Source organism: Pseudomyrmex gracilis, unplaced genomic scaffold (assembly GCF_002006095.1).
Source record: "Pseudomyrmex gracilis isolate BER0280 unplaced genomic scaffold, ASM200609v1 scaffold_152, whole genome shotgun sequence".
In the NCBI taxonomy this organism is placed as follows: domain Eukaryota; kingdom Metazoa; phylum Arthropoda; class Insecta; order Hymenoptera; family Formicidae; genus Pseudomyrmex; species Pseudomyrmex gracilis.
In genome coordinates this window covers 268,727-340,815 of record NW_018020736.1, presented here as the reverse complement: position 1 = coordinate 340,815, position 72,089 = coordinate 268,727, and the positions used below count along the sequence as shown (strand labels likewise).

Here is a 72,089-nt window from a genome sequence, read left to right as displayed (position 1 = left end):
GCGTTTAGTAAGAGGGTTACCGCACTCCACTTCACACATCTGGTTTAATAGGATATTTTATAACATCAGTATAAATATATCAGTATTAAATATTGTGAGCAAGACGTATAAAACTTGCAAATTATATGCCACCACTTGCGCGGTGTTTTATTTTATAAAAAAAAAAAAAAAATAAAAAACAAATTCTGCGATTAGAACTGGGAGCTAATTTGCTTGGACAAGAGCGAATGCAACCTGGTGGGCAAGGTCCTGAGGAAGGATCAACGTCTGGAGTGTCAACAGTAAATTCCGTAAAGTCTCAAAAAACTGCCGATTCCATTGATAATAATAAATATTGGAAAGAATACAGAGATCAAATGGGAGCGTTAAAAATGGAAAATATGAAATTACTTCAAGAATTGGTAGAAAGTCAAAAGTCGTATCAAACGTTGTTGCAGCAAGCTCTTGAAGAACAAAGAGCTCAAGTTGATATCTTGACGCATCTGTGTGAAAACATCAATAGAAGAGCAGCGAGGCAGGAATCAGGGTATGGAAAATCACTTTATTTATCAATAGATAGAATTAATTTAAAAATTTGTTATAAACACAAAAGTGCATTGTAAACGTGAGCGCATTTTTTGCAGTTACAATTCTTGCATTACGGGAAATATGTCTCAACAATCAGTGTCCTTAATGAACACCGATCATGTTGTTTCGCAATCAGATACAGATCTTGTTAATTGGTTACAAAATCTTCAAATAGATGAAACTTCAATCGATAGAGTAAGTTTTATAAAAAATAAAAAAAAACAGTATATAAAAGTTACATATTATTTTATATATCATAATATTGATAAAAATTTATCTTTTTTTACTTTCTTTCTTATATAGTTTCTGTATGAGGAATATACGCTGGAAGATGTTTTGCATTACGTTACGCGAGACGATCTCCGCAGATTAAATTTAAGGTAAAAAGAGATAAAATGTCTTCTGATATTTACTAACATAGAGAGCACGAAAATGAGATAAGTTTTATACACAATTTTAGGGGAGGAGTCGAACTCAGGATATGGCATGCTATACTGAAACATCGAGAAAATGGAAATTGAATTGTAAAGATAAATGCAATTGCCATCATTGTTACAAGTGTCACTAATGGTTGAAGTTCAAAATAGAACAACATATCCGATTCAATTAGATTGTCATAAGAGAAATAATGAATTTAAAAATCGGCTCTATATACTATAATATTATATTAGATATAAAAATCAAACTAATATCAAGAGTTTCTTCCGTGACACGATATTATTAGTTTACATTTTTGTAGTTCCTACATGTAGATGTTAAATATCACTATCTTTGCAGAAGAATCTCGTACAAGTTCACATGATAATTACAGTAACAAACCGTTGTATGCCTTAATAGTTTTATCGCAGATTTTAATTGTTTTTTTGTCAAAATTTCTCAAGATATCAGAACTCAGACATCAATACTTGTACGTGAAAATCAGTATTTGCACGTGAAATGTATAGCGTGTCTCCCCAAATTGATTGTACAATCGACAAAGAAGTAAGTTCTTTAAGAAGAAATAAGTTAAAAATGTACATTATGTAGTAAATGTACATTATTCAGTTCACAGACACTGTGTCTCACACGTTATATTTCCTTGTCATAGGAAATTAGTAAATTTTGATTTTAAATCTTCTTTATTTTTAACATCTAAATCTGAAAAAATAAAAGTAAAAAAATACACATATAGAAATGCGAATCATTATAATATACAAATGTAAAATATTTGATATTACATACATATTTAGTAATGATATCTTCCACGTATAACACACACACACACATACAAACAGATTTAACGGATGCTCTCATGATTTTGATGATAAAACTGATGCAATTTATAAACCAGTTTTTATTAGAATAAATATAAAAGTATATATTTTCACTGCAGAAGCAAATTTACTGCCATTGAAAAATTCGGACTAAAAACGGCCTGTATTTTCACAAAAATATAATGTTGGCTTTACGTAAAGTTCGTATATAAGAAGAAAATATATTTAGCGCGTAGCGTTTCAACTAATTATCATTATAAACAAAATTAATTATAGTGCCTTATAAAGAAAACTCGTTCTAGTACAAGAAAATATTTATTATATAAAATATTTATTATATGAAATAAATATACAAATATAAAATGTTATCTTTGCACATTCGACAGTGCGAAGCATTTGCCCTGAAATGTTATGTCTTCGAAAAGCAAAAGTTTAATTGTGCAAAACACATAAAGTAAATATTCTCAGTAAATATTGATCAAATGTTTTTGTGTTAACATTTATCATGTATTGTAAATACGATATGCTTCTTATAGTGTGTGTATGTGTGTATGATATATATATATATATATATATATATATACATATATATATATATAAAAGAACTTGATTAAATGTCAACGGTTCTTCCAAGTTTATTATATATATACATATATAGAAGTTTTTATATAACGAAAAATTTGGATTTCTTTTTATGCAATAGTATAATGAAACAATTATACCTGTGCTTTTTCGCAATGCACAATATATTTTGTAATATAGTTTGAATTTTTTAATGTGCATAGTCGAGCTGAATTCACGCAAGTGTCTAATTTTAAGAAGCTCGAGAAATGTGTCTCTCGAGATCCCAGTGCCTGATTATTTTTCAAGAACATTATATTTTATAAAAACCGAATTTAGTTCGACTTATATGCACACGCTCTAATGTTACAGTACATACACAATCTAATGACTGATAAAAAAAATTATTTTCACACCATGCTAATAGATTAAAAATTATTACTGTTCGCTTTCGGTACTTGTTGTCAAGTATTCTGATCAAAATGATTTCGCATTCTCGATTATACGAACGTGTCGCAGACCGATTGAGAGACAGAGAACTTGAAAACAGGTATCAAAAATTATTGTTAATCATTACTGTTTTCACTCACTTAATAAAAGTAGGATTAATTATTATTGTTGCTCGCATGTGTGTGCGAAGTTTGTAATAAAGGAATGAACATACACATATGTTATTATCTATTATAGTCATTTTCCTTTATCTGTGTTTCTCTAAAATATAAATATGAAGTCCGTTGGAGAAAATGTTTGATAAAAAAAAAAGATTCTTGTACACAAATGCGATACGAGCGAGACGCGTCAATATTTTTACGATTCGTTTCTTTGGAATTTTGCGAATTCGTCATTCCTAATTGAAATTGGAGGGCAGCGGAGAATGAAAAGACGACGAGGGGAAAAGAGAGCAATGGGGGAGGATGAGTACGTGATCGGCTTTGAGTGTGATATTCTTTTTTTTTTCTGTAGGTGACTACTTCATAGAAACCGTGTCATTGATATGGATGAGGCATTCTCTCCGTCTCCTTGTGATGCTCCGTTTAAAAGATAAGTCAAATAGATTCGCAACAACTCGTTGGAGGGTTACTGCTTTTCACTCGGCTTGCTCGGAGATAAGGTTTCTTTGTTGTGTCGATCGATATCTCAGAAACGCGTCTCAAAAAGTCAGCGATAGTGCAACAGATAGTGTTTGTCGTTACTTTTTTGACGCTAAAAACTGAGAACGTAGTTTGCGGCAAAAAAGTTTTTGTTTCAATTGCGGTACTTGTCAATAATTGACACATCTAACTTTTCGTTTAATACAGATAATACTCACAATTGCGTTCGGGGGAGCGCGCTATCTGCGCGCTATTGCATCACACTCTATCTTCATCGCTCATTAGATGCGAAACAAAGATAGAATGACGCAATAGCGCCCGATAGCGCTCTTCTCGAACGCAGTTCGCGTGATATGTCGGGAGAGATCATTTATTCTTCGCGCGTCTTTTTTATACACATTGTACACACGTACTACGTAAACTACAGAAATCGGTAAACAATTGCTCAACAAATTGTCTCTTTTTGCGTTCCTAATAATAGTATATTCGCTCTAATCTGTGCTTTGAAAAAAAAACCGACAAATGAAATGTGTCACGTATAACATTACATATAACATTTACATGTCCCTTGGTTTTACTCGCCTCTTGGTCTATTCAACATGAGATAAAAAAAAAAAAAAAAAAGAATGCACTCAGAAGAACGCACGCATCTGCAGTGAATATTGCAAAAGTTGTTTCCAATCTGTTATTAGCATTCTCCGAGCATTACAGCAATGGTCAAAGCACCGGTTGTTAAATAGAAAGAGTTCGCAGCACGTACGCACACACAGATATCAAGGTTCATTCCTGCATGAAAACGTCATTGCCTCACCTTTGTTGCGTCGCATTTGCGTGCAGGCAATCTACGCACGGTCACGGCCACGTATGTATGAAATATTCAGTGTCGCTCGAACGTTAACCGGTGACCACTCTTTGGCTTGCCTCCTTTGTGCCGTTCATGAGGGCTGGTGCATCTACATGCAGATCGATCCTGCACATCTAGACACCGGCTTATCCGCTCTCGCATGGAGATAATACGCACACGCCCCCGTTCGTTTGGTATTCTAAAAAGTGGCTCGGGTCCTTTGCATCTCCTTGTCATGCAATATTCAAAAAATTGCTCTCTCTCTCTCTCTCTCTTTCTTCCGCGAGAGCGAACGACGAGAGTCTTGGATTCGCGCGCTCTCGCGAGAGAAAATTCGTCGATCGACAAATTTCAAGCACGAAAGTAAATGATGTACGTGATATAGTAATTATTTTAAGTTGTTACGCTCATAATTAGTTTTTTAGCGCGAAAAGTCCAGATGTAAAACTGCTGTGTTATAGTTTTGATTTATGTTATTTCTTAGTTTTATTTTATTGAAACGGTGCGTACAACTGTTTCTGTTTTTTATATAGTTATTTTTATACAGTTTTATATAGTTATTTTTATAGTTTTTTTAATAAAATATTTTCTTAATTGTTGATATAACTTTTTATGACTTGTGACACTGGTTGTCCTCGTTTTTGTGATACGATCGTAAAGAGTTATCAATGCAAATATAAAAATAAATGTAAATTACAGCCGCGTCTGAAAGAAATAATTTTGTTCGTTCCGCTCTCGCCCACAGGCTATCATCGACGGGATAATTAAGCGACGTTGCGAAAGGATCAGATAAAATACGGTTATTATGTAAATGTGTTATCGAAGTAATGTCGGAAAAGAATCGCTTTGACGATTGCTCGTATTAGTAGTTTCTTGTAAAAGTAGCATCGCTTCCTTTTGAAGAATAGAATTAACGAGTAAGTTTTTCACAGCGATCTTTACAAAAACGATTTCGCAAACGTTTCACAGCTCAATGAAACATCCTATTAATAGAATATGTATTAAACACAATAGTAAGACGGATAGAGTGTGATAAGAAAGACTTTTTTATTTTTCTTTTATTAAGCAGTTGTGATAAGGAAAGAAAGGAAGATCGACGCATGAGAGACGCGTGCTTTATCGGTGAATATTTTTCCACGTTATCTATAAGTTCCAGCCGCAGTAGCTGTTATTACAGCCGCTTCTTCTGACGTTCCCCCGTCATCATTAAGAATTCCATAACAGAAGACTTCGCTGAAAGGGGCATTACGATGTATTGGTGATTGGTTGTTCCGTTAAAGAAAATATATACGAAGCACAAAATTATCACGTAGTCTAGAAGAGATAAGACAGAAAATTGTGACTCTGATAAATGTGTACATTATTTTCATTATTTAGTTAGTTTAAATAAAAAGAGAATACTATATTTTTGTTTCTACCTACAAAGATCACGGCGCACGTTTAGAAAAACTACGGTATATGCACGGTATAAAAAATAATAAAGCTTCCAATTCTATAAATTCTTAAATTTTTTGTATCCGTATATTGTAAATCTTGAAAATTTGAGAGAGCGCTCGAAAAAGTTTTTCTTTTTTATTACAACAGAGAATAATCGAATGTCCTACTCATGATGCACTCGTCCTTGCGGATGGGTAGCGCAAAACGTACGTTTCACGGTTAAATGGTTCGATTGTGCTCTTTCGGAAAAGGGGCGTGCAATATATTCGCCTCGGTGAATTATTAAATCCTCCCCGCTGATTTATATATATTTTCTCACTTTCCGTCCTCCTATCCAGTCTTGTGGAGCGGAGATTTCCGTGGAAGATTTGATTGCGAGATCGTCTGATTTGATTACTCCCGCTTCGCTGAGCGCGATTCGAACGCCATTGCGGAATTACGTAGCTTTCACTTTTTCAAATTTAATATTTTATCTCGAGTCACATAGTATCACAACGTGTTTTGCTAATTAAAGTGAAGAAAAAATGCACAAACTAATAAATATATTATAAATAACAATGAAACTTGATTGTTTTTTTGAAACAAATAATTGAATGAACTTTGTTAAACACAATTTTATAGGTCTTTATCATTATATATAGCGGTTTAAATGTTCGTCTGATCAAAAGCAATTATAATGCGATCTTCCTGGAACACACACAAGCAAAAGAAAGGGTTGTTCCTCCACCAAAGCTGTAAATCTCAGTACTTCTCATTATTTTCTCTCTCTCTCTCTTTCTCTCTCTCTCTTTCTCTCTTTCCTTTCTATTTCTATCTTCGAATCTGCTATCCTTTCATCCCTCTTATTCTCCCATCCTCTCCGCGCGTCGTCTCTTTACCTTTTAATTAACTAACTGCGCCTGTGCAGTAACTAAAGCGGATCTCTTCAACTACGAAGATTTCCACCGAGCGTTCGAATAATCCATTTCACCGTAGAGAGGCTAAATAAGATTATCGAGTCACGTTTCAGCAGTGGCGCTAAAAGATTACGCCTGCTAAACCCTTTCGAGCTTCGAGTTCGGTGGGGAATTCGATATAGTCGGGCGACTTGCAAATAGATTCTAAACATACAACATACTACATAAAAAAGTACATTCCTTATACATATTTCTGTCAAAACTGATACTTGCTGATGAGAACAAATAAAAAATTGCGTTTCGAATAAGATGAAAATTTCTATTGTCCAAATTATAAAGTAAAATCCATCATTTTCCATAGCACATATTTTATTCATTTCTGTATAATTATATCTTATTATTATTATTATTATTATTATTATTTCCTTACGTTTCTCTCTCATGTAAAAAAAAAAAAAAAAAAAATTTACATTTTTATTATGATAAAATCTATATTTTACGCATTTAAGAGATTTCTTAAAGACGCGAATATTATTCCTTGCAGAATTTGTGTCAGAGGCTTTTAAGGTAACGAGACGACGACGGCGAGTCAAAAACTCATGAGCGTTCCCGAAGGATTATAGCCGAGGACAATGAAGACTGACTCTCTCTATCTCCTCGTTTCCATAAAGTGACACTTCGTCCGTCCGAACTAATTACTTTCGGCTTAAAATCCTTAATTTGTTGCTGAAAGGCCGTTCTCGGGAAAGATCGTCCCTTCTCGATGAAGTCTTTCTTTGTTCGATGCGCCCTGTAAACCCGCCGCTCGGGACGATAATTGATTCTGAAATCATTAAGAACCGCAAGAAAAAAAACATACACAAAGTCAAGATTCAGCAAGCATTAGATGGAAATATATAAGCAGTGTTTCCTAATTACATCTTGAACACACACATACTCAGAATAATATATCTCAAAACTGTCAACTGTGTTTTCAAGATTATTAATAACGCTGTCCGAACAAAAACTGTAAGATTTCTGAAATTAATTTTTGTTCTCGTATAAATTTTTTATTTTTGTTAAATTGTTGAGACAAGTAACTGATTCAAAAAAAAAAAAAAAATAAGAAAAACAACTTTACGTGATAAAATTTACAATTATTGCCTAGATAATAAATTTCTCGAATATACTTTTGACAAAGACACCGAAAGTATTTCGCTTAGCTTACACTTTAACCGAGCTAAGTGTATAATAATCGTTACGAGAAATATATAATAAATGTATGTATATATGTATATATATATATATATATGAAAAACGGTATATTCAGCCGCGCGGCTGACATGAATCTTGATAAAATTCTCCGTTATCTCCGACAGCCTGGAAATTAGCCTTGCGCCCAGACGACTCCTGGCACGCTGGGAAGAAGGAACCCGGTCTGATATTGAATTGTTTCTGCACCCTTTCCTGTAACACATCGGGAAAGGCAACAGATGTACCTGATACATATTCATATCCGCTGTTCGTGACTGCGTGTTATTGTTACTGCTATTATTGTACGATTTGCCCGAAACCATTCTGCGCAAATTAAAAGAAATTGTGTAAAAAACTTAATGTAACAAGTGTATATTAAAAATAATTAACAATATTTCTTCCACCAAACAATACAAACTTCTCTCTCCAATATATATGATGTACGTATTTATTTTATCTTTCTGACATTATTTTTCTCTGTGAGAGAAATTTGTGATACATTTTTTTTTTTAAGTAAAACTAAATCAAAAGATACTTTGTAAAATTGTTGAGACCAATAGAAGTTCAACGCACACATTGTTTGTTTGTGACACACACGTTTATACAGTTTTGTATAAAGAACGAAAAATTTGAAACTACACACAAAAAATGTTTCGATTTTTTTCAACTTTGAAGAAGCGCGCGTTTTGCAACGCGATTATTCGTTGGACGCGCGCGATATCGTCACATCTCGCCTCGTAAAAGTTCGCACAGAAGCAGCACACATAGCAGCCGCAGTGAAAACTGAAAGCTTTCTCTCGGTGTGGCTTTATGCCGGCGATAAATTTTTATTTTTATTGTCGTTGCAATTTTCGACGTGACTACGTCTCTCCTATCATCATAGTGCCGATTTAACGTGCGCGCGCACACGCAATCTAAAAGAAAATACTTTCTTTTCAGCTTGTGTGCAAGAGTTTTACATCTTCCGGGAACAATATAATATACACGCGTTTTTATGGAATAACAAAATAAGCAAACGCAAGTGTATAAAAACAAATAAAATATAATTTTCAATATATATTCTGAAATATTTATTTTTCTCCGAGAAATGTAAAAACCGTAAAAAATTACTGATCTTCTCAGAAAATAAGTATGAAACTGACGCAGATTTCTCCAACGCGATTTCTTTGCTGTGCTGAAAACTGACTGTTTTTTGTGTGAGTTCCTCTATTACTACAGGAAACAACAAAACGCGTCGGGTCAGTATTACGGGATATCTATTACTTCGACGACCACTTCGACACCGAGTTTCACGCGAACGCGATACTTGAGATGAGTTATTGCCGCGGCTCTTTATTAAAGACTAATACGCGCGCGAGAGCACAGCGGGTCTCTTCCGAGTGACTCCCGAGAATCCCTTAATCCGCGCGATCTATTATCTCGTACCGGAGCTATACTAGGGTGAGAATTAGCTTTCTCTCCTCTCAACCCGCGTTCCTCTCGTATACGATTGCGGTTGAGTTATTGCCGAGTATACCTGGAGTCGCAGCGAGCCACTAACGCAACGCCGTAAAGCCGACGCACAAATGTTTCCCCGATAATTCCACGGCGTGGAATTACTTAAAATAATGAGATTCGATGCCGCGTATCATCCTCGATGATACGCGGCACAAAGAAGCGATTCTCTGGTTTCGTGAGATGTCAAAAAATTAAAAAGAAAGAAAAAAAAAAAGAACGTAGAGTGTGAGAGAGAGAAAATGTCGAAGGGAAGCGAAGAAATCTTTGCGTTATCTCGAGCGTGTCGCGCGAAGAATCCTCCTTTTTCTTCTATTTTTTTCTTCTTCTTCTTTTCTTCTTTTGATTTTATATTCCATCCTTTTTCTACATCGAAGAACAGCTATTCCGCGCTTTATCTATGAATTATTCATGAAAGAAGACGTAAAACTTTATGACGTATACACGGCTTGATGGTGGCGTACAGCGCCACGCAGAAATCGGCGAGAATCTATTATACACTTTTTAATTAGACACTGCCGAATCTGATGGATGGGATATATCCGCAGGGACCCTCTTCGTCATCCGACGAGGGAAGCCTCTTATCGTGGGGAGAAATCGCAGGAGAAGTGAAAGTACATAGCCATGTATATAACAAAAAAAATTGTACATACACGTATTACGTTCATATATATCTTGATAATTATGTAACATAATGACGTACTTCTTCTTAAGAAAAATCACATCGCGTATTTCGCACGCAGAAATAAATCTGAAAACCTATTATAACAAAAACTATTTGCGAAAAACAAAATAGATTTTAATAATAATAAATTTTTATAGTTGTGCGTGTTCGATGAACATTTAATAATCTAAAAGTTTTGTGTGCGTGTTCGATAAACATAATTTAATAATCCAAAGAAAAATAGTTGCGAAGAGATTCTTGGATTGTGTACCGCAACTTTGGGGTGCAAAAATGTATTTAAAAACATTGACAAGTGGCGCCGCTACGCCTACACGTTTTCGATTAGTCCGTACAATCTGATCGGATGCAAAACAACGCAACTTGAAGACAAACAAGAGGAAGACAGACGGAGAAAGAAAGAGAGAAGGAAAGAAAAGTAACAGAGTGAGTAAACTTGCGAGATAATCGGGACTATATTATAAGATACTTACAAGGGGTAGAGAATAATCGACGAATATATACTTTTTCGCGTACGTTGATGTATGGCTTTTCGACGCCGCCGGCGTTTTATGGAGGCGATTTAATCGAGACGATATAATAGATGAAAAGAAATATGTGGTATACGATCAATCGATGTTTTCTCGAACGCTTTTTGTACAACACCAACTGCTTTGTGTTCACTTATTCACTTCGTATCACGTGCTCACATCTTGAGATTGTGATTACAGCACGAGTACGAGACGTTGTTTGTTATTGTGTGAACTTATTATACGCACTGTTTAATATAAAAACAATAATTTGTATTACAAAAATTAATTCGATAATTTTCGTAATACGCTTGCTGCAAAAAAATATATTTTTTCCAAGAGTCAAAACTTAAAGACGAATCAAATAAGATCGCGTATGGTTTTAAACAGGCGAGGAAGAATCCGACAAAGAGCGCGATGTCAATGCACAATATACGTTAAACGGCGACGGATTCGAACAAGCGCAACCCTTACGTCGTCATGGTGCAATAGTCGTTGCTAGGAGGTGTTTGTAGTAAGGGTCCGCACCCTAAGGTGGCTTTCATTCACAAAACTCACTCAATCCTCATTTAATGAGATGCATACGTTTTTTCTTGAAGACTTGTTGAAAAAAAACACTTTTACGTGAAGATACGTTTTTCGATAAAGTTGAGAAATTAATAAAATGTGTGAAAAACTAAAGATAGAACTGTGTTTAGTCCCATTTTGTTTATATTTTGTTTACGTTGCACGATCTCGATAATCTTTCGATAAATAAAACTAGATCTAGATGATGATAATTCCGATTTGTTAAAATATATCAAATCTCTCTTATATGCTAACTGCGAAGAGACAAGCTGCGTCAGCGTAACGGGATTGTATTTCCGTGGCTCTCGCGTCGGATTCTTCCACAAAGAAAACGCGTATTGGCGTTTTTAAGAAGAATAGCGTCGACTTCGAATAATATCCGAATATTGAGGCACTGTGCGAGGACTGTTGCGGTCGTAAAACAGAACTGATATGAATACGGATAGCTCAATTTTCCACGCTTACGCCTAACCGAAGTTCGGACCTGCCAATTTTTTTTTCCTCCTTTTCTCATCGTCCATCATGCGTCACTTTAATTGATCGCATCTATCAATTTCAGATATGGTACAAAGAGAAGGAGTAAAATATTAAACTGGTGGACGAAAACAACGAGCTTTTTCTCGCTCCCTGTTAAAATTGAGAGTGTTTTTTTTTTGTAGACGTTGAAGTGCCGAATTCGATTTCGAAATTATCGCATCAAGATTTGATGAAAATTTTATGACAGGTAAAAGTATTTCCAAAATGGCAATAATTTCTAAAATAAAACGTCGCACGAAAAATGTCCATTGATTTACGTGACGAATTAGAATTTGTCACATCTTCAAATCATCTTTATTTCGTTTGATGTAGTTTTTAAGATCGCAACGCTTGCGTTGTGTGGATTCGTGTCTTCCGTTGCAAAGAGAGTAGGGTGTAAGAAGAATGTCCGATTCCGAGGGTAGCGTAACGAGCTTGCACGGCTCGGAAAAGTCGGTAACGCGCGACGAGACGACCCAAAAGGATCACAATGGCGACAAGATTGAAAAGTACCAAAACCTACTTCAATCGATGATAGTCACCAATAGTGCTTCCGAAGAGGAGGAACAGGCGGATGAGGAAGATAACGCGAACGAAAAGAGGATAGTAGGTAAGCTATACATTTACCGATTGTAAAATTACGTGAACGTTCTGTGTAAAGCTGGAATCATATCTGAAGAAAATACAAATATTTTTGTACTTGTCTTGTGAATGTCATTAAAATATATAGCGTAAGTGTCTTTGTCGTCATTCTCGGTCACTTGAAACAACAATAACCGCCTAATGCGTAGAATAGATGAAGATTGCACTGTGGAACTCAGGTAACCTGTTGAGAGATCCTGGAATGAGCGAAAATGGAGAGAGCTTGGCGCAGCTTAACTTGGAAAATTTTCCAGACGCCCGCCAAGGGCATTATCAGGGAAAGTGGCTGAACAGCAGTAGACGGCGCGCGAAGGAAATTTCTCTGGCCTCGGGGATTAAGTTTCCGTCGCTCTCAGAATCGCCTCGCTCTTTTCCACCTCTGCGCACTTCCTTCCTTTTTTAGCTTTTATTTTTCCTTCACCGAACTTAGACACGAGAGAGAGAGAAAGAGAAAAAAGAGAGAGAAAGAGCGCGGATGCTGACTGTAAGCGCTTGGGCGATTCTGCTGTCTCTTTCAGTTTTGAGCAAATTAGCTATTCTTCCTCGTAATTTCGCGCTCCGTTTTATCCCCGTCACGTTTTCGATGTGAACTTCGGCTTCGTTCTACGGAGAACCGCAAGAAACTTCATTCGTGAAGAAAAGTCGATTACATATGCGCAAGCGGGATTTTAAAAGACAAAGGAAAGCAGCGTAATCACGTTCGCGTTTAAAATTTTAATTGCTAGAAACCGGCTGAGAGAAGAGTGCACGCCCCGCGTTCACATAATCCAATATCCAAACCGCAGAATTCTCGCAAGCTGTTACCGATTCTACAACTGCGCCACGGTTATCTCGGCTTTATACAAGGCGTTCTAAGCATCTCGGAAATTTCACCCGGAACCGAAAACCCATACGAGACGGAGAGAAACCGTCTGCGTCTCAAATTAAACTCATAAAACGGCCGCAATGCCCGCGCGGTCCCTTAAAGGTAGATTCACAAAGACAGATTAAGATCTGACCATCTGCGTATCGAGAGACAAAAATAATATGCAGAACCGTCTTTGCAGAGATAATGGATAAAAGCAAACACATTTACATTAAAACTCTCTAAAAAGAAAAGATCAATATATTTTCTATCACATTTGTGTGAGATAAAATTCAAAGTTCTGATCTGTTGCGAAAAAGCTTCTAGCAAAAGAGACGGAAATATGCTATATATTTGCAGTGTTAATAATTCTTATTCTTGTTGAAAAAAATATTACACGGGTGTAAATCATAATTAAATAAAAAATTGAAGATATTACAATTACAAAAAAATAAAATAAAATAAAAGAAATTATTATCCAACTATTGATCTCGGAAATTATATACGTATAATTTTTTACTTACTTAAATTATATACGTATAATTTTTTACTTACGTAAAAATGGACGTAACTGGTATAAATCCTTTGTGTAAATTTACAGATTTTCGTGCAACTTGACACATTTTCTTTAAACAATGTGCGCGGACGATGTCTTTGAGTTCGCTGTGAATGTACCCTGCTGCTTACTTCGGTTGCTGCAGTTTAGCAACAGCGTTTCGCAATGCCACATCTTTACACATATATACGAAGACACACGCGACCGAAACGGGAGTAGCATAGGAGAAGGAGAAACCATGATTAAAATAATAAATTTCGGAGACGCGAGTACCACGTTTTAGCCCAAATTAGTATTGCGCCCGAGCACGGCACCGCACGATGTGCGTTTCCGAGTTGCAAAGAACGTTAGTGTACTTTGAATTATAAATGTCAGGCTTTAACGCGGAAATGTTCCGGCGTATGTCGTTCGAATAAGGAGGACCCTCAAGAGGAGGGAGTGAGATTTTATTAGGGTAATGTTCGTTAGGTGCGTCTCTCCGGGCAACGTTCCAATTCGATCTCACAGTCAGTTTCATTCCCATGGCAGACATATACATTAGCAGACGGAAGAAAAAAGATTTTTCGACGTTTTTCCCGAGTATATATTTGAAAGCGTGCAATAAAAGAAACCGATCAATAAAGTCGTCGTTTTAATCTGCTCGATATTTCACTTCCATTTGCGATACGATATTTTGTGAGATTTTATATCAAATTATTTCTTTAAAAAAAGATTTCCCCGTTAAATAAAGATTGATTGTAAAATATAATTGTCAAGTCCTGACGAAAGATGACTGACTTTTTTATTCATTAAAATTTTATGTACACAGATTTGTTTACCAGACTAACAAACAAAAATTAATAATTACGACAATTTATTATTCTTTCTCTCAGAATGCAGTTTTACGTCTTGTTGTACATTGTAATTGCGCATAGTAGAAATTCTTGTATCCTCGCATTTTATTTTGAGGCGGAAATATGTGCAATATAAAACGGGAAAATATCGTATGAAATATCATATCACCAGAGTAAATAACATTTGTATATTCTACCGCGTTTGTTTTTTATGTTCACTACGTGTCTCTCATTGAAGCAAATCTCTATATAGCTACGTCTGAGAATAAAAACGCATTTTTCACGGAGATCTCCCCCCCTTTCGCGCATCTCCCGCATCTTCCGCATCTCCCGCATCTTCCGTCTGAGAGAATTGGCACGTAGAGCGCAATATACAATTCCGGATTATCATAATACCGACTGTCAAGCTTGTTTAACGCTTCCTCTCGTGCTTGAGACACACACCTTTCTCCTTTTATCTCCCGACGCGCTTTAAAGCCTCCTTTGAAAAGTTTTCGAGCAACCGAATCGCCAGATGTCTCGTTGCATCGTCTCGAGAAGATCCTCTCCGTGCCGTACTTCGGCATTCGGATTAGAATCGAGAGATCGAACTTTTCTTCGTCTTTGATTTGCACAAAAATTATGCGATTTCAATCAGAATATGAGATGAGATCTCGCGCTGAATTTATCGAACGTGAAATAATCCAAGCGCAATAATTAATTCAATCGTATTGTAATAATTATTAAATTAAAATCCATCGAATTTTTTTTGGTAATGATAGATAAACAGAAATATGTAACTCTGTAGCAAATTAATTTGTGTAATTGTTCGAAAGGCACATTTACTCTGCTATTAATTTTTCTGCGAAATAGTAGTTTGGTAAAATACAGTTTGCGCGACCAACACGCGAGTATTGATAGTGATCATGATCGATCTTACGAAGGGACCGTGTAAGAAACGTCAAGTTCATGTCTTTCGATATTTGCCGCCATGTTCGTTTCTTGATGCAAATACGCGTACTATCAAGATCTCATTTTTCTCAAACGCAACTATCACGTCGTGAACGCGAAGGAAAATTGGAAAACGTTCGCCACTTGGGTGGCGAAAAATATTCCTTTCTTCCGCGTGATAAAGGATGGAAGTTTCGATAGCGATGCTTGCTTGCTTGCTTGCTTGCGCGCTTCGCGTATCGTTGCACCCCGCGACGACGGTGGTGTGGGACCGCGCGTGTGAAAAATGACATCAAGTTCAAAAGCTCCCTAAATAAGAAATCACTCCCGGAGGCGACGCGCGTGCGTCGATCGCATTATTCACTTCGTCCGAAAACTCTAAAGTGAAATACCGCGTTGGCCCGCGGGATTCGCGATCATCAATTTCAACGTCGAGCCAGACAAAAACGCGAAACGCCCCTCCCCCGTCTCCCCCCGTGTCGACGAGGGAGAGAAAGCGGCGCGAGAGAGAGATCCTGTCCGGACGATCCGTTTCGTTAGAGGACACAGACGCAGACGTGTGATAATCCGCGACGCGCGGTTGATTTGTTAGAAACGACGGAAATCACGGGGAGAATGACGAATGATAGGCGAGACAAATTTTCTCGAAGGGTAGATAACGTCAAGAGTCATTTTTTTTTTGCCGCGTGCAAATTGTTTTGCGTCACGGAGAAGATCTCGGGGAAAGGTTGCGAGTCTGCGTCACTTCGAAAATACGAAAAGCATTTTGTTCGAATTCCAGATGGAGACTTATTAAAGCCACTTCTGAGCGAAAATGTCGTACGGCATATTTTGTAAAACTTGATTTTGCAAAATTTGTCACTTGCCGCTGCGCCCTTTTGTGCGCGGACCTCTCGATTGTAAATGGGCTCGGCTCCGCGTAGGTCCAAAAGAATATATGAGAAAGCTTTCGGTTGTAACAACGCATTTTACCGTCCTCGTTCCGGATGCCAGTCCACGCCGCTCCAATTTCCGCGACCAACCGACGAGGATGAATTTTTTTCTCGCAACACCCCTACGACGCGACGCGGGTCGCGCGCAGAGGATAAAAAGGTGGAAAGGGGGCGGAGTAATTTGATATGGTGGGCCAGAGAGTACGGGGGTTTTTCTTTTTTTTTTTTTTTTTCCTAATTTGAAGAAGGGCGAGTATCCGCGAAATGAAAAGCGTCGGGGTCCTTTGTAGATACGCACCCCGCACAAAGTCTGCGCGCGTCTGCGTGCACGTGCGTGTGCGAGGATTAAAGAGAAACTCTTCGCCCTCTCTCGTAGCGCGAGCAACGCGCTTGATCGGGCACGCAGCCGAATCTGTTACTTTTAATACGCTCATTTGAACACATAGTGGCAATGTTCTATATATATAGTTCACGAATTACGTACGAAAAAGATTGTTCACATTTTTTTCACAAAATTTTATTTTTTTATGTTTGAGAGAGCGATGAAGATTCATCGTTTTTCAGTATTGCAAGTTTTCACTTTTTGAAATAATAATTATCAACATAATGTCGAAATTATTAAGATTCTATAATGAACGAATGAATTGTAATGATAAAATTGCTGCAACGAAATATAACACAGCAAGGGGAGGAAGCTTTGTCGTGTAATTTGTATATAACGAATCGATCGAGATATTTGTGGCTGCGCATTTCTTTAAAGTGGTGCACGGTACAGAGTGACATTTTGCGCGATTATAATCTGGCGAATCAGAAAGTAAAAAAAAAAACTTGCTGAACTTTCGCGAGCTGTTATTTATGATATCGATTCAAGACGGACTCTATGTTCACGCGTTTCTGACAAAGAGAACATCAAATTAATTTGTCCGCAAGATAACTCGATCTTTCTCCTAGTGCAATTCTCCTTTGTGCGTATAGCTTCAAAAGAAAAGCATTTTGAAGAACGTGTTAAATTACGCAAATTACTTATTCTGTTATAAATATTTCGCGTTGAACATGCAATCGCGTTTTCGGCAAGAACACGCTGAATTCGCATAACTTCGTTATTTCACAAAGTGCTACTGTGTTCGCGCAATTGCATTTTGCAAAACTTACAAATGCAGCGAGCGATGAAGAACGTTATCGTTGCGAAGTTGGGAGTGGAAGAAGCTGAAGTCACATTACACGGCGCGCGACCGGAAGACTTGGCCGCGCCAAAGTATCTGAAGAAACTTCGAAAGAATGAAATCGTGCCTTGTGTGCCGCTGCGCGGGAAGCGAGATATCGCGTGCCATGTCAGTTGATTTTAGTATATTCCGTGCGTCCCGTGACAATAGGGAGCCAACGAGCAAGCGGGCTTTGCTTCGAGAGACACGATCGCAATATCAAGCTGCTTTTCACTGGTTCAGTCCGTACCTGGTTTCCTGACCTGCTTGCACGACACAACCATTTAACGATCACAATACCCCGTGTCAGCGGAACCTCCGCTTTTATAAATCGCTCTTTATCGCGAATTCGCGATGTCGCTTTTTGAGTTTTTCGTAGTCCAATTCTTGAAGTCCTTCGTTTTTCCTTTAATATCGCGCGTCTAAAAAAATTAACAGCTAATATTGAAATAGTTAATGTAGCAAAACGCGTGCAGTACGTGTATAATTTTTTATCGTAATGATAATTAACTATATAACATTAGCCTGCGCTTCTCTAAACATATCGAAACAAAATAAATAACAATTGTTATTATTATTATTTAGTACACACACACACAAGATGGACAAAGTTTTACGATCTTGATTTATAAAAATATAACTTATTTTTTGGAAAAAAAAAAGAAACAGAAATGGCCGCGCCGGACGCACCACCGGATTTTCGACTTGAGTACATCGGTAGTTTCGTGCAGAAGAGTCTGAAATTAAAGCCGGAAAAATGGGGAAGATTATTATTGACCGAGGATTATCGAAATGTGGTGTTAGATTTTTTGGACAAGCCGTTGCCAGCTGCTCTCTTTGTCGTTTTAACGCCGAATGCGCAATTAGTGGCGTCATCGAGTTTTCCCATATCGTGCCAAAGAGCCAAAGGTGAGTTTTACACACACAGACACACACACACACACACACACACAATTTCATTATATCAAAGTTAAATAATTTTGCAGTATTTTAACCGAAATTATTCAAGCAATTCTTACAAAAATAATTATTATTGCAGGTGTCTACGCAATCAAAGTAAAACAGGCGCCACTTCCGAAAGATAAAGAAGGATGTTCGGCAATGTTGATTGTGGGAGATTTATCTCATCGTGTCGTTGATCAATTGGCTACTTTAGTGGATAACATTGTCGCTCCGCTTCTAACCAAATCGGAAAATCACAAAGATTTGCCGGAAATTGCCATTCAAGATATATGCAAACACGTGCACGCTTTGCGTGGCACATTATATCAGGTAGTCGATAATTAAATTTATTAAAATGTTTATTAAAATGAGAGATAAGTAAATAAAGAGGATAAAACTATTTTTTTATTGATTCCCCTCAGAGTTACAATATTTTTTTTAAACATTCATGCGTCCAATTTTATTTCTCGATCCGACGTCGATATTTCAGACTGACGTCGACTTGAAAGAGACCGGCCCGGAAAAATCCGACGATGTGCGGATTCGAGAGCTCGGAAACCTCCCGCTCGCAGCCCTCAGACCGCGAGACCACTCGCGGCCGGTTCGCGAGAAATATGTATACATAAAGCTGATTATATGATTTGCAGGTGAAAGGTCAGGTGAATGGGAGAACGGTACTGCCGATGCCAGCAGGTCTCGAGAAGATAACGGAAGTCGAACGAATGGTTTCCGCAGAGGGACCACAGGCAGCCGACTTGTATCTGAAAAGCGCGATAGAAGGCGTGGTGATAAAATGGGCTTACTTGGTCAATGATGTTGTAACTCACGAATCCAGCGCTGCGTTCGAAAACGGACAAAATCCGACGCCCAATGTCGAATTAGAATACTGGTCCACGAGATTGGCAAATTTAAGGTAAAATAATATAAAATATATAAGAAATGTATAAGAGAAATGTATATAATATTCTTCAAAACACCCTTTATATAAAAAATTATAAAATCTTTTCTTGATGTTTGAAGACACTATTGTGTCTAGCGTAACTATATGTTGTTTCATATATCCTTTGCAGATACATTTACGATCAACTGCAAGAAGACCGGGTGAGAAAGATGGCGATAATACTCGAGAAAACCGACAGCGCCTATTTCCCCTGTTTTCGTACGTTGTCCGAAAACGTGGTCTCTTCGCTGGCCGAAGCGAAGGAAATATCGTTATATTTATCGCCATTAGCGAAGGTCTTTAAAACCGTAGAAGAGATCGATTTTTCCGAAGCGAAGCCGCTGATGGCAACTCTGATACACTCGCTCGGATTGGCATGGGCGAAATGCAAGAGTTATCAAAGCTCCAGCAAGCTTATCATCATGCTTCGACAAATTTGCAATTTATTGATACAAGAGGCGTGTCGATTTCTCGATCCGACGTCGATATTTCAGAGTGACGTAGACGAAGCTCTTCAACGCGTTCAAATATCGAGAGGTAAAATGTTACGACAAACACGATCAATGAGATAATTCGAAAATATCGCTAGCATAATTATCAATTTTATGAATATTTTTATTACAAGTTGATTGATTATACTTTTTATAAAAAAAGAACAAATTGTTGGTTATTTAATAACACATTAAATTTATTAATCTAATAAATGTGTCAAATTTTTTTATAATGCAATATAATGCGTATAGTATATTTTGCATTATAATATTTTGTTTTTACTAATTTCTTTAACGAGAAAAAAAAAACACGGTTTTCGATAGAAGTTCTCGAGGAATTTAAAAAACAGTTCGAATTAAGAAAGCACATGCCGGGTCTGAAACCGGAAGCTCCATCATGGACGTTTAATTCGACCGCCGTCTTCACTCGTCTCGACGCTTTTCTAAAACGACTGACGGATATCGAATGGCTCTTCGACACCGTCCTCGAATTTTCCAAGTTGGAGAAGATTGAAATAGGTGGCATTCTCGGACGATCTTTGAGTGCTAGGATCATAAGCGTGTACAAAGAATTTCAGCAGCTCTTCGTCTCTTTCACCGTAAGAGCCAGTGATGTTCTCGAGCCAGACGACGAATCTTTTGTTGTCGACTGCACTAAGTTCTCGGAATCCATCACGGATCTCGATAGTAAATTGGCGGCAATTCTTTGCCAAGCTTTCGACGATTGTGGAAATCTCGAAAGTGTTTTTAAGGTAATAACTTTCTATTTTTATTGCTAATTCGCGATTAACGGTTAATCCAATTTAAATTGTTTGCTCTTATCGTACTTCACATTTAAATTAGAACAATTTGGTTGAATGCTAAAGTTACACATTGTACAATTTAATTATCAAACTCAAATATGTACGCGCGAATTTTGCGCACATATTTGTTTTCGACTTAAATATCTCATCTCTTTCATCGTTCGATTGTTCTCTTATCTTACTACATAAATCGTACAACATTTGCAAATCCGAAAACTCACTTCGTTTTTTTTTTTTCAAGTTAATAAATATCGCTGGATCGGTACTGGAACGTCCTGTGATTCGAAAGCAATTTACAAATCGATACGCTAGAATTCTCGAACTTTTGAACATGGAACTGTCAATAGTTGAAGTTCTGTTCAATCGCGGCACGAGGGGTGCTCTGATTAATCTACCGCCCTTAGCTGCTGCCTTGATTTTCACCGGCATGTTGAAACAACGTATTGACTTGCCCATACAATCATTCAAAGCCATGCCTCATCCGTACGTATTAAAAGTCTGTGCGCAATATATATATCTATAAATCATTCTTTTATCTGTCTACTTTGTTTTTTTTGTCAGATATGTGTCTGTAAAAGCGTGAATGATGTGAAAAATGCATTTTCTATTTAAACTTTGTCACTTCGTGTTGTAGATAAAAATATAAATGTATTTTTAACGATAGCGCGATTACAACTTTTCTCGTTTGCAGTATCGTGCACAGCGACGAAGGTAAAAATATAATGGCACGTTACGAGAGATTGATAAAAATATTCGCTGATAAGGAAGACGAACTCTTTACTGAATGGGCGCGAACGGTTCCGCAAACTGTTGATGTTGGCCTTAATCGTTATCTGCTCTCTAGAGAGGTCGACAATATTTTGTTACTTAATTTCGATCCAGATCTTCTTGCGGTATTGAAAGAAGTAAATTACTTGAAACAGATGTCACGTTCTGATATTCCTGAAGAAGCAATTAAGGTACACACAAGTGCGAACTGATATTTTTAACAGTATCTAAAAAACAATAAAAAAAAATAAATTTTCTAATAATTGCATTTTTTGTGCGCACGCTTAGCGATTAATTAAATTACACGTATATTTTTTTTAAATATTTTACGTGCGTTACATTATCAGGTATCTGAAAATGCGGAAACGTTTAGAAAGTTTCGCACGATGCTGAGCGGCACCGTCGACTCCTACAATAACATACGGAAAACGACCAAGCGAGTAGAATTCGATCTAATCGAATTGGAAGTGGCAAGGATCGATTCGCTGATATCCCGTGGAGAAGACGAGCTCTGCTGGAGATCAGACGGGCTTCTCGAATATATAACGGAATTAGGCGACCTTGTGGAAGGACTCTGGAAGCGCATGAAGGCCGTTCAATCGAACCTAGAGAAGATCAGAAATATTTTAGAACCTTGGACCAAGACGCCTCTCATTGAACGAAAGGATCGTCGTAAGGACACACTGCTCGCCTTGGAGGATCGTTCGGAAAAAGTATCAAAACGTTACGCGGAGATCACAAAGGCCGCTGAGCAAATACATTCGATATTGGAAGAAAATCAGGCACTTTTCCAAATCAGCGAGACTGATCAAGAAGCTTGGCGGGAATACGTGAACTACATCGATGACATTGTTATCGAGTCCCTTCGAAAAGCAGTCGGATGTTCTCTAGGTTCTATTCTCAAATTAAAAAAAAAAAAAAACATTATAAAGAATATTTTTTTTTTAAAGCACAATAAACGATCTGTGAAACGATGTTTTGTGATTTCGCGTTTAGGATATTTGGCGGAAAGCATGGATCCCATCGGTCATTGCGAACCTTTACTCGAAGCCAAATTAGAGCTGAGAGAACCAGATTTGTATTATATACCGTCGTTGGAACCCGAAGATCCCGACGGACTTGATCAGCTCATTGTTGGTTTGTTAAATGACATCACCGGTATGGCCGCTTTGATACCGCGATTAAAAAAAGATTCTGCGGGATATGCCGAAGAACTGTCAGAGGACGCTGATATTAAAGGAATGAAAGATGAGATATTGACATGTGTATCTACCGCAGTGGAGGAAGCCACCGATTTCTGTAGTAACTTTGAAGGTGTTCGAAAATTTTGCTTACCGGATAATAAAAATATTTCAATATCATTTTTATTGACACGTCATTTTTTTTTTTCACGTCAATATATGACGCTATTCTATATTTGATCAGGCTACGCCTATCTATGGCTGGATGATAGAGATGTTGTGATGCAACAATTTCTCGAATACAGCCGACAATTGTCAGTAGAGGAAATGGACATGGTGGCGGCTCAGGATCCTAAAGGACCGACGAAGTCACCGCCGAAAATGGAGCAATTTCGCGAACAAATCGACCTTTACGAGGGCCTCTATCTCGAGATCGAGGAAATGGATCTGTCCAAAGTATTTTGCGGCTGGTTCAGGGTAGATCTTAGACCCTTCAGACAGTCGGTACTAAACACGGTGTGCAAATGGTCGAGCATGTTCAAAAAACATTTGGTCGATCGTGTAACAACCAGTTTGTCAGATCTAGGGACATTCATAAGGTGTCGTGTAAAAAATTGAATTTTATTTTGACACTTATAACATAATTCGATCATTTCGAATATCATCTGGACAATGTCTAACTCATTATTTTTTTATTCATATACAAGTTTCATTAATGCAATATTTGTTTACTTAATTAATAATATGTATAAATTCACATATAAATAAAAAAAAAAACACTGCACGACTTCTAGATTAGCGGACGAAGGATTGTTACAGCAAGTACAACCAGGTGATTATACCGCTCTGGTCAGCGTAATGGGCTATCTGCTACAAGTGAAAGAACGCCAGCCAACTACAGACGAGATGTTCCAGCCATTAGAAGAAACTATTGAGTTGCTCAAGTTCTATGATCAAGATATACCTGAAGAAGTAAACGTGCTGCTGCAAGAATTGCCGGAGCAATGGGCAAACACGAAAAAACTCGCTCTTATGGTGAAACAGCAAGTTGCGCCATTACAGGCAGGTCTGTAAAACAACTGAACGTTTGTTCAAGGTAGTATAATACTTCTGTCATTGTGTCTGATTTTTTCTTTTAGTTGATTACAGGTATAAATATTCTGTATTAACAAATGTAGATATATAAAACAATTTACATTAATTAATAATATAATGAACAATAAATTATTAGGCGAAGTATCGAGAATTCGCGGTCGAATCTCCGCGTTCGATATTACAATAACTCAGTATCGAGAAGCGTTTCGGCGATATACATTTTTTAAATACGACTGCAAGAATCCGTACGAGCTACTAGACGAGGCGCACAAAGAAATTCTCATGTTGGAACGTCAAATGAAGGACATTCAAGATTCCGCGTCGCTATTTGAGGTGACGGTACCCGAATTTAAGCAACTGAAACAATGCAGAAGAGAACTGAAAATGCTCAAGCAGCTCTGGGACTATGTAAATATAGTACAGAGCAGTATCGAGGGTTGGAAAACGACACCCTGGAGGAAAATTGACGTCGAAAATATGGACATCGAGTGCAAGAAATTCGCGAAGGAGATACGTGGTTAGTGAGAAATTGTCTACTGTCCCAAAAGATATCAAAAAAATTAAGCAGTTTTATGTGTTCTCAAATAATTTTTATGATTTGCTTATATCGCTTCAAAAATGTTTTTTTGTTTTTGCTTGTGACCTAAAAAAGAACAACACACTATCGTATAAAATAAATATATAATATACTTTATATTTTTACAAAATGGTGAGAGAAAATATCTCACAAAATATAGAATCACAATTTTAAGTTTTAACTTGTCGAATGTTTCGTCCAGCAGCACTGGACAAAGAAATGAGGCCGTGGGACACGTACATATCGTTGGAGGCTACGGTGAAGAACATGCTTACGTCATTGCGCGCCGTGGGAGAATTGCAAAATCCGGCTATTCGAGAGAGACACTGGCGGCAACTAATGAATAGTACTAAGGTATCGCTGGAAATTGCAGAGCGGATGTTTAATTCATTTCCTACGCAATACGAATCCATGCAAATTAAGGAACAATGTCATTATCCGAAAGATACAATCTCATACTAGCTCCGCCTTTATTGTAATTCAATATTTTAAATAATTTATTGATTTTTGTGTTATACTTTTGTCTGAAACAAAATTATATTTATATATATAACAACATAATTTCATAATGCGAATGTGATATATAGTTCACATAGTATTAGTAAAGTTAGTTGCACCGCTGTATATACGCTGTCGATGTTACAGAAATTGGGCAACATGACTCCAGAAATGACCGTAAGTCCACTGTATATACGCGCACATTTGCATTTTTCAATATTTCTATATTTTTCAATATTATATGTATATATATACATATATACATATATATTCTTTAATAATAATAAATATATTGTATATATACATGGTGTGTGTATATATATACACATATAACACGAAGAAAAAACTAATAATGTTTATGCATGTAAGAATAGTATGTGTATTTTATATCATTATTTATTGCACTATTATATTTTATATATATACGCATATTTATGTATATTATTAAATTTTTCTCTTTCAATGGTCAAACTTTTTTATGCGCATAGCTAAAACACAGCACGCGATATTAGTTAAACAAACGAACTTAAGTTTAAGTCAGTTATTTATTAAAATATAAAAAATAAATATATTAGCACTATGTTAAAAATTTATGGTCTGCTATTATCATAAATTCACACATACACACGTACACGCACACACACATCATTATTCATTGTATGTATATCACCAATTGTACAAATTTTTAATAAATCTGCTATATAAATACAATACGTCATTATTTCGTATATTTAGACAATTTCCTTTGCCACTTTGCATTATTATTCAAGTAAATTATAGAGGATAGCTGCTTTTTTTAATTTTACCAATATACGTAGCCACACATCGTCAGACGACTTTCTTACACGTAGGTTCGTTTTGTAATGGACGAATCGACGACTCTAGCCGATCTACTCGAGTTGAATCTCCACGAATGCGAGGAAGAAGTTAAAAATATCGTTGATAAAGCAGTTAAAGAAATGTCAATGGAAAAATACATGAAAGAATTAAATATTACGTGGTCGAAAATGGAATTCGAACGAGAAGTCCATGCTCGAACGGGAGCTACTTTAATAAGAGCTAGCGAAGAATTAATTGAGACGCTAGAAGAAAATCAGGTTAAAAACTCTTTCAATAATATGTTTTTGCAAGCTATATATGCATTCTCTTTTTAATATGAAATGATAGAGAATGCTAGCGTTTGTTTAAATATTTACTATCTATTTTATAAGAAATAATTTTCAAATTAAATTTATTTAAATTTATTTAAAAAAAAAGAATTGTTTTTATTTCAAAACGCAGGTGCAGTTGCAGAATCTGATCACCTCGAAGTTTATCGCGCATTTCTTAGAGGAGGTGTCGTCGTGGCAGAAAAAGTTAAGCATTGCCGATCAGGTAACGACCGTATGGTTTGAAGTTCAACGCACCTGGATGCATCTTGAGAGCATTTTCATGTCGTCGGAAGATATCCGACGGCAATTGCCGGTTGATGCCGAGCGGTTCGATCGTATAGATAAGGAATTCAAGGAGATGACAGAGGAAATGGCGAAAACGCCGAACGTCGTCGAGGCGACGAATAAGGACGGTCTTGTATCCGCTCTTGACATTTTGCAAAAAGAGCTCGTACTATGCGAAAAGGCCTTAGCGGAATATTTGGAAACAAAACGCCTAGCCTTTCCGCGATTTTATTTCGTTTCTTCCAGCGATTTGTTGGACGTACTCTCGAACGGAAATCAACCGGAAGTGGTGGCAAAACATTTGACAAAATTGTTCGATTCCATGGCGCGCCTAAATTTCGACAACAAGAACACTTCGTTAAAACGCGTCTTGGGTGAACAATTACATTCTACATGTATTATTGTTATTAATTACACGTATTATGCGATTGTTGTTTAATTGTCCGTCACGTTTCACAGGCATGTTTGCCAAGGACGGTGAATATGTGGAATTCGCGAACTGTGAAATGATTTGCGAAGGACCTGTGGAAGCGTGGCTAAATCGTCTGCAGAGAGCCATGCGCGTATCTATTCGGCATTATTTTAACGAGGCGGTGGTCGCGTACGAAGAGAAACCGCGAGAACAATGGCTGTTCGACTATCCGGCCCAGGTGTCTCTTTGTGGAACACAAATCTGGTGGACCACCGAAGTTAACATCGCTTTCGCGCGTCTCGAGGAAGGCTACGACAATGCCATCAAGGATTATTTAAAAAAACAAATCTCGCAGTTAAGCACTCTCATCACTCTGCTGATAGGCGAACTGACCAAACAAGAGAGACAGAAAGTCATGACCATTTGCACGATAGACGTGCATTCCAGAGATGTCGTGGCGAAGTTGGTTCAGTCGAAGGTGGAAACTTCGCAGGCTTTTCAATGGCAGAGCCAGCTGCGACACAGATGGGACGAGAAGGAGAAGGATTGCTTTGCAAATATTTGCGACGCGCAGTTCAAATATTCTCACGAGTACCTCGGCAATACACCCAGGTTAGACACATCATATCGCACGTTTTCCCGACTTATGTTTATTTTTTATTTAAATAATGTTCATCGATGTTGTTTCACACGATGCGATAATGCTGTTTGTTTTTTTTTTAGATTGGTCATAACGCCGTTAACGGACAGGTGTTACATTACTTTGACGCAATCTCTGCATCTCATAATGGGCGGTGGTCCAGCTGGGCCAGCCGGGACCGGAAAGACCGAAACAACGAAAGATCTCGGCAGAGCTCTCGGTATAATGGTATACGTGTTCAATTGTTCCGAGCAGATGGATTATAAGTCTTGCGGCAACATATACAAAGGTCTGGCGCAGACTGGCGCGTGGGGTTGTTTCGATGAATTCAACAGAATCACGGTCGAGGTGCTGTCGGTAGTGGCCGTGCAAGTAAAATCGATTCAGGACGCGATCAGAGACAAGAAGGAGAAATTTAATTTCATGGGCGAAATAATAGCGCTCGAACCTACCGTTGGCATATTCATAACCATGAATCCCGGTTACGCCGGGCGCACGGAGTTGCCGGAAAATTTGAAAGCACTTTTTCGACCTTGCGCCATGGTGGTGCCCGATTTCGAATTGATATGCGAAATAATGTTAGTTGCCGAAGGATTTCAAGACGCCAGAGTACTCGCGAGAAAATTCATTACGCTGTACACATTGTGCAAGGAATTATTGTCTAAACAGGATCATTACGATTGGGGTTTGAGAGCGATAAAGTCAGTTCTCGTGGTCGCCGGCAGTTTGAAGAGAGGCGATCCCGGCAGACCGGAAGAAGAAGTATTAATGAGAGCTTTGAGAGACTTCAACATTCCCAAAGTGATATCGGACGATCTTCCGGTGTTTATGGGGCTGATAGCAGATTTGTTTCCCGCGTTGGATGTGCCCAGAAAGAGAGACGTCGAGTTCGAGAAGATGGTCAAGCAAGCGGCTGCTGATTTAAGTTTGCAACCGGAAGACGGATTTATTCTCAAAGTCGTGCAACTCGAGGAGCTATTGGAAGTGAGACATTCTGTCTTCATTGTAGGCATAGCTGGTTCCGGAAAGACTCAAGTGTGGAAGACGTTGTTCAAGACTTATCACAACATGAAGAGAAAGCCGGTCTATAATGATCTCAATCCTAAAGCGGTAACGAACGACGAACTGTTCGGAATTATCAATCCAGCGACAAGAGAATGGAAAGACGGTCTCTTCTCGGTGATCATGAGAGAACAGGCAAATCTGGGTGGCGAGAATCCGAAGTGGATCGTTTTGGACGGCGACATCGATCCAATGTGGATCGAATCTCTGAACACCGTTATGGACGACAACAAGGTTCTGACGTTGGCTAGCAACGAACGGATTGCGCTGACGCCGGTGATGAGATTACTCTTCGAAATCTCGAATCTGAGAACCGCTACACCCGCCACGGTCTCGCGAGCCGGTATTTTGTACATAAATCCACAAGATTTGGGATGGAATCCTTACGTGACCAGTTGGGTCGAGAAGCGGCCTTTGCCAAATGAGAAATCGAATCTGGTCATGCTCTTCGACAAATATATTCCGACTTGTCTCGAGACTCTAAGAACCAGATTCAAGAAAATAACACCCATAGCAGACATGGCGCACGTCGAGATGTTGTGCCACCTTCTTCATTGTCTTTTAAAACCGGAACTGACAGCTACCGAATTTTACAAAGAGCATTACGAACTCTACTTCGTGTTCGCAGCTGTCTGGGCTTTTGGTTCCGCCATGTTTCTGGATCAAACGGTAGATTACCGAGTGGAGTTTACCAAATGGTGGATCAACGAATTCAAACAGGTGAAGTTTCCATCTCAAGGCACGGTGTTTGATTATTACATCGACAACGAGACCAAGAGTTTTGTTCTTTGGACAGAACGTCTACCGAAGTTCGAATTGGATCCAGAGCTACCTTTACAAACTGTTCTGGTGCACACGTCAGAGTCCATCAGAATAAGATACTTCTTGAATCTGTTGATGCCGGACAAGCATCCGATAATGTTGGTCGGTCCGGCTGGTTGCGGCAAAACTGTTCTGGTCGCCGAGAAACTTCTTCAGCTTTCTGAGAACTACGCGGTAGCTAATGTGCCGTTTAACTTCTACACTTCGTCCGAAATGTTGCAGAAGATTCTGGAAAAATCATTGGAGAAAAAAGCAGGCAGAAATTACGGTCCGCCGGGAAATAAAACTTTGGTTTATTTCATCGACGACATGAATATGCCGGAAGTGGACACTTACGGCACTGTTCAGCCTCACACGCTTATCAGACAACACTTGGATTACGGTCATTGGTACGATCGTACGAAACTGACCCTGAAAGATATTCACAATTGTCAATACGTCAGTTGCATGAATCCGACTGCCGGATCGTTTACGATAAATCCGAGATTGCAGAGACACTTTGCTGTATTTGCTGTTAGCTTTCCAAACATAGAATCATTGACAACTATATACGCCTCCATTTTGTCACAACATCTTGCTAATGTGGAGCACAGGTAACATTAAAATAATGATTTATTTAAACTATATATATATGTGTGTATTTGTTGTGTATTAATTAAATACGCGATTGAAATTGTTCGCGTGAACAATTTTCTTTCGATATGATTATTACATTCTAGAATTAAATTCTGACATTAATATATTTACGTAATAATAATGTGTGTAATTAGGTTTCCTCTAAACGTCACCGAACTATGCCCTAACATTGTACAAGCGACCATTCAATTACATCATCGTTGCGCGCAAATGTTTCTACCAACAGCGGTGAAATTTCATTATATTTTCAATCTTCGCGACCTTTCCAACTGTTTTCAAGGTCTATTGTTCAGTGGCAACGAGTGTTTGCAGTGTTCGATAGATTTGATCAGACTTTGGATGCACGAGACTCAACGTGTTTACGGAGATAAATTAACAGATGAGAAAGACAACGAGAGTTTTTTGAAACTGCAACTCGACATTCTGAAAAAAAATGTAGAAGAAGTGGACGAAGGGGCGATTCTAGAAAAGCCGAACATTTATTGTCATTTTGCAGGTTTTTACTTATTAATTTGTTTAATTTTGTGTATATTTCATAAAAAAATATATATAAGTGTAAATAATTTTTTGAAAAAATTACTAGATCAATTAAATGATATGTGTGTGTGTAGGAGGAGTTGGAGAGCCGAAGTATATGCCCGTCAAAGATTGGGCGACTTTGCATCGCCTCTTGTCAGAAGCAATGATCAGTTATAACGATTTGGTGGCCGCAATGAACTTGGTACTTTTCGAAGATGCCATGATGCACGTGTGCCGTGTGAACAGAATTCTGGAAGCGCCCAGAGGCAGCGCGCTTTTAGTGGGTGTGGGTGGTTCCGGCAAACAAAGTCTCTCACGATTAGCAGCTTTTATAAGCTCATTGGAAGTATTTCAAGTTCAGTTGAAAAAAGGTTACGGCGTGACCGATCTAAAACTGGAACTCGCGGCCTTGTATTCAAAAGCGGGATTGAAAAATCTGGGCATTATGTTTCTGATGACGGACGCACAAGTGCCGAACGAGCAATTTCTAGTTCTCATCAACGACATGCTCGCGTCAGGCGAGGTTCCCGATTTATTTGCCGAAGACGAAGTGGAAAATATTATAGCAGGTTCGAAATGCAGTCACAAAAATTAGATTTTTATAAAACGCAAAAAATAATCATAATAATCAATACTATTTGCATTTGTCACAAAATATGTGATAAATATATTTAAATAGATATTTATAATTTATAATTATATCTGTGATATAAAAAAATCGACAGGAGTTCGTAACGAGGTGAAAGGCGCGGGTATGTTAGACACACGCGAAAATTGCTGGAAGTTCTTCATCGATCGGGTTCGTCGACAGCTCAGAGTAGTTCTGTGCTTCTCTCCGGTCGGTTCTACATTGCGAGTTAGATCCAGAAAATTTCCGGCAATTATAAATTGCACAATGATAAACTGGTTCCACGAGTGGCCGCAGGAAGCATTGATGTCTGTATCGAAGAGATTTTTACAGGAACTAGAAGAACTGTCGGAAAGTTATAGGTGTGTAATTATCAAGTGTGAATAAACAAACATATATATTTTTAATACGTATAGATACGGTCTGTAAGAAGAGAAATATTAATTTTCACGACAGAGAATCAGCTGCGAAATTTATGGCTCATGCTCACACCAGCGTAAATATAGCCAGTCGTCATTATCTGATCAGCGAACGTCGATACAACTATACAACTCCGAAATCGTTTTTGGAACAGATAAGTTTGTACATACGATTGTTAAAAACGAAAGCTTCCGAACTACGTGCTAAAGTAGCCAGACTGGAAAACGGCCTGGACAAATTGAGATCAACGGCTGTGGAAGTGGATAAGTTAAAAAAGAAGTTGGCCGTGCAAGAAGTGGAATTGCAGCAGAAGAACGAAGCTGCGGACGCTCTGATCGCTATAGTTGGCGTCGAAACCGAGAAAGTTCAAAAAGAGAAAGCGATAGGTTTGAATTAATTAATTATTTACTTTCTGTGTGTGCGCGCGCAAATATAAAAAGTTTTAATCAAAGATGCTTTTGTAATTCAGCGGACGAGGAGGAGACCAAAGTGGCCATAATAGCCGATGAGGTTTCGAAAAAGCAAAAAGATTGCGAGGCGGACTTGTTGAAGGCCGAACCCGCTTTGCTGGCCGCACAAGAAGCTTTAAATACTCTGAACAAGGCAAATCTAACTGAACTGAAATCATTCGGTTCACCTCCCGGTGCTGTAACGAACGTAACCGCTGCAGTCATGGTTCTTTTGGCACCAGCTGGCAAAGTACCCAAGGATCGAAGCTGGAAGGCTGCCAAGGTGTTGTCAAATTGACCGAAACTATTCACTTTTTTTTTTTTTTTTTTTTGTATTTTATAAGGACAAAAGGCACAATAATGTCATTTTTGTTTTTCTTCTCTGTAAAGATTGTGATGGCAAAAGTAGATACGTTCCTGGATTCCTTGATCAATTATGACAAGGAGAACATACATCCCGAAGTAATTAAAGCGATACAGCCGTATTTAAAGGATTCCGAATTCGAGCCTGAGTTCGTGAGATCAAAATCGGCCGCCGCGGCGGGTTTGTGCGCCTGGGTGATCAATATTATCAAGTTTTACGAAGTGTTCTGCGACGTGGAACCGAAACGAAAAGCGCTCGCTCATGCAAACGCGGAGCTGGCCGCAGCTCAGGACAAACTTAGCGGTATCAAACGAAAAGTGGCTGTAAGTAAACAACGAAGCAAATACAATTTTTTTTTATTTCTATTATAAAACTTGATCGTGTGTGTCATTTGACAATGTTTTTTTACTCAACTAATTGGAGTAAATTAATTGTCTTCTTAGTCCTTGGAAGAGCAATTAGCAAAGCTAACGGCCGACTTCGAGAAAGCAACGTCCGAAAAATTAAAATGTCAGCAGGAAGCAGACGCCACCAACTCGACAATCGCATTGGCGAACAGATTAGTCGGTGGCTTAGCATCGGAGAATGTTCGCTGGGCTGATTCGGTTGCAAAGTGAGATCCATTCTTTCTCATTACATTTCGTTTTATATTATACATAAAACGATATATATATATCATATATATGTTACATAATATATAGACAATCATCTGAATTCATTGCAAATATTTTTAGCTTTATGCAGCAAGCGTCAACACTACCCGGCGATGTACTGCTGGTGACCGCTTTCATATCTTACGTCGGTTGTTTCACAAAACAATTCCGACAGGATTTGCTAAGCAAGCAATGGTTGCCGTTCATACGCACCGTGGAACCGGCGATCCCAATTACCGAAGGTCTCGATCCTCTCTCGCTGTTAACGGACGACACGCAAATCGCCAAATGGAATAACGAGGGATTACCGAACGATCGAATGTCGACAGAGAACGCCACTATATTGAGCAACTCCGATCGCTGGCCGCTAATGATAGATCCACAGGTGTGTTGTGTGTTGAAAGAAACTGAGTGAAAAAAAATCGAATTTTCAGATATATATCTGACAAAAGCGCTTTTCTTCGCAGTTGCAAGGAATAAAGTGGATCAAACAAAAATACGGAGATGAGCTGAAAGTGATCAGATTAGGTCAACGCGGTTACCTGGATGTAATCGAGTTGTCGTTAGCGAACGGATCAACGGTCTTGTTGGAGAATATAGGAGAAAACGTAGACCCGGTCTTGGATCCTCTGCTTGGTCGAAATTTAATCAAGAAGGGTCGGGCTATTAAGATCGGCGATAAAGAGGTCGAATACAATTCTATGTTTCGATTGCTGCTGCACACGAAGCTGGCTAATCCCCATTACAAGCCGGAAATGCAGGCGCAAACCACGCTGATCAATTTCACGGTGACGAGGGACGGTTTGGAGGATCAACTGCTTGCGGAAGTGGTTAAGGCCGAGAGACCAGATTTGGAGGAGTTAAAGGCCGAGCTTACCAGGCAACAGAATGACTTTAAGATTACTCTCAACAGTCTCGAAGATTCGCTTCTCTCGAGGTATATATCTTCCATCTGAAGTTATTTTATATAACAAATAATTTATATGTAATAACTTTATATAAATATATCAAATCGCAATAACTTTGTCTTATTGTTGTTTACATAGTTGCACAAACGGTATTATCTGTTTGTAAATAAACGAGCATATTTGTTCCGAGAATATTTATTCCGAGTTTAACCAACAGGATCTGCGACGTATACGAATATTTGACTTTGATATTGTTGCAATTGTAGACTGTCATCAGCCGGCAGTAACGTTCTCGAAGACACATCTCTCGTGGAGAACTTGGAGACCACCAAGCGAACCGCAGGGGAGATTGAGTTGAAAGTTACAGAGGCTCGAGGTACCAGTCGGCAAATTGACGCAGCTCGAGAATTATATCGGCCAGCAGCGGCGAGAGCCTCATTGTTATATTTTATTCTAAACGACTTGAACACAATCAATCCGATCTATCAATTTTCATTAAAGGCTTTCAGCGTGGTCTTTCAGAAAGCGATCTTAAAAGCCGATCCCGCGCCCGATGTCACAAGCAGAGTGCAGAATCTTATCGAATGCATCACGTATTCGGTCTTTATGTACACCAGCAGAGGTCTCTTTGAATGCGACAAGCTGATCTTCGCCTCGCAAATGGCTTTTCAAATTTTATTGGCGAGAAACGAAGTTACGGCCGGCGAGCTGGACTTCCTCTTAAGATTTCCTATAACGCCGCACGTTACCTCGCCGGTCGATTTCCTTACCAATACAAGTTGGGGCGGCATACGAAGCCTTTCCACGAGGGAAGAGTTTCGGTAAGAGCACAAGACGAGAAATTATTGTCCGATTGCAGCCTTAACATCTCGCCGTCTCTGGTTGTTTAAAGAAATCTGGATCGGGACATTGAGAGTTCCGCCAAACGATGGAAGAAGTTCGTCGAGTGCGAATGCCCGGAGCGTGAAAAGTTTCCTCAAGAGTGGAAAAATAAAACGGCTATACAACGTCTATGCATGTTGAGAGCTTTGAGGCCGGACAGAATGACGTATGCCATTGCCGCGTTTATCGAGGAAAAGCTTGGTCAGAAATACATCGAGGCGAGAACGGTTGAGTTTGCAAAATCTTTCGAGGAAACCAGTCCGGGCACTCCAATATTTTTCATTCTATCTCCCGGAGTTAACCCGCTAAAGGTGATCACGAGACATTTTCTCTTCATAATGTCTGTTTTTTATAAATAAAAATTTGTATTTTAGAAATTACACATTATGTTTTAACGCTCGCGTTATATATATCGCGCATAAAAAATATCTATATATTCTTTTTTACCGCGTCATTTTTATGGAAAAAACTTTTTGCGAAAGAAAAATTAGATTCACAAAAAAGAAAGAAAAATATTAGATTCGATTAAAATGCACTTTAAGAAATATTGAACGTAATGGTATTTTTAAACAACGAATATATATATATATATATAACATTCAGGACGTAGAGGATCTAGGTCGCCGTCTCGGTTTTACGTCAGACAATCAAAACTTCCATAACGTGTCTCTTGGTCAAGGGCAAGAAGCAGTCGCCGAACAAGCTATGGATGTAGCGGCCAAGAATGGTCACTGGGTAGTGTTGCAAAACATACATCTAGTTAAAAAGTGGCTGCCGCTACTAGAAAAAAAACTGGAAGTGGCCGCGGATGGTTCTCATCTCGATTACAGAATGTTTATGAGCGCGGAACCGGCTGGCACGCCAGCTGGCCATATAATACCTCAAGTAAGCTAACGTTTTCAAAAAATAAAACAGATATATAAATATACAATTAAAAAGCACGTTGATCAATTTATTACCTATGTCCTATATATATTTTATATGTAAAATTTCTTATATAAATCAACTTAGGGTATTCTGGAATCGTCAATTAAAATCACAAACGAACCACCCACTGGTATGCAAGCTAATTTACATAAGGCTTTGGATAATTTTACTCAGGAAACTCTAGAAATGTGTTCGAAAGAAGCTGAATTCAAAGCGATATTATTCTCATTATGTTATTTTCACGCTGTCGTCGCGGAGCGTCGTAAATTCGGATCTCAAGGCTGGAACAAAATATATCCTTTCAACGTGGGAGATCTAAACATAAGTGTCAGTGTGTTGTATAATTATTTAGAAGCAAGTCCGAAAGTACCGTGGGAAGATTTAAGGTTAGCGTAATTATATTTTTAATTGAAAGTAAAAAATAAAAAAATCTCGAAGATTTATATAATTTATCTGAAAGAACGCAAAATATATACTGCTGTAAATGTGTGGTCTAATTTAAAATTAAATCTTATTATGTCGCAAAAATTAGCAATGCACATTTTTAAAAAGGTATCTCTTCGGAGAAATTATGTACGGCGGTCATATAACAGACGACTGGGACAGAAGACTTTGTGTGTCGTATCTCGAAGAATTAATGCAGCCCGATCTGATCGACGGAGAATTGCAATTGGCGCCAGGTAAACTGATATAAGCACATTTGTTTTCGATATTAATTAATATATAAATACTTTTACGTTAATTAAGTTCAATGTGTATTTCAAGGTTTTTCCGCGCCTCCCAACACAGACTTAATCGGCTATCACACGTACATTGACGAAGCCATACCACCGGAATCTCCGTATTTATACGGATTACATCCGAATGCGGAGATCGGTTTTTTAACAATGACGGCGGAGAATTTATTTCGAACAGTCTTCGAAATGCAACCACGTGACACCGGCAGCTCGGGAGGACAGACTGTTACCAGAGAAGAAAAGGTACATTTGTTTTTTATCCGGAGACGCGTTTTAGCGAAATAAAAAAAAACGAGACTACTCACGTACGGTTTTTACTTCGCGCAGGTGAAACAGGTACTGGACGAGATACTGGAGAAACTGCCGGAGGAGTTTAACATGATGGAAATCATGGGAAAGGTGGAGGAACGAACGCCTTACGTTATCGTTGCGTTTCAAGAATGCGAGAGAATGAATTATCTGACGACCGAGATCAAACGATCGTTGCGCGAGTTAGATTTGGGTCTCAAAGGCGAGCTTACTATAACATCGGACATGGAGGACTTGGAAAACGCGTTGTTCTTCGATCAGGTTCCACCTGTATGGGCCAGCAGAGCTTATCCGTCTTTATTGGGTCTAACCGCCTGGTTCGTCGATCTACTGCTGAGAATAAGAGAACTGGAAACCTGGTCTACGGATTTTGTTGTGCGTATATAAATAGCCAAAATGACGCGATGAGAGATACGTTCTCTTTATGTAACATAGGTGACGTAATCGGCACGCAATGAATTTCTTTCAGTTGCCGGCGTCGGTTTGGCTCGCCGGGTTTTTTAATCCCCAATCGCTACTCACCGCCATCATGCAATCAACGGCCAGGAGGCACGAGTTGCCGCTCGATAAAATGTGCCTTCAATGCGACGTGACCAAAAAGAACAAGGAGGAGTTCACGTGAGTAGAAAAGATAATAAGAACGGAAGTTGAAGTTCTCGCGCGATACGCGCGCGGTTGTGCAAGAGCGGAATGGTTATCAGCGCGTTAACTTAATTCGCCATATACCTAGCCTAGGATTGACTTCCTTCCTGATTTGTTCGCGTCAGGTCAGCACCGAGGGACGGGGCTTACGTTCACGGAATATTTATGGAAGGTGCACGCTGGGACGTCCAAACGGGAATCATCGTCGACTCCAGACCAAAAGAATTATATCCGACCATGCCGGTGATTAATGTACGCGCGATCACGCAGGACAAACAGGATTTGAGGAACATGTACGAGTGTCCGGTGTACAAGACACGCACTCGCGGCCCGACGTACGTGTGGACATTCAATTTGAAGACCAAGGACAAACCGGCCAAATGGACTTTGGCTGGCGTCGCTCTGCTGCTACAAACTTAAATGGAATATTCTCTTGTTATCTAATAACAAGGTAATTGGCAGAAATAAATGATCAAATAGTTAAATAACACCGCGTGAATAAATTGACGCTTGTCACCGATCTTAAATTAATTGTGTATATTGTTGCTTATTCCTCTGAGCGTTGGTTATTTTATTTTTTCACACACACACACACACAAATAATTTATCTATTTATAGATATAATACTTTTAACTGTTTTTTTTCTCTTTATTACTGTTGTACATATAATGTGATAGAGATCTTTTTGTCTTATTTAGCTGTTTTCCGATGTGAAAATTGTTAATTATAAAACTACTGTGTATAATATGTGTATATTGTATATTAAGTACTTGTGTCGTTATGTATATGTATAATTCTATATTTTTGAACTGTTTAAAAAGATGGTTGCATATAATAAATTATGTTGCAAAAAAAAAACTAATAAGTAGTAAATAAAAAATAATAAAACATCAGTTACTTGAGATTTTTGTTCTTTGTGATATCGGGACAAATATGTCTTGCGCAACGCGGATTCGCAATTACGGCGTACAAAGAAAAGAACGATTCGACAGCAAATCCCAAACGGTCGATGGGGTATTTCGAGGTCAACTAATCGACCGAGAGTTAATAAAACGTAGGAGGAGAAACGCGGGACGACGCAGGTCTCCAAGGAGCATCCGGCCCGTTTCATGAAGCAGTTTTCCGCGACAAGGAAAAAGGAGAAATTATCCGTCATTCGTCGAAATGGGAGTTCTCCCTGAAGACTTCGGAGATCAATACCAGTACCCCGAAGTAAACAAAAGCCGATGCCTATCCAGCTACAAAGTGTCGGTCAATTTAATTTAGTGTCGAATCTCGAGACATGGATAAGAGAGAACTGAGAGGAAAAAGAAAATAATATATATATGTACATACATATATATGTGTATATATATATATATATATATATATATACATATATATATATGTATGTATAAGATACATATATCCGCGTATAGAGAACAAAGGTTTCTTTTTCACATATCCACTCACGGTATCGAAATTGTATTATATATCTATATACAATTTTCAATCGTTTTAGTGTATATATCCTTTTGAAATAAAAGCTATTTCGAAAATAGAACAAAAAAACTTGATTAGAAATATAGAAAAGAAAGATTCTGAATGAGAAAAAATTGCGAAATATCTGGATTTATATCTTCGCTCGTGTTCCAGTTATCGAAAAAATTAAAATACAAGGAAATTCCCCCGATTCTGATGTGTGCGTAAACTTAATTTTAATTTAATTTAATTAAAATTAATTTTTTTCACAGCATTTCGATGACATTGATCTGCTTTATTATTGCATTCTGATCACCGTGATAACTCGGAAACGCAGCAAATGCGCAACAACTAATAATTGATCCGCACAAAGTCAACTCATGAATGCTGGCGAACGGAAGGGAGACAAAAAAAAATTTATCGTCCCTTTGATAGCCCTCGGTGATTGGCTCTCGGACACCCTCTCCGTGATACGTGGCGGATCGATCGGCATCCGTGCACCGGCTTCAATCACGGTTTTTATTAAGCCACACCGGACGGTAAAGGGCACGAGGACGGCTCGAATAGCTGATGTTTCGCGTGTCAGACGGAAGCTTCTGATTTCAGAACTTGTATTTCTCCCATGGACTCTTGAAAAGAATCTTCGAGCACCTAATTGGGCATCAGCTACTCGTTAAGCGATATCTCGAAAATTACGTCGGTTTTGTTGTCAAACAAAGAAGAACAAAAAAATAAAGATCGGTAAAGAGCGACTGAAATGTTGTCGATATTCTGTGAAATCGATCGTCTTTTTACGTATTTTCGCGTCGAACACGAAAATATACAATTATAATATTTGAATACAAAAAGTTTTTAAAAAGAAATAATATATTTGAAATAATATTTGAATACAAAAGTTTTTAAAAAGAGATTTTTTTACGTAGAACTGTTAGAACATAAAAGTGTCGTGGAAGCACAATGTGACTTTAATTTTCAATATTTTTTTCACAGAACGCGATTGTGTGTGTTCTCTTCTGTTATCACAAGTTATTAAATACAATATTTTTAAAGAATAAAGTTTGTAAAGTTAAAATTTTTTTTATCGCGTTTGTTTGGGAAATGCGAGCTAATGGCTCCTTTGTTTCGTTTTCTGAATAAAGCGGCTTCTTCCATTTTTCATCGACGTCCGCGTGCGGCTGGGACCGTCGTCCCGTCTTTCTTTAGGTTAATCATTTTTAAAGGACCGACCACAGGTGACGGTGCGTCATTCTCGTCGTGACCGTGATATTAAAGTACGTCAGGCATTCGTAAGAGAAGCCGGGCTTCCCGTCTAGAATTAAATTTCTCAGCCGAGGGAAAGCCGGTTAGACGTACCGCCCCGGTTGCAGAGGGATAATGAAACGCCAGGAAAGCTGTCGCGCAATTTGTTTTGCATACGGATGACATTTTTCACTTCGTATAGAAGAGCGTCGTGACGTTCAGCTCTTGAGTGTCTCTCGAAGCGACCGGTAACGATGCTCTTAATTTTCAACACAGATGGCACGTCCGAAATAAAGTTCTTTACGAAGTGTACGCACGTACTAGATATTTGTTGTACGTATGTACAACACAATATAGAGAATAATCGAAAAACGTTTTGGAATACGTGTGTGTGTGTGTCACAGAATACGTGCGCGATATACATATCTCTCGCTCGATAACGCACAATATGTATAACGCACGTTTTTTTTTCTTTAAACATTATTCTTGAATGTTTAACGTTTACGAGAAAAAAAAAAAAATACGATAATTATATGGCGCGTCGATATTGAAATTTATGGGTTCTTGTTCGTGCGTGAACATTGCGAAAATTACTGATCAAAGTTTTACGCGGCGTCGATATTTATAGGCATTGATTAAACATTTTGCGAAGCGCGAGAAAATATACGAATAGAAGTGAATCTCTCGCGAATGGCCGACACAGCTAACTAGAGAAGAGACCTTTGAGCGCCGACTTTGGCTCAAGAGAGATCTGTAAACCAATTAGTGACGCCTCGTCAATACAGAGGTCTAAGTCGTTCTAACTGGATCGTTCAGTTAAACTGCTTACTTGATTACTACGTTAGTTAGTGTCACTGTAGCCGCTACCGTCGACGTAGCCGATATATACCGAAATTCCGATCACGTAGAGATCCGCCAATTTTTGGTGCTTGGGAGCACTTCGGCTGTCACTAATATAGGAAAGACCAATTTTATGAAGCAAAATTGATTCTCTCTTCTGTAGCGAATTTGTAGATATGTCGTTCGCAATTATTTTTCGATGTGGTTTAAGCAACTCACGTTACGAGTTTGAAGCTGACCGGAATAATAAAAACGCGACATCAGTTTTTATATAATCTATCTACTTCTCTCTAGAATTTCATATAAAACACAATGTGGTTTAGATAATCGAGATCTAACATCGCACAATCGAGATAAGACGAGAGAGATAGGGAATAAAAAATATTCTCTTAAAAAACGAAAAGCGCGATGAAACAGATTTACACTCTCGCACACTCTTGATTGTAAAACTCGTTTTACTAGATCGTATGCGCAGAATACATACATATAGAAAACGTGGCATAGGTAAGAATATAGAGAAGATTTATAAACTCCGGAATTGTAAACTTCAGAGTATATTGCGAACGTATTCAGACACAAGGGTCACTCGATATACGCGCGTATAGCTCCGAGCGTACGTGCGCTCATGCTTCCCTTGGGAGATTACAACAAAAACGCGGGGAGAGATGGTACACAGAAGGGAGAGACTACCAAATTCGAACTACGTGTACTTGTGCCAGATACTTTTTTTTCACCCTATGCACGAATGCCCATGGGGCGTTATCATTGCCTTATTAAATTCCGAAATTACTTTTTTTTTTTTTTTTTTTTTCAAACAGCGGGCACGTGTGCGTATTAGAATATTTACTGGCTTTTATTTATTTATTTATTTTTTTTTAATACTTGTTTGTCGAAGTTTTCTTGGAAATTTCTCAATACAAAAATCTGATTCGTTGAAACAAATGATATTTTTTTTCAACGCGCACCTTTCTCCCATCCTAGCCTCTAGATTGCATATATCTAATAATAACGCGATCAAAGGATAATAACGTATACGCGGGAGCCAGCCTGCTATAATCGCGCGCGCTACTACATTCATCTATACACGAGGATACTTTTCCCCCTTCTTGTTGAAATACACTCGGGACGCGGCGAAGTTATTTGATAGGTCCGAGCCTTGCCAAACAGCGGTCGGTTCGATTGTATACTTTGTCTTTCTCTTCATTCTCTTCTTCATTCTCTTTCCCTATCGCATTAGAAGAACCTTAGTGTTGTCCTAATTAAGGACAGCAACTTAATTATGCTAGCGATGTTATTTGACCAATCAAGGGTGCACTACGCATTGTTGTTGCGCCGAGGTCGTTTTTCCGACAATAGAAAAACGTTGCCAGAACGTTGAGATATTTCATATTCTCGCACATGCGATCAAAGCAACTTTTTCACGTGTGTTTATCTTGTTTTTTATTTTTTTAATTTTTTTTACTAATCAACAGTTTTAATTGCGCGTTCGTATGATCGCTATTTTTATTTCTGCATTGTCCTAAACGTTTCTCATCTTCAGCTATGTCCACGGTAGCAATTTAAATACTCAACGTGTTTGCCGATATTCTTTGTTTTTTTTTTTTTTTTTATTCTCACGTCAAAAATTCCATTAATGCCGGATCGAAAATTTTGGATCGTCTGCTCTTTCTAGGCAAATATCGCTTAAGACTTTAAAAGACAATTTGACATGCAGAGGCAGCTTCTGCTACTTTTCTCTCCGTAAACTCTTGAGCCTTGAATAATGACGTGAATACCTACCTACTTCTTTTGCAGAGATTTAAAAGCATTTGGCAAGATCCCGCCTTTGAATGATGTCTCGTCTTTTATGAGGACTACTTGGAAAAGAAAAATTATCGGTTTTGCAAGTTTTTAAAAAATATTATATAAAGAGAGAGTCAATATACACACAACAGAAAAAAGTGTGATGTAACCACCTTTCAATACATTCAAATATTTTACGGTAGTAGTCCGTATCGAATCTCTCCGTTGTCGGCGACGCATATTCACGGCGCAGAAAGTTCGACATAATTCGACCCGTGTCGTATTTAAAATTAGGTAGATATATTATATATACCGCACACACAGTTCAAACAAAGTAGCAAAAAAGTAGATATGGACTAAAGACTAAAACAGTCGAAGAACTTATAATACGTGTTGCAAAAAAGTAGATATGGACTAAAGACTAAAACAGTCGAAGAACTTATAATACGTGTTCTAAAAATAAAAAAAGAGCAGGATGAATCACACGTTATCGGTACGTTAAATACTTCTTAAGAACGTTGTTTCAACGTGCCGATAATTATCTTGACGATAATTGCGTTGTCGCAAATATATTCTCATACTCTTACACGATCGCTCGATAGCACAACCGCGCGGTAAAAATATCGCGCGCCAATATTTGCGTTTCAACCGGGTCTTGATCCACAACCCGAGGGATCCTTGGAGACGTTTATCGTTAATGCCGATTAAGCCGATGCGTGATTCATTTCGTGCCAGATTCTAATAACGCGCGAAGAAAGAGACAGACGTGTTATCGGTTTTGCGGAACTCCAACCCATTTTTCGGTATTGGATTTTATTTTCATGACCGCATCTTTGACATTCGTGACATGGACGATTACGTATCCTGAACGTATAACGTATTTAGAGCTAGATAGATAATTATCTTAATTAGAACAGATTGTTTTGCGTTGCGCAATATATTTAATAAATTCTTAGAGAGCGTACAGTGAAATTAAATGCAATATCGATGTTTAAGTAACCGTCAAAGCTTTTCTCTCACTTTCTCTCACATCGACATACAAAAAGGTACGTTTTTATTGCATGTGTATATCCGCTGGAGAGTGAGACTTCAACAGCGCAGTGCAACATTCTGCATCCGAGGGTAGAGATATTTTCAATTGCGCGATTTTTAATCCCTCCCTCCCCCCTCCCCGGTGTTTTGCGACCGGATCGGTTCGAAATAGACGGATTTATGCGGAGCGACTATGTATGTACGTACATATACGAGCCCAGCGAACCGTATACGAACGCTGTTAAATTCCGTCGATCGGCTATTCAACGGTGGATCGAGTGCTGTTAACCCTACGGGTTCGCTCACAATTCTCGGGTGTTATCGCATCTCACCGGGAAAACGAGGACGCGCCATCCCGGGATTATTCGGCAGCTTGAACCGACATCGAGACAATATAATGTCAGAATTACATCAGGTATCTCCTACGGAAGAAGAGCGTCGGAGCTTCTTCTCGTCGTTTATTATCCAGGCGCGGGTTTCGATCGCTTTTATTTCCGTTTCCACTATCGAGTAACATCTTTACTTTCCCATTCACTTTTCGATTGCAATTCGCGCTATTTATTTTATTTTCTTTATCATCCAAATGCTCTGCCTACACACATATCTGCGCTAGCCGAGTTATGTGCGGCCGTGCTTTTGTTGCTTGGTTAGAACAATGTGACATTCAAAATGTGTTCACCCTTTTCCCAGATAAAGTCCCGAAGATGTACGAGGCCGGGGTGAATTATTCGTCGCGCGTGTGGCACTATGCGTCGCGTGTCTCATGGCGATAATGTAGGCGCAATGTAAATGCCATGTACCGCCATTTCCAAGAACGTGATCACGTCAGGAAAGAAGCAAGATTTATTATTTAAACAGCATCTCAGGAAGACACCGCTGTCCGAAAAAAATGCATAAAATATCAGCTTACGCGACAATCGCAAAACAATCGTACGTTCTTACGTAATCGCATAAACACCAGATTCGTGTTAATTAGCATTTATGTCAAAATAATGGTCATCGCCGTGCAAGTAGAAAAAAAAAAAAAAATGAATGTCGCATTTATCACACACACGTTTAATTTCTTTCCGCATATTAAAGCGAAAAAATGATCTTTTTTTTGTATAAAATGAATAAAATGAACCTCTGCCTCTGCAAACGAGGGGAAAAAAAAAAACAAACAAAAACCTGTTCCACTCTGCGGGTTTCGTAATGAACGTTCGTCTATTCAAGACACACTCGTGGAACCCAATCATTTTTCCAATCGATTTGCGGAGAATGAACACTCATTTCAGAAGAAAGCCGACGGCAAAACAGAGAATCTCTGGAATAACGAAAGAACGCGATAACGAGCCACTTGTGGGAATGAAAATCTCTCCCCTTCTGCTTCTCAGTCTCCGTCTGACTGGGCTAATCTTGCGGAACTTCTAATGCCGCATAAACGATATAAACAGTCACCGTGAGAGATCTAATGCGGAACTTGACGTCGGAAAATTGTGCACGCAAAACACAACAAATAACAATAACGTTTATACTTCGTGATTCATCGTTTAAATTGTTCAGGTTTTTTTTTGCTAAAATAAAAAAAACCGGATGCGAATCTGCGATTAAACTGCGGTTCTCATCTTCTCGCTGTGATTTATGTAATCGCCGCTAATCAGTTACGTGTGCGCGACATTAAAAAAAAGGAAACAACGAATATATATATATACATACACGACAATTGCTCTGTGATATAATCTCTTGATCGGAGAGAGATTTTTCCTCTTCGCGTCGAGAAACACAGAAATTGCCAGAGTAGGGTAATGCCTGTGGATAATTACAGTAGGTAGTCGTCGGCGGCCTGTATAAACAATCAAACGCGTTTCCACAGATATTGTCCGGTAATTGAATATTCATAGACCAGACACTATTTACATTTTGTCGGATTATCATCATCGTTGGCCAAACCTGCGGAAAATGTACTTACGTCCTTGAATTTCTGAAAGAGACCTTAATGGAAACAAACAATTTTGCTGCTCGAGGAGATTTTCGAGAAGCGCGAGTTTGCTCTCCGAGAGAATGTGCTGCGCCCATCTATATTTGTGTGTGTACTTTCTTTTTTTTTTTTTATACTAATATTATAAGAATACTAATATTACAAGAATACACAACGATGTTTATATAAAGAAAATTTCTCACATCTTGTAATAAAAAAAGATTTATTCATACGAAGTCGTTTTTTTTTTTTTTAATCATCTTCACGGCATTTGTTAATTTCGCACTGAAAACAAGTGATGTAATCAAACAGAAATAACTTAGCTTAGTAATAATACACGTGCTAATAACGTAACATGTAGTTTGAGCACCATTCCGAATTCAACCCTCGTTTTGCTTGCAATGAGACCTCCGGCGCAGGGCAGCAGCGGGAGTTTCGCATCGACGTTGCTTTGAAGGGTTGATTCGGCGGCCATGTTTGGTTACAGAAAATTTCACAATCCTCCCCCGTGGTCGGCCCTTGATAGCAGCTTGCACGACACGTAAACTAACAAAGGGCTATAAGCTCGTGATGTTGCTGTTGGAGGTTGCGCGTCTTTAGAAACTCTGCAAATTCTAATCCTCTCGCTAACCTAACTATTACCCACAGTTATTTTCTTACGTATCTAAAATAAAATGTGCAATTTCAAACTATTTCTGCAAACTCTGAATGTTTTCATTTGATATTTCCGCGATTAAGCATACAAAACGAAAACGTGGATAAATGTTTGCATTCTGCTAGCAGCTTTTGTGCGCGAGTTGTGAATTTCGAAGAGATTCTCGTGAATGGGGGTGGATGGTCGATCGCGGGAGGGGTGGCCATGACGACCATGTCGGTTCCCAATTAAACAAATGCCGGTAGGAACTCGAGCAACCCCTCCAGGCACCGGCGTCCATCTCTTCTTGCTCTCTTGGTAGATATACGTGAATGAATTTGCTTCTCTCTCTCTCTCTCTCTCTCTCTCTCTCTCTCTCTCTCTACTACTATTTTGCCCTTGCGGAGACCAAGAGGGTTTCGAGCGTCGCACGTGTCGTGCGGCATGCGAAATTCGAGCTGAATTCACCACGTGCGCACGCTTCACAGTCGAGAGCTACATTTGCTTACAAAAGTTACATTGGATTACATTTGCTTCACGAAAAAAGCCGAAAAAAAAGAGCATGTGCGAGAGAAACTGCACATCGTACTTCCGATTTTCTTTTGAATATCTGTAATATAATATAACAATATAAAATAAAAATATCTACTAGCATAAGAATTGACAAAACACAAGAAAAATTTTAAAATATCTTCTAGAATATAAAACTATATATCATTAAATATAATTCCAAAGATCCAAAAAGTGCAAAATTGATTGGATTAAGAAATAAAAATAGTATGTATTAAAAATCATTTCAAACTTGTTGATTGTTCTTATCAGACGCAGATTTTTGTGAGTAAATGTACTTTCTGCATTTCTCTCTTTCTGCCACATGCTTCGCTCGCTGATTGCCTGTGGCGTTATAATCGACGAAGCGCATACGAATCGTGTGCGTGCGGGCGACGGTTTTGTAATAGCGCGCTGTCTAACGCATTCGATCGGGTGGTGGTACAGCTAAATGTGACATTGAACTTGTTCAAAACCGCGTCAGGAATTTAGAAGCTCTACATATCTCACAATATATTCGATTGACAGTCTAGAGTCCGGTGTCGGACGCATTATACTTGCGTATTTGTGATTCGTGCGAAATTCGTAAATAATGCGAAAGAAACAATTCACGTCGATTCACGCACATGTCGTATTTTCTTTTTTTTTTTTATAATAATTTTCACGAATTTCATACGAATTACGAGAATCGCGAATACACGACCATCTAAAGGTTTTGAGCGAAAGGCTCGCAGAGAGAGAGAGAAGAACGTACATTTCCAACACTCTGTCCTTTAGTGACTTCTTCCGTAGATTACATCACGAGGCCAAATATTGGAGCGCCTCTTCGAGGCACCGGCCGAATTGTTTAACTTACGCGATTGTGCGTTTCGAGCCGGGTTATACTTCGTTCAGAGCACTAGGCAACGACTATGGAAGCTCTGCTAATCCGAAAAGCGGCTTAGAGCAAACGCGAGACCGAACCCGACGAAACGCGGGATTTCCTCGACTTTCGTCGTGTGTACTTTGCGTTCGAGCATTATTATCTTGTCAGAAAACAATATTCCGGAAGAATGACTTCAAGGCCGATTTATTTTAACGCATATGTTTCGTGTCCGTGCGATATGCGCGTCCGATCGGAGCAACAAAAAAAACTTGGTTGTTAATATTTTCCAATATATCATACATTAATCGGGCGATAAAATTAGAGAGATACGGCACTGTACATAAAACTGACTGTGCATAAAACAGCCTTTACTCGAATCCGCGAACACAAAGATTGCTTATGTAAAAAAAAAATGTCCAATACCGGAAAAACACTTAGATATGTACGTGTATTCGTATAATAACAAGCTTAAGCTTGAGAGAACACACCGAAGAAAAATATGCATAATTAAATGTTAAAATCTGCGTTCAAAAATATTTGCAAATGTTTCCAAGTAAAAATGTGTTGTAACACACGCCGCCTGTTATCTATTGGCACAAGTGATTGACACTAGAACTCGTCATGTACTAACGAAGATATATTGTTACTTTTTTTCCTACGTATAATAGGAAAAAATACACAAAGACGTATGAAGTTTTAAATATAAAAAAATATTTCGGTTGTATATATTATTTATTTTATATCTTGACGTGTACGTGAAAATACTTTACATTCATCGTTGTCATGAAACATTACGCATAAATTACTCCCTATTATTCGGACATTCACTTACAGGAATGCATGCGCTGTCATCACTGGTAATTCGCGCGTATCCATTTTTGCAATAACAAGCATCGTTACATCTCTAAAAAAAAATGAATAAATATGTTAGTGAAACTCAAAATATATTTACAATACAATAGAACGTATATATATATTATATTTTCAGAATCTCATAAATTAATTTTTGTGATATCTAATAAGTGTTAATTAAATATCTATATATTTATATATATATATACAAAACTAGCTATAGGACAATATTGTCCCAAGGTGATGCAAGTTGTCTGACAAGCCGATCCACATTGATATTCTTCATTCTCGCGACTACAATTTAATGGCACTCGGTATGCAAATGTGCCTGGAAATGTTTAAATTTTGTGTCAAACATATATTTGTCATATACAACACTTACCAAGTTTGACAAGAAGTCTTATATATTATGCAAACAAAATGTTGAAACAAGTTACATATTGCATCAATTTACATGATTTTCGACAAAGTTTATATCGTTATTATAAAACCACTTAAAAAAAAAATAAAATAAAAGAAGAAAAGCAGAATTAAAAATACAGTTTAGTTAAGTTAGTTAGTTTATCAAAAACGATATAAAGATGTTCTTGTAAAAAATGTTCTTATGAAAATATTCTAATAATTTCATCATTTGTGCGCATCGCTCGTAAGATTACGGCCAGTGGTCGAAAGGTCAGTGAGACAAAGTTATCGTCTATTTCTTGTTCGATTTTGTGATAGAAGATATATTATAATATAAAATTATAGTTTGTTCTATCGCGCACTTTCTTCACAAAATAATAAAATCAATATTTACACGCAGAAAATATCGCCAATGCAACGAATAACACGATCACTATACGAGACATTCCTACAGGTCTTGCAACAAAAATGTTTTTCATCACAATATTCGTATTTCTGACTCACAACTGACACGACTTCGTGCTGTCGGATATCTTATATAGCGCTGTGTGAGAGAAAGCATTGTGTATATCTGGTTATCCTCGTGAATACAAATAAACGATAAAAAATGCGTTGTAACATACGCCGTCTGTTATTTAGTGACATGTTAGCGATACTGTATAACATCGAACAATTAAATTAATGATTCTACAGTGAGTTCTAAGTGATCACTAAAATTTGTCATCTAATAGCGGAGATGTTGAAGAAGTAAATCATGGTATCTAGCCATCTACTTTTTTTATGTGCAATAAAACACTACATAAAAACATGAATGTTTGAAATAAACAAAATATTTCAAAATATTATATATAATATTGTTACATTTTGACGTAAGAACAAGTAATTTTGCATCCGCTTGGATGAGCAAAAATAAAATAAAAAACATTATAACGTCAAAACATTATTTTTCTATTAATGCCAATTAACAGATAATCTTTAAATTATATTTGCGCAATCGGGGAAGTCCCGAGTGAGATTATAGCTTGATCCATCGTGATTCCCCCATCTTGCTTAAATATATTCTTGGAAGATAGAGAACTATCGTATATCTCGCTCGATTACATCGTCACATCGCATGTTTTGCTGCATTTCTATATTTAGAATAAACACGGCACGTTTTGTAGTCTCGACTGGCAAGTAGTTTGCTTACACAATATTGTTTTATCTTTATCTCTCTGACATAACATTAGCTGTAATTACAGCAATAAGGTAACTGAGAAATTTAATTAAAATTATCGATACATGAGTGAACAATTTTCATTATCTCGCTTGGTGAAAAACTAGAGAAATCGAGGGTACTAAGAAAATATACTGATAATAAAATATAATTTTTATAAATTTAATCTTGTAACTTATAGAATATTGTGTAGACGATTAGACACAATGCATTGACACGATTTTTGCTTACATATAAAATAAACTATTTTTCATGTCTGCGTAGTATAATATCGAAAACAATGAGTATTTATTTATATTCAATAAAAAGACTCTCGAAAAACAGAATCAGAAATACATAAAAATTATTATATTTAATATAATTTGTGCATATATCGCCCGCTAGATTGCGGTCAGTAAAGTCGTAAGGTCAGTGGGACAGAGTCACGGCAGTTATCGTTTAACTTGCTGCTCGATACAAAGGCTGCACGTTGAAAGCTGTGTGACAAGAGCGAGTTAAAGCGTAAAAGCGAGAGAAATACGAAGGCTGACCGGAGAGCGAAGGAAAGTCGATGGCGAAACGAGCAGGGAATCTCGAGAAGAGCCCCCCCAATCGAGTTTTCCCGCTGTCAGAGTCGGATGGCGGTGCGTCGTGAAATGCTGAATAGGACTGTCGAGACAATGAGAATGGAGAGGAGAAACGCGTAGGAACAATTACACGCCGAGTTTTCCAAGTAATTAAGTCGTCGACCCGCCATTGTAGGGAAACAGCTCGCTCGCGCGATTCGCGCATCTTTGAATTCTCGCCGCGAATCGATATCGAAAAGATGATAGCTGATATGATCGCTTTCACATTTTCATGTCACTTTGTGACTAAAATGCGTTTAACTTTTTTCCCGCAATTTGCGCCGTACAAAGTTACGTGAACAAACACAGAACGCGCGTTTATTCATGTTGCAAATAATTATGATTCGTAAATATACATGGTTAGAGATTCGGTATCTTTTGATCAAATACGTTATCAGAATGAATTACTCCAGGTGCTTCGATTTGTGAAAAAGTTCCAACTAAAAGCAAGTACGCGCAAACAATAATTCAATTCTCTATCGTAATAAATTCAATTCGAATCGCCGGATATTCGATTCTCGGCGCTCTTTACGCGAAATAAAAAAAAAAAACTATGTACCAGGAGAACGAGGGGGAGCAGAAGGGTCAGCCCTGATTCACTTGAGCCATCTCGCCAATGGCAAAATGGCATTTAGGGTAAAAGCGTATTCGGGAAGCGGTCAGATTGACCGTCGTGCCCACGCTGACAAAAAGGACACAACGTACATATTTTGCAAGTTCGGAATTTCTCAGTTGATTGAATAAGACGTTCTTCTTTCTTGCCTTTTTTTTTCTGACGCAAAATCCACTAATTGCCGAATGCCGGGAAGCTGCCTTAGAAATTTAATATATGCGTAAATTATCGAAGAATTGAATACACTCTCTTTCTTTCTCTAGTTCTTTTAACAAACTCGATTAATAAATAAGAAAAAATCTAATGGCACAAGCCAGTTTTTTAAAAAAAAACTCAGTGCCGTTCAAGATTTTTTTTTTTTTTATTACGGAATTTAATACTTTATTTTGTTTAATATTTTATTTTGTTCAAATAATATTGTATGAATGTGACTTAAACATGTTATATAAATAAACAACAAGTTTCTACAAACATGATTTGAACGTAGGAATATTTGCGCGTAGTAAAAAATATAAAACTGCACAAAACACTGACAAGAAAATATTACTTACATATTAGTGTCACTCGAAGACACCGGTCTCGTTTTACTCTTCTCTTACTCATCATCGCCGTGGTGATATCTTGAACTAGTAATTTTACGAATATTACATAAGTCAAGTGTTTTCTACAAGATAATGAACAAATACGGCACACAAGAGTACAACGATAAGAAAGACAATAATCACTAGAATTTATTTTAAGCCTGCGACAGTTAAATGCTGTAAGTCGACGTTTAACAAAGTCATATATTTTATTTGTTTTGTGTGTAATTTAATCATAATTGCAAATTGAACGTATAAAACTTTCATCGTAATTGCAAAACCACCGAGGCTCCCTGTTTATCGGGTAAAACCCTTGTGAATCAGCTTGGCCGTCTACTTGCTTATCTTCAAGTCGCAGAAAATTTATGCGAAAAAAGTAATTTCAGTTTTGTTATTTTTTAGCTTCACTTTCCTCGCTACTTCGTCTTACTCCATCCCTTCTTCTGCCTATATTACTTTTGTAAAAAATGATTTTTGGACAAATATTATTCATAGAATTAAAACCTGTACGGAATTTTCCGATTGATCCTAAAAAATCGTATAAAATAATGTACACATGTTTATGTTATCGAAACGATAAATGATAATTTATTATACATATAAATATATTTAAGATATTCGTATAAAAACGCGCTTTATAAACATCACGCGATATTTAATATATCGTCTTTTATACATATACATATGAATGAAATACATAAGCGCCGGAAGTGGCCTTTTAGTGCGACGTAAAACAATACACTAAGCAATTTTTCAAGCGCAGTTTAATCAAAGTTCACGGAGAAAGTACTATATAAGAGATGATTTATAATATATATGTGCAACATTCGCGCAGACCGTGTCAGTCGTCAAATATCGAAGTTACTTGTCAGATTGTTAAAAATGTCTCGTGCTGTTTTCACAGTGCTCCTAGTGATTGGCGTGCTTTTTAGTAAGTTTTACGTTACATATGATTTTTTATTATATATTCATTTATCTCACTTAATTTAACTTTCGCATAAATAATTATAATATGTACCGAGTCTCATATTTTTTTAATTTTTTCCCTTCGGCGAAGTCTAACCCGAGAAAAAATGGATTAGATCTAATTTAAATCTAACGAGATAAAAAGAAATGGAAAAATAGATCTAATTAGATCTAAATTAAATCTAAATAGACATAAAGTAGATTTAAATAAATCTAAAGTAAATCTAAATAAATATAAGTAAATCTATGTGAATTTACACTTTTATTTATTATTAGATCTACTTTTGATCTACTCAGATGTATTATATTAGATCATCTCAGATCTGTTCAGATCTGCTTAAATCTAAATCTGAGTAGTTTTAATATAATAGATCTGAGTAGATCTAAGGTAGATTTAATAATACTCTACGTAAAAGTGTAAATTTAATAGATCTACTTATATTTATTTAGATCTCCTTTATATCTATTCAGATTTAATGTAGACCTAATTAGATCTATTTTTCCATTTTTTTTATCTCGTTAAATTTAAGTTAGATCTAATCTATTTTTTCCCGGGAATGCAGGGCGTACGTGACAGACGAAAAGTTCTGTAAAAAGTATAAAAGTTGTCGAGACACTGAATAACATTAAATTAATTGAAAAATTATTTGAATATTGATAATAAATATTGAACATCTGTAAACTCTAACATCATTTGAGCGATATTGGTTGAGTGCCAACAGTATCTTCCGAACAAACTTTCAAAGCGCATATAGGCGTTTATAGCAATAAAAGGACTAAATTTTATTTTCCCCAATGTGTTTTGGATTTTTATGCCATATATAACTTATATTTGTACACAGGCATAACTGGTGCACAACAATGTCCGGAAAATATGCAGTATACCACTTGTGGATCAGCATGTCCACGATCGTGCATCCCAAATTCTGGCCGATGCTCAAAGGTATTTATTCTTTTAAGTTTGTTAAAACGCTAATTCCCAGATAAACAATCCTAAGCAGAAAAACGAGCGCATTACTTCATGATACAACTTTGTTTCAGGATTGCGTCGTTGGATGTCAATGTAATCCAGGTTTTCTGCTCAATTCTCAAGGAAACTGCGTATTACCTGAAAATTGTTAAAAATCGAACCACAGTTTTATGCACCTCTAAAAATGTAAAAATATTTACATTTCTCGATCTTTTCTTGTAGAAAGAGCGAGAGAGGAAGAGATATACAAGAAATAAAAGTAATGAGTTAAAACATTAATAAAAGTTACATTTTTTTCTCTCTCTTTTTGTTTTATATAATTCTCTTTAATTTATTTTCTATCAACATATGTGTATGGGTATATTGAGAATTACCAGACGTCCGGGATTGGTCCGGACAGTTCTGGCAATATATTTGACATTCCAGGTTTTTTAAATAAGTAGTTATATATATAAAAAATAAAGAAGAATATTTTATTAATTTATAGAGGCAACATATATTGTACAACTTATAAGTTGTAAGCTCTCTCAATACTGAGATTACTTTTTCATGAAATATCCGGAAGCATTTTTCCTAAAATAAATCTGAAAACACGTATAAAAAGAACGTACGTATATGTTTGTGTTATCGGTATTTGTTATTGATAATATTTATTATTAACGTCAAGAAGATCGCGCGTGTTGATTTTGTCGAACAACATTATCGTTACATCACATGATATTTACCATACTTTTTATACATACAATATATAAGCGTTTGAAGATCATTAGTATGATCTTCAAACGTATGACGTAATAAAGTATACACGCTAAAGAATTTTCCAAGCGTAGTCTAATCAAAGTTCATATGGAGAGAATGGGTATATAAGAGCATATGTAACATTCAACGCAGACAGTATCAGTCATCAGACAGTGAAGCTCAGTGCCAGATCGTTAAACATGTCTCGTGCCGTTTTCGTAGTGCTCCTGGTGATCGGTGTGCTTATTAGTAAGTTTCACGTTACATTTTTTTGCAATACATTTGCTCTTGTTTCTTCCAATTTAACTTTTGCACGAATAATTATAATATATACTGTGCGTAATATTATTTTACATTTTAATTCCCCAATAAGTTTTGAATTTTGCGATGTCACTTATGATAATTATATTTACACAGGCACAACTATCGCACAACCTACTGCTCAATCGTGTCCAGAAAATCAAGAGTGGACCACTTGTGGATCGGCATGTCCACCGTCGTGCAATTCAGACCCTCATCGAGCTTGCACATTGGTATTTATTAATTTTCTTCATTTTGTTAAAATATTAATATCATACACAATCTTTGTTTTTAAAATATACACTAACATTACATGATGAATAAAATGCGGGTATTTTATGATACAACTTTTTTCAGCAATGCATTATTGGATGTCAATGTAAATCAGGTCTTCTGCTCAATTCTCAAGGAAACTGCGTAGCGGCTCAGGATTGTTAAAAATAAAATCACACCACAGTAAAATTTTTTGTGTCTCTAGAAATGTAAAACTATAAAGATGTAAAAATCTTTACATTTCTCGATTTTTTTGTTTTTCACAAAAAAAAATAATAATAAGTTATAACATAAAAGTTGCGTTGACTTTTTTCTTTTTGTTTTATATAATTTTCTTTAATATGTTTCTATCAACATATGTATATTGACAGTATACATATGTATATGTGTATGTGATTATACTTGTTTACAATGTAATAATAAATAAAAAATAACATATATAACTCTCTGGTTATGTAAGAAAATTATCTTTACGACAAAAGTTTATCATCACAGAAAATTCCCTGTTTATTTTTATGCACTCGTTTAAACTAAACAAGAAACTTGTATTTTAAGCCACGTATTTTAAATACACCAGTTTTAAATACACGTATTTTAAATACAACAGTTGTAGATAACCAAGTTGTGAAAATATATAAATATGATTTGAATGTAAAAAAAGAACATTTGCACATGATGGAAAAATATAAAACCGCACAAAGTGAACGTATAAGCGTTACTTACGCAACTGTCATTCGAAAACACGCGAATCGATATGTCTCGTTTTACTCTTCTCTTACTTGCCATCGCCACAGTGATATTTTGCACAAGTTAAGTTTACGATTATTACGTAAGTCAAGTGTTCTTATAAAATAACGGGCACAGAAACATACACGGCACACAAGAGTACAGCGATAAGAAATCAATAATCAGCAGAATTTATTTTAAGGCCGCGACAGTTAAATGAGTCAACGTTTAGCAACAACGTACATACATTCTGTCCGTCTTGTGTGTGAACACAACAATGCGATTTAACTGTTATTAAACATGTAAAACTTTCATTCGTAGTCGCATATAGCCAGCCGAACATCCTTGTTCACAGGACCAAAAATGGAACCCTTGTGGATCAGCTTGTCCGCTTAGTTGCTTATCTCCAAATCGCACAGGACAAGTATGCGAAACGGATGATTTCATTTCTGTTACTTTTTAGCTTTACTTCGCGGAATTACTGCACAAAAACATATTAAACGTTTGTCTGATCAATCTGTCTCTGACACTTCAAATCTAAACAAAGTTCTGCGAAACATATGATTGCTTACTTACTCAATGATATCGGTCATATACACATGCTTTTTACGTGTCATTAATTTCAAGATAATACTTTTTTCCAGACATGCATATCGCGGTGTGAAGTGCGTTGGGAAAGATATAGTGGAATGGCTCATGTATACCTTATGACACATGTTTTTTGTCGTAAGTGCAGTCACAGAAAAATATGTTTGAGTGAACAATATTAAAAAAACATTACTAATGTTTTTTTTTTAATGTGACTCGCGTTAAACAACGTAATACTTTAAGTATAGTTTATAACATAAATTTCAATAAAAATATAAATTTCTAACGCCAATAAGTTATTACTTCTCCCGTTTCCATCTTGTACAATAATTTAATTTTTTTTTAATACAACAAAGTTTTGAAAAAATTCTGCTTTATTTTAATATACACAAGTAAATGTCTAATATTTCTAAACACACGTACACAAAATTTCATATTGAGAAATTAATCAAAAAACATAGACAAATTAAATCTTCTGAGTTAATGTATCATTCTATTATTAATTAATTACGTAGTTCTTTCCATGTTTTTTAAATAAAAACTTACAAAAGTTTTTATTTTCTCTCTTTCTCTCTGATATAATATCAAGAATAAGTATAAAATTACGACATCTCAAAAGGTTACTTTTTCATAATGTCTTACAGAGATATCGGATAATATTGAGAAACACACATATTCTTCGAAAAACATATTCTTCGAAAAACATATTATGTTTTATGAACTACACACATTATAACGTAACCACAGTTTGCAATATACATAGATGTAAACGTCGCATAATAATAAAAGCAATTCTGTTACATAATTTTTGTCTTTAAATAAGAAAAGAAACAGGAAACATATACTTTTTCCACAATAATTACAGACGAGGAAATTATGACTGTGATATATTGCGAGTTAGATGAATTTAAAGTGATCAATAAATGTTTTGTATATAAAATAAAAAAATAAAACGCAATTTGCAAAGTGATAATAAACAATTGTTTAATATTATATAACTAACTATAAGTAAATATATGACAAAATAAAGAAAAAGTATATAAAAAACAGTATATAAGATTTAAATCCTTGTCATATTTCTAAGAAATGTACAAAGCGACATACGTCACTACTGTTTAAATAAGACCATGTAGTTTCACGGAATAAGATAGTAGCTAATATTGACTGTATATATTTAAGACGTCGCGTACACGGACACTATTAACGATATTTGTGTATCCTACATATCTACATTTTCAATGAAATATTTATATTAAAGATTAGATACAATTGTTCATAAAAATCAAATTATTTAAATAACGCAACATAACGAAAAAACCAAAATTAAAGTAAAAAAATGGATACTTCTTATGATATCATGTGTAAATATATATGCATGTTGTATATTATATATATACATATATGTACACCATAGAACACATCACCATTATTGATAATTTGACTCATTACTTGTGAGCAATATGTCAATAACACATGGAAATTACGCTAGTTATCTGGAAATAAGAAGCGAATCAAAAGAAATATGTCACGGGCTGTAATTATCAGCAGTTACGTGTTTCTTGAAAATAAGATATAGTATATGTTTGTAGGCAATAAAAATAAGTATACAAAAACACAAAATAATTATTACTGATTTCTATCTAAAATTTAAAACGATTTTATGCGTAACAGCATTAGTGTTTTAATCACGAAGCTATAGCTAGCTAATTGAAACAAAAAATTTTTAACAACGAGATAAGAGATCAATAGTGACAATTTATGTAACCAAGAATATTAATTACATAAAGTTTTGAGTTCAACAATAGTTAGTTCAACAATATGATTAGATTGTGAGTCTATTAATAAGAAATATTAAAATTCTCATATAACATGTTGATAACATTTCACCTCCAAAACAAGTCATATACAAGTCTGTGAGATGAGTCCAAGGAGCAAAAAAATAGAAATAAGTGATAGTGAAGATATATATGACGTGGTCACGAAGGCCGCCGAAACCGTTATGTATATAAAGCTCAGTGAACGGTCACCGAAAATCAGTTTGCTTCGAGTTGTCCAAGCGCAAGTGCAGCATCAAATCAAAGATACAGACATGGCCCGTGCCGTAGCTCTTCTTCTCCTCGTTGTAGCAGTCGCTACTACTATTAGTAAGTGTTTCAATCAGCAATAATTATTATTATTTTCAATAAAAGCAATAATACAATCATATTTACGATTGTTGTTAAAGTTTTATTTGTTGCTACATATAAGTTTAAAAACTTAAATATTTATACTTATAGATATTTACACTTACTATTTATATTTATGTTTATATGTATATAACAATAAAAATATTAAATATTTTAATACCGTATAATACTTAATATTATACGGATTTTATGAAATTATTATTACATGATATGAGATGTCCTCTGAATCGTGTTTATTATTATTATTATTTATATAAAATTTGCTCATACACAAATATAATAAATCTACTACTAAGTCTACTAAAATGAAATTATGTCAAAATATGTTGTATACTAAAAATATTAGAGAATTTTTAGGCTCTGTAGTTTAAACTAAAAACATATAGACGGTAATAAGAGCCGAGCCGTTCGCTGAATGTAAAATATTATTAACAGAAAAATAAAAAATAAAAAATAATTAAAAATATTATTTACAAGATATTCGATGTAAAGAAACACCAAAAAAAATTCTTTAGAACATTTACTCATTTATTTTTTTCTATAATTTAGATGCCGGTCCCGCTTGTGGCCCAAACGAAGTGTTTAACAGCTGTGGTTCGTCATGTCCGGCTACCTGTCAACATCCAACACCTCCCGTCTGTACACTGGTTAGTATAGCATTTTTCACTAAATATAATAAACATAGCGTTATGTCCTTAAAATGGTTTTTGTTACATAATAGTAACACCATTCTCTTTTTAAATTTAAGTATAAATTATAATACATCGAGATATGTGAAGAAAATTCACGAGATATATATTGAAATAGAAAGAAAACTTTAAAAATCAATTTGAAAACAATTGCCGTGTAACATAATTTTTACATTTATTTTGTGATGCAGGCCTGCATTCCCGGATGTGACTGCAGGGATGGACACGTGAGAAATTCTTTAAACCAATGTGTACCTCTTCACAGTTGTTAATCGAGCAAGCATGATTTCAAAAAGCAACAACAATATACCGGATTAAAAAACCAAGCGCATCTGATGTGGATATATAATTAAAATTTTGTTTCTAATCATTTATACGTATGCTTTTACTAATACTTAGTTTATCTGGAGATGTGATTGTTAAAGATATCGAATAGTCTATATCTGGTGTGAAGATACTACATCGCATTGTAACAGAACAGTAATACTTTAACAGTTCGTAATAAAACATAACAAATACATTACAACATTTTATTATGATTCGAAATCCTATACATCCATAAAACTTCCAGAATTTTGTTAATAAAATTAATAAACGCAAAATAAACGTACATAAATATTTGTTCGAGTAACGTATGTATGTTATTTCGAACAGAACAAATATTAAACGTGAACATAATGATGTGATTTCACTCGCAACAGATATTTGAAGTTTCGGCAAATATCGTAGACGTGACATGATTTGTCCCCGTTTTCAATGTCTCCAAACCACCATTCAAAAACCCTCGAAAAGATCTGAATCGTCAGTTTTTTAGATGAAGGCAAACGAACGACTGAAGAGAATGTGAGAAGAAAGCAAGAAATTTGAGGCATATTAGGATACCGTGTTTCCGGTCGGCTGCTTCAATATGTTGGACCGACATAAAGCAGAAATGTCGACCGAACAGAAATACTAGCATTCAAAGCAAATAAAGCGCATCGAAAATATTTCGTATAACATACAACTTGATTGTTGATTCCGATGAATGTTGATCAAAATAATTCACGCAATATAAAAACAAATTTCTAATTTCTTTTTGCAAATTGTACAATCAGCACTTAAGTGTTGTGTTTTATATACTAAATTGTTATTAAATTGATAAATTATATATGTTATACTTTTAGCTTTACTTTATCATAACTTAAATATAGTATTCCGCTGCCCGTCCGTTTTCGTCTTGAAATCGTGTTTTTCTACGAAAAAGTCAGCGAGACGAGCTCACGTCTGCATCAAAACCCTTGGAAGACGATCTATAGATCTCAGATAGAGATTAGATTAAGCTATTTTATATTACTGTCGAGCACTTTATCAAGTAAACGTTAGAAATTTTAGGAAAAAAAATAAAATAAAATGTATCTTCACATGTTATAAAACAGAAATAATGAGAAAATCACAAAAAAAAAAAGATAATTAAACGAGAAATAAAAAAAGTGAGTTTAAATGAATTTTAATTCTTGTTGACATGTAACACAGACATGGGAGAATGATTTAAAGAAGAGACGCGTTGTTTTCTAATATGAAAAGCCTAGGGGATGTGATTTATCGCACACGATCTCCCTATTTCCCCATAAAGATTTAATCTACTCCGAGCATTGCAATCCAATCGAAATCTATCATGAATCAGAATTTACGTAAATCGAACAGTTTCATAATAGGATCCACAAATCTTCGATGATTCAGTCGTGTGTCTTCTAACTAGACAATTGTCTCTGAGAAGATTATTGTCCCGACTCAAATTGATAAATCTTTAGATTCCAGAATATTCTGTGAGTAGAAATAAGAGAGTAATCTGTATTATCACAAGATAAATTATAAACATTAAACAAAGATTTAAAAAAAGTTGCCATTCTCAGATAAATAAACAACAGATTGATTTATTATCTTTGTTTCTCGCTTATCATTGTTTACACGAGTTATCTATACTTAATATTACAATTATATATGATTGTAAAAAACACAGAATATAACACGCCTTAAAAATGACGACCAGACAAGCGTCAATGTAAAGTGTCAGACAATTAGCAAGGATATTGATTGTACGGTGAATGCTAAAAAAAAAAATCATATTCACGAGACAGTGATAGACTTTGACGTTGATGGAAGTTTATTGATGATCTATCATTGTGTGTATGTATAGAAAAACTATTGTGCGCTATTTTGTGCAAATATAAAAAAACTAACAATATACACATAAAATTCAGTTAAAGATGAATTGTTCTATAGATATGTTTTTTTTCGAAATCGTTGACATAAAATTTTGTTGTAAAATGGACCGCAATTCTGTGCAATTATATATATATATTCATATCTAGAAATTGATATTATTTCAATTAAAATTCATCCCGTTTATGTAACTTATGTATAAATCAGTCGCTACTCTTGTTGTGTTGTTTGTGTTCTCTTTTCTCATACATGTCATGTCACGTATAACATTTGCGGCAATAATTTTTCCATCTCGATTACGTGAGATTGGTCACAAATGTCGATTAATAAAAAAAAAAAATGATACAGTCGTTAGTCATGTGTAAGTTGTGTAAAAAGATACCTTATCGTTTAAAGTGCTTTATTGATGCACTCGATCATCGAACAATATCTCGGTTAAGTGTTTTTAAGATAGATATAGATACAATCTTTGATTGATTAATTATTAAGATATATTAGAAATTATTTTAAAAAATAACACATTTTTAGTTTCTCTTGCGAGAAAGAAAGAAAGAGAAAGAGAGAAAGAGAGAAAGAGAAGAGAGAGAGAGAGAAAAAGAGAGAGAGAGAGAACTGCCTTCAATAGACTTCTCTCCATTACGAAGATTGCGGTCGTTCTTTTGCGATCTGAAATCAACGGCCATATCGGCGTTGCAAAAGCGAATGTATCCGCGAGCGTATCGGCACGTATGGCAGCCAGTAAAACGCTTTACGAGCATCCAGTGAAAATTAATCGAAGTCGATACACACGCGCTACCCCCGCAATGTTGCTACAAAAGCTCAACGAAGGGACAACGAAAGAAAGAGAGAGAAATAGAGAGAGAAAGAGAGAGAAGAGAATAGTCCGTGAGGATGAGAGGCTCGAGATAGCGAGGGCTCCGGTACATATCCACGGAGCGGATCGTAAAAGGGGTGACTTCACCTGCCTGTGCGATACGATAGATCGCCGCGCTGGTAAAATTTTCGGGGAGCGCCTGTGTACGGTTGCTACGGAAACACGCGAGTACGTCTGTGTGCCGCGCGAAGGATTCGTCGCGGCATCGTCCACGACAATAATCCCCGTAGCTCATCCCCGAGGATCATGGGACATGATTGACGCCGAGCGAGAAACGTGTTCGTAAATACAAATGATTGTCTGTACAACGGAATAAACGAATTCGCTTTTTTGCTTTACAAAAAACAATCCAGACGGATTAGAGACATATGACAGAGCTTTCAATCGCCGTGACAGACGCAAGAGGTTTGAATATGATAGGCAATAGATTTATGTTTTTGCTTCAATCAGCGTTCGATTACACGTGATAGAAAACCAAGCCCGTGCGCGTGGCTAGTTACCACACACGGTAACACGATCGCGTTACTCCTCCGCGGTTACCTGGGACAATATACATGGAAGGAGAGTTGGCAATCTATATAATCCGATTTATACGTATATTTCTTACTACACATCAGCGTGTCCGTCCATTTTCGCTATAGAATTTGCTAATAAATAATTGCTAATAAATAAGTTACTAATGAATAAATAATAACTTTACGAACAAATTTCTTGTATCAAAATTTAACTTGCACGTACTTTCTCTTCATCAAACGGCGGGCGTATATATTATGTAATGTTTATTTAATTTATCGATATAAGGGACTGATTTTAAGCAAAACGTATCTATCTCTAATGAGAGAAATAAGCAACATATAAGTACTTAGTGTGAGATAAGAAAAAGGAAGTTTTATCGCGCGGCAATACACATGCTGGCTATAAACGGCTATGGAGCGTGAAAACTCTTGGCTCCGAAGCCAATGTTCTTTCTCCTTGAGCTAGTTGGTGGCTGCCTGCGGACGTTGCACCGATCCACGGTGTTAAACAGCGGTATAACATTGCAGGTAAAACGTCACGCTCGTGCTTAAAACATCTTTTGTTAATTCTCGATACCGCATTTCTATACGCCGCTGCTGCTGCAATATTTTTTGCGAACTTTTTTCTTTAATACCGCCGCGCGTGTTATTCACGCGAAAATTCTTAGTGTACCTAAAAACCAGTTTCGAAATTTTTTAATTAAGGGACACACGCGTTTTTATTATTTATTTGTCTCCCGATCTACGCGATTGCTAGTAAACTTAAATTGCTAGTAAAATTTAAAAAAAAAACTTAAATTTGCAGACGTGTGTGTAAAATAATAAAACTTTTCGTGGCTCGTGTAATTTTGCAAAGCTTATCCATTGATATTGTACTATCAGCAAAATTACGATTGTCTAATCGCAGATGAATACAATCGCACACATAACAACAAGCTAACAGAGCTTCGACCGAGGTCAATCGCGTATCATTTATTAAGAAACTTTCAAGAAGTTCTGCGAAATTCTTTTGATTTTTACGCAGCAATAATTATGTAATTCAGATTCGCAGAATTGTCTCACTCACTTGTTTATCACCCGTGCATCGTTCCTGTATTTCTCTCATAGCTTCGATTATATATTAATTGATATTATAATTACGTGACTTTTTAAAAACGTGACTAAAGTAAAATCACGTGACATAGAAGAAAGGAAAAACAACACGTGACTTTACTCTCTCTCTCTCACGTGTTGTTTTTCCTTTTTTCCATGTTACGTGACATTCTTTTAGTCACGTTTTTAAAGACACGTGAATGAAGTAAAGTCACGTGACTTTACTCACGTGTTGTTTTTCCTTTTTGAAAAACGTAAATTTCTCACTTCGAAACTTTATCGTAGCCTATCTCCAAATCAGTAGCACAAACAAAAAACGCAACAATACTTTTTTTTAAATGTTTTTTTCTAAAGCGATTGAGACTAAAACAAAATTGATCGATTCAGAGTCGTTCTTGAGATATTGAAAATCTCCTCACTTCTCAATCGCATGAATTTCGCGTACAACAGACACTACCGTGCCTCTTGATAGCACGCTCGTTTTCTTGACCGATTTAGCGCTTAACAAGGAAGTTATTACCGATCATGGAACGCGCACGCTGCGATCTGACATTTTCACAGCCTTTCACCGAGTCGTTCCTAACATAACAGCCACCGCGTATAGCTACCGTCAAAGAAGCAGAAATTTCCGTTTAGAATGGAACCCAAGGACCCTGTTTCGACGTTTGCTTGCACAATGTTTCGCGTCGTTTTACTGTGCTGGTCAATAATCCATCGTGACGGCATGGCTAATCGCGCGCTTCGCCGTTACATCTGTACGAAGAGAATGAGACGCTTTTAAAAGGAGAACGAACTATAGAGATATCGAGATCGTTGACGTTTGAACGCGAGCACTATCTTAGCCTCGCAAATCTCGTGACACATATGTAACAGTCAACAATATAATACATTTGTAACGGGAAATTTTATCATTTTGATTTTAATAATTTCACGAGACAAAAGTATTTTAACAGAAGTAAAGAGAAATAGTAATTGATAATTACTTAATAATTTATCGAGAGAGAGAGAGAAATAAACGTTACACTTTTAATAAAAACTTGTATTACAAATAAAACAAAAGTTAATAAAATACTTTTTAAAATTCTCACAAGTTAAGGCCAATTAAATGCCGACAAATTAATGCCGCAACATCAAAGTGAAATAAAACATATTTAATTGTTTCTATATTATCTAAATGAATAATCTCACAAAAAATTCATCGAGGAAATCTAATAAAAGATAATAACAATTCTGAATATTCAAGAATAAAGGTGAATGATTTTACACGCGCATTTGTGCCATCACGCACGATGGAAGGAAGAACGCAATTTGGCAACAATTCGACCAACTGGCTATCAGGCCCGGAAACCGCAGCAGCTGCGGCAATTCCGTGCGGCAATGTGCACAGCTAAATCTTCCCAAACCGATAGTTCCGTAGCTCTCTTATAAAACAATATACGCGATAAAAAAGCAAAGAGTTCGCTTGTCGCGTGATATTAAATTTGACGAAAATCTAACCGCACTAACTGCTACGTTCGCAGAAGAGATTTATTAAGATTAAAGTGGGAGGAGATAACTGTTGCATCTCTCTTCCTTCTTTATCTTCTTTGATGCAAACGAAGTACACCTCTCGCTCATTAACTGTTTCGATATGGTATCAGGTGCAATATCTTCAGAAGAAAAAAGAAATGTCAAAAAACACAACTTAACTTTTGTGTAAGTAAGTACGTATTATTCTCTAATTTTGTTTTTTTACTTTTCTTTAACCATAAATTACGGCTACAAATGTTTTTATAAAACTTCTCATCATATATGAAACCTGTAACCCTTGCTTAAAAAAAAAAAAAAATGATCGCAGACATATAAGGTGCGAAGTGCAAGAACAAAATATTGGTAGCCGATACAGAGCCACGCTCGTAAATCCGCCGATTTAACTTTACACGACATTCGTGCCCCGGAGAAGAGCTTCCCCAAACTGCGCCCCTCTCTCTCTCTCTCTCTCTCTCTCTCTCTCTCTCATAGTTTCTCTCGAGCACTCGATGAACCGGTGAATCCGCGAAAGAGGGAAGGAGAATCATCCCCCGTTAATGCCGAAGTAATGACTGGGGTGGCAACGTTGAAGGACCCTCGACGATCCGCCATTGCCAGCACTGCCTCCTGCTTGTGTCCTCCCGTTCTATTTCTCCTTCCCTCATTCGCCCTCCGTCTCGTTCGCTCTTGGGTGTCCTCGCTTGCTTGCATCCCCTAGCTGCTTCCATTAACAACGGGGTTGGACGGACACGTTCAACTGCGTGTTCCGCGCAGCACTGTCAATCATGGTCAGCGGGAGGTAGAACGATCAGCCCGGCAGTGCCAAAAACTAAACTCACCGACCTCGAAAAGGCGACCCCCATTTGCATGACGATTTTCGCTCGAGTTCTTTTTCCGTCGCCCGCGGCACCGGTTGACAAGGCGAAGCGATTACGTACATTTCTCTTCCGGGAGACACCTTTCCGCTCAACGAAAATAACCGGCTTCAACGGTTGCTACGATATTTAACCAGTTCACGTTGTTGCCGGTTGGAATCGCGTGAAAATCGCATCACTACCGTAAAAACGAACCGTATCGCCGTATTCGTACGGCGCAACCGTCATTCTCATAACAAACGTGTTTTGTGCACCAAAACACTGTCACAATAGATAGAAGTTGTTGAACTTCTCAGTTTGATGAGCAATAAACTCTTCTTTTCATTTTAAATACATTTTTCTCTCCAAAAGCGTAGTTTTTTTTTTCCTTTCGTGCTGACATTAGATTCGAACTAGCGATAGGTTACTTAAAGCGTTTCAAAGAAACGATTTAAAGCAAAGTCGGATTAAACGCCAATGTAACGGAACGTATTTCGGTAATGGGGTATAGTTCGGTCGCGCACGAAGAGATTAATCGTAAAAGAAATTGAGCAGGACAAGGGGTAAAACACTCACGCACAAGCAGATACGACGCGGTCTCGTAAAATGTATGGCGCCTTGTCACGGGAACGCGCGCAGTATTTTTACGTAAACCTTGTTATTTAGCAAAAACCTCGATATCGATTCAAGAAAAAATTTGTTGGCATGTGAATGGCTTGTAATTATCAGTTACCTACATCGTAATAGCGTTCTTACGAGAATGAGATGGAATCATCGATCGATTGGTAACGCAGAAACTGGAAATGGGATACCAGTGGCAAGGTTATTCGACGGTATAAAAGTTACTCGAAGACTTAAATTTATAGGATTAAGGAAAGACGGCAGATGGACGAAACCCAGTTAATTGGCAATAGTGAAACTAAAGGTCTTCCGGTATATTTCATCATTCAGTAATAGCAGGTCTTGAAACCCAACACACATGTAACATGTTTTTTTTTCTCTCTAAATAATCATTGAGAACTGCTAAGAGTAAATAAAATCAACATTTTTTATTATTATTCGATAAAATATAGTGTCGGCTTTAAATGCAAAAAATAATTGCATTAAATATTTCAATAAACAGATTTCCTGAAACTTTCATTATTTAAATTGTAGCCTTCAACAATGTTGTCATATTTTATAAGAAATATTCAATAATCTTATATATGTATGTATACGATGTATACGTATGGATATAAATTTGTTTAAATTTGTTATATTGTCTGATCACACACACACGACGGAAATAAAAAAACAATTCTCCTTTGAGTTATTTTCAATTTTAAACATCATCATACATTTACTACCTAGCTACCTACCTTTGGAGATTTTCTCGCTGTAATGTGAGGATCACCTTATATATAATATGTTACCTTGATGTTTCGAAAGTATCCTCGATCCTTCACCCTCTCTCCTCCTGTCACTTTTAAATTCACCTACGGGCATCAATCTCGAGGGACGTCGACGGCTTCCGCGGCATCGTCTTTGACGGTGATTCCACCTCGAATCTTTTTTTCGCAAAAAGAGGGAACGAGGGTGCGTCCCGGTAAGTCACGTATATACCTTCATATCTGCTACGTCTCCCGTACTGCATTACTCTTCCTTCCTTTCTTATGCACGTAACAACGAGAGATAACATGTAAGAATAGCGCGATGACAGTAATGCGGATGCCAAGTCGTCGACTTTCCACAACTGCGCCCTCTGATGAATGACGGCGATAAAAAAAAAAAAAAAAAAAAAAACAGGCGCCGAAGAATTACGAAGTGTAAACGCTCGCAATCGACGATATTTATACGCACGGAAACATTAAACGATATTTATACCTCACGTCGTCCTCCTTTACGTTTAGATTTCAGTTCGAAACTCAAATGGCAAATGAATATATATCGGGAAGGAAATCAAGCTTTTTGTTCGAGGAATCGAACGCAGATGTTTAACGGTCTCTCAAATTTATCGACAAACGCGAGCTGCCGACAAACATCACGCATCACGCAGGGGAAGGAGGACACTTCAATTTTCTACGAAGCGTTTTCACGGGGCTTCTGTATCGAGTCACGTGTACGATCGCGTCAAATTGAAGAAGGGTGATTCCACAGACACAACGAAAGAGAGCCGTCACACAAGAGCGGGTTACATACAGAGCGGTTGCGGGGGTGACGTACGACAATTGTGGTAGTATAAAACGCTCTGAATCGAGCGTAGCCAGCACGTGAAACGTATAATTTCGGGCAATAATTCCTGGCCACGGACGATTTGAGGCGAATCGGCGCGTGCTTCCGGATGGCCAAGTCTCCCTCGATCTCTCCACCGGTTGTACCAACACCATCATATCACGGCCGGTGTACTATCGCACCGCGGCCGGAGACATCGAGAAAAAAAAGAACCGCCCATAAAATTGAATCGATCGGCTAAATCACCGCCGAGGATTCTCCACGAGGTATCACCGATAAAGAACGACGTAACATCGTGGATTTCGCTCCAAGTGTATTATTTCGCTTCTTGAGATCGATGCTGCTCTGCCCTTACTTTGTCACACGTCGCATAAAGGCATAAGGAGATTTTTTTTTTTTTTTTAAACGTGGTTATCTCACGCACCTCGGTGCGTGAAAGAAACTACGTACAACAGAACAGTCAGCGTTTTTGAAAGTCATTCGGTTAGTAGAAAAATTTCGTTTATATAAATATTTATTTATCGCGACAATGTGCAACTTCTCTTCGTCTTTTTTTTTTTGAAACCTATACGATAAATCGCCCGGAGTTTGTAAACAGAAATGTTTTTTTCGAAATCTCTCGATTTCGCAAATGTGAATCGCATTTTTTTCCAATTGCTCGGACTGTTTTCCCGTCAAAAGGCATTCCGATGATGATAACGGCCGTTAGTGCAGCCGGCAAAAAAAGCCTCGTTTTGCATTCCCAGACGGCGGAATAGCTTTTCAATCTCGGAGAGCTTTTTTTTTTGGTGAAAGAACTCCGATGAAAAATCGTGGGCGCAACGATGATCGATGCGTTCGCCGATAAAAGAAGAAAGAGAAAGAGAGTTAGCAAGAAAAGGGCCTGTATATTTCTGATGCGTTATCGGGGCAGGATGGACGGACGGATCTACATCAGGGTAATCACGGCTATACGTCATACGGAAAGAGCTTATATATATATACGTGCGTGTATATATAGATTCATCGACGAGTCTCTTTTTTTTTTTTTTTTTTTTTTTTTTGTATCTCGCTTCACCCTCCGACGGAACATTTCTCGTGGGGGGGCGTGAGCAAAAATCACGAATGGTAAATTAGACGTCCGCCCCGTAGGCGCAGGCGTGCTCTCCCATTTGTCAAGAGAAACAAGAAGAACCGGTGGATTTTCCCTCATAAACTTGTTGAAGTTAGCATTTCAATGCGAAATTAAATAATACACAGTCACTAAATTAAATAGCGCGCGCGCGCTTATTGAGAGGCTTATAGAACACAAAATAAGCTGATTGAGATTTCAATTCAAAAAACACTCACTTACAAAATAAGCTGTTATAAAAAAAAAAAACAAAAACTATAATTGATGTACTACATTACATACAATTGCAATCAGTCGCGTTTATAAAACTTGAGATCCGATGTAAGATCCTTCAACCAATAAAAGAATTAGTGGAACCGCGTCATTATTTTATTGAGTAACAAGGAAAAAGATCAAAAGACGCAGTAGTGATTCGTATTACAACTCCGTGCCATTGATGAGATCAGTTCTTGCCTACGCAGAATTTCTTTCAGCGTGTTTCAAAATAAAAGCAAGATAAAAAAGACGTAATAGCCCAAGCAGCGCGCTCTTTCATTCCGAGAGTTCGCCGGGAGGCGAACTAGTTTTCGTCGCTGCGCAGTTTGACCTATATATGTGCATGTGTGCGAATTTGCCGGAAGGTCGAGCGGGGCATCATCTCGCGGTCTTTGTCTAACAACAAGGATTGTATGTAAATGCCCGTGTGCGTATGTGTGTATGCGTGCGCGCGCGTTAGTATGGGTGCCGAAGTGTAATAGGGGCCCCTCAGAAGGAGAGAGACCTTGGGCCCCGCATGCCTGACTGCCTGCTTCCCAGCTGTCGCTCTCGTACACAACAAGAGGATCCTGTGTTTCTACTTTCCCCCTTGCGAATTATCGCGACCTTGAGGCCACCAGAAAACGGCACGTGCGGACTTCCGAAGGACGCGATACGCGTCCGCGTGTGCGATTATAACGCGTTTAATCTAGAAACTTGCCGAAATTTTGAATAATTAAAATCGACACAAAAACACACTCGTTATAACGATGCGTAAAATCAAACTTTGTATCTCTTGTGTAATCCGAAAATTTCACGAAAAAAACACAGAGTTCGCGAAACCTATCTTCGAACAAAACAAATAAAAAAAAAAACAACAAGGTATTACGAAACCGCAGTGATTCTTCGTGCGGAGCGCAAAAAAAAAACAAAAAAAATTCGTCCCGCATTCGACCGTGTACGGTTTGTGTTGAGAAGTCAATTGTACGAATAGCCGGCATTGTTGTGTATCATTCGGATCGCTTTTTTAAGCATCCTTGACTCTGTCAGTCTTAATACGTTCACCGCGCGCGCGCGAATTCTAAACGCGCAATACCGCGCGCGGCCGCCCGCTACTTTCTTGCTGAAGCACAAGGTCAGCATTGCTCGGCGAAGTTGATGAACATTTTGATGCTCGGAAAGAGATTCTCGATCTCGCTCGAAATTCATGGAATTCCATTCCAATCATAGCTATCGATTCGACGTATCGATGAATTCTACACACGGCTATTATAAGCACGAACAGCTGTAACCGTATGCAACGTTGTGCGCAACGTTTCTCCGACAGTGACCTTTCGATCAAATCACACACTTGTCTCGTCTGAATTTCTAATTCCGCTGACGACTTGATAAACAATTGTAGTCATTCTTTTTTTATGAGACATAATTTTAAACATCGACGTTTATAATTGCCGATGAAATGAAAATGAGTGGAAGTAGAGCCAAGAAAAATAAAAAACAATAAAAAACCAAGTTTTACATGTTTAAAGCCTCTTGCGAGATACAATCCAATGATAAAGACGGAGAAAGACATAAGCGAAGAAAGATCAATCAAGCGTCAAGTAATGCAGACCGTTGTGTTCAAAGGCAAACATCTTCAACAAAATCGTCGTTCCAATGATATTCAAGAGAGTCGTATCGAATGCGTCTCGCGCAGCCCTCGACTTATATACGATCGTCGAAGATAGCAGAAGACGATATCGAGAGCACTGAAATCATGGCATAACGAACAGTTCTCGAAAGAACCCCGGGGGCATTGGATCATTATTTTCACGGGAGACGCCTGCTCAATGGTCCGCAATCCCTCACGTGGGGCGCGATCAACGATATTAGGAATTTACTCTTAATCGATCCAATCGAAACATGTCAATTAGTTCTACAAATCGTTGAACGTTTCGAAAGAAGATCCGAGTGAAGATATTCGAGAAAAAAACATTTGCAATTCATTCCGCCACGGGGACAAAGAGAAAACGAAACATGATCTTCGATCACTTTCCACTTTCCGGCCTCACGTTTAATTCGTGTACGTGTTGATTATTAAATATATATTGAGG

General features: G+C 37.3%; 5 protein-coding genes and 1 long non-coding RNA gene across 9 annotated transcripts in view; 5 read left to right on the top strand and 1 right to left on the bottom strand.

Annotated features, from left to right (window-relative positions):
- The window catches only part of LOC109857237 (mitogen-activated protein kinase kinase kinase 15), a 9,818-nt gene extending 8,079 nt beyond the window's left edge, over positions 1-1,739 (top strand). For all 4 annotated transcript variants that reach the window (XM_020433381.1, XM_020433382.1, XM_020433383.1 and 1 more), the window contains 4 exons: positions 196-526; positions 624-762; positions 871-947; positions 1,028-1,739. In XM_020433381.1, coding sequence (XP_020288970.1) covers positions 196-526; positions 624-762; positions 871-947; positions 1,028-1,088 — 608 coding nt within the window. In that variant the 3' untranslated portion in view covers positions 1,089-1,739. The remainder of the gene's footprint in view (positions 1-195; positions 527-623; positions 763-870; positions 948-1,027) is intronic.
- A 10,451-nt stretch (positions 1,740-12,190) lies between these two features.
- LOC109857232 (dynein beta chain, ciliary) lies at positions 12,191-37,883 on the top strand. The gene is made up of 36 exons (XM_020433373.1): positions 12,191-12,260; positions 18,253-18,498; positions 18,629-18,861; positions 19,179-19,444; positions 19,602-20,008; positions 20,287-20,714; positions 21,007-21,248; positions 21,457-21,724; positions 21,881-22,424; positions 22,530-22,847; positions 22,959-23,313; positions 23,509-23,780; positions 23,946-24,326; positions 24,592-24,740; positions 25,736-25,981; positions 26,166-26,694; positions 26,780-27,344; positions 27,456-29,849; positions 30,027-30,388; positions 30,504-30,980; positions 31,137-31,401; positions 31,496-31,845; positions 31,929-32,191; positions 32,299-32,595; positions 32,716-32,885; positions 33,007-33,310; positions 33,393-33,862; positions 34,100-34,654; positions 34,726-35,026; positions 35,319-35,600; positions 35,727-36,028; positions 36,195-36,322; positions 36,408-36,622; positions 36,707-37,063; positions 37,158-37,306; positions 37,456-37,883. Exons 2-36 carry the CDS (start codon positions 18,261-18,263, stop codon positions 37,748-37,750), a joined length of 13,377 nt encoding a protein of 4,458 aa, XP_020288962.1. The 5' UTR covers positions 12,191-12,260; positions 18,253-18,260; the 3' UTR covers positions 37,751-37,883.
- A 10,622-nt stretch (positions 37,884-48,505) lies between these two features.
- On the bottom strand, positions 48,506-49,458 carry LOC109857243. The gene is made up of 3 exons (XR_002250479.1): positions 49,338-49,458; positions 48,756-48,869; positions 48,506-48,593 (listed from the first exon to the last, which is right to left on the bottom strand). It is a non-coding gene; the product is annotated as an uncharacterized LOC109857243 (long non-coding RNA).
- Positions 49,459-52,809: 3,351 nt separating this feature from the next.
- Positions 52,810-54,086, top strand: LOC109857245 (chymotrypsin inhibitor-like). The gene is made up of 3 exons (XM_020433396.1): positions 52,810-52,889; positions 53,767-53,867; positions 53,966-54,086. The coding sequence occupies exons 1-3, from the start codon at positions 52,841-52,843 to the stop codon at positions 54,044-54,046; spliced, it is 231 nt and encodes a 76-aa protein (XP_020288985.1). The 5' UTR covers positions 52,810-52,840; the 3' UTR covers positions 54,047-54,086.
- Positions 54,087-54,771: 685 nt separating this feature from the next.
- On the top strand, positions 54,772-55,439 carry LOC109857242 (chymotrypsin inhibitor-like). Its single transcript, XM_020433392.1, has 3 exons — positions 54,772-54,881; positions 55,050-55,165; positions 55,290-55,439. The coding sequence occupies exons 1-3, from the start codon at positions 54,833-54,835 to the stop codon at positions 55,368-55,370; spliced, it is 246 nt and encodes an 81-aa protein (XP_020288981.1). The 5' UTR covers positions 54,772-54,832; the 3' UTR covers positions 55,371-55,439.
- A 3,103-nt stretch (positions 55,440-58,542) lies between these two features.
- LOC109857235 (chymotrypsin inhibitor-like) lies at positions 58,543-59,917 on the top strand. Its single transcript, XM_020433375.1, has 3 exons — positions 58,543-58,663; positions 59,255-59,352; positions 59,586-59,917. Exons 1-3 carry the CDS (start codon positions 58,609-58,611, stop codon positions 59,664-59,666), a joined length of 234 nt encoding a protein of 77 aa, XP_020288964.1. The 5' UTR covers positions 58,543-58,608; the 3' UTR covers positions 59,667-59,917.
- The last annotated feature ends 12,172 nt before the right edge of the window (positions 59,918-72,089 follow it).

Excerpts from the sequence above, each read along its gene's own strand:
- LOC109857245 (XM_020433396.1), top strand. The coding sequence starts at position 52,841 with ATGTCTCGTGCTGTTTTCACAGTGCTCCTAGTGATTGGCGTGCTTTTT. Across the intron at positions 52,890-53,766 it reads AGTGATTGGCGTGCTTTTTA|GCATAACTGGTGCACAACAA; the intron begins GTAAGTTTTACG and ends ATTTGTACACAG. Across the intron at positions 53,868-53,965 it reads ATTCTGGCCGATGCTCAAAG|GATTGCGTCGTTGGATGTCA; the intron begins GTATTTATTCTT and ends ACTTTGTTTCAG.
- LOC109857242 (XM_020433392.1), top strand. The coding sequence starts at position 54,833 with ATGTCTCGTGCCGTTTTCGTAGTGCTCCTGGTGATCGGTGTGCTTATT. Across the intron at positions 54,882-55,049 it reads GGTGATCGGTGTGCTTATTA|GCACAACTATCGCACAACCT; the intron begins GTAAGTTTCACG and ends ATATTTACACAG. Across the intron at positions 55,166-55,289 it reads CTCATCGAGCTTGCACATTG|CAATGCATTATTGGATGTCA; the intron begins GTATTTATTAAT and ends AACTTTTTTCAG.
- LOC109857232 (XM_020433373.1), top strand. The coding sequence starts at position 18,261 with ATGGCCGCGCCGGACGCACCACCGGATTTTCGACTTGAGTACATCGGT. Across the intron at positions 21,725-21,880 it reads TTCCTGAAGAAGCAATTAAG|GTATCTGAAAATGCGGAAAC; the intron begins GTACACACAAGT and ends TTACATTATCAG. Across the intron at positions 31,402-31,495 it reads GAACTGTCGGAAAGTTATAG|AGAATCAGCTGCGAAATTTA; the intron begins GTGTGTAATTAT and ends TTTTCACGACAG.
- LOC109857235 (XM_020433375.1), top strand. The coding sequence starts at position 58,609 with ATGGCCCGTGCCGTAGCTCTTCTTCTCCTCGTTGTAGCAGTCGCTACT. Across the intron at positions 58,664-59,254 it reads AGCAGTCGCTACTACTATTA|ATGCCGGTCCCGCTTGTGGC; the intron begins GTAAGTGTTTCA and ends TCTATAATTTAG. Across the intron at positions 59,353-59,585 it reads CACCTCCCGTCTGTACACTG|GCCTGCATTCCCGGATGTGA; the intron begins GTTAGTATAGCA and ends TTTGTGATGCAG.